Below are 72,089 nucleotides of genomic sequence, written 5' to 3'. Positions count from 1 at the left end.
AGACTTAACATCCATTTATAACACCCAAATATATGTTTATTATAATTTCCTCTAATGTTTATTATAATTTCCTCTTAACTCATTAAGCGAGAAGGAATGGATAGAATTATTTAATCCTTACACGGTTAAAGACACTGGGATCTGGAACCTTACACTCAGCAAGTGTTGAAAGACTATGTGAAGTACTTTGTGAAAATCTACACGGCGATAACATACTTTGACACTTATTTGCCTAACAAATGTCAAGCATACTTTAACGCCTGTCTGCCATGATATCCTTGTTAATAAATGTCAAGCTGAATATGTGATTTTGATCTAAGAATTGCTCTTCAACCCTGCTTGTGCTTTGACCCTTAACCGCTTTACCTCGACCTATATGAGTATATGAATATGTACATGCCAACCATGATATCGGGCCAACTCAATGGCACCGGTAAGGTTCTGAAGTGTGGTAAAGAGACCCACGTGATGGCCCAGTTATTTTGACAGTCCAATTATTTTGCTGTTTTTTTCCTCAATTCTATTAAAATTTTGTTATAAGATTTTAAGAGAGGGATACCAGGCTATATGATAACTCAGTCTATATTTTTATTTAGATATTCTTATCCAGCACTAAAACGATTCCAGGCCATGAAAGAGGATACCATTCCAGCTATGTAATTTTGTCAAATTTTATTAAAATCTGGCTAAAATTTTTAGAAATTTAAATTATAATCATGAAACTTCAAGATTTTAGATATCACAAAATTTCTGATTTAGATTTATTCTCTCACCGGATTACCGCATTATGAGAAGAAGACGACAAAGCTTTTAAAATCAAGTGAATACATACCGCCCACCATACCGTAAAATACTGCGCAGCAGGCTGCTGGGATTCCAGACGCGGCCGAATTGTATATCACATAAGCAATGTATGTGTTACCTGAGCCATGTGACGTGAGATACGATCTGGAGAAACGTATCTTCCGTCTGTTGAATATTATCTCTTTAGTTTCTCGCGCTTTCCTCGTGCCTCGAGTACCAGAGTTCCATGGGGCCCGAACTCACCCGATTGCCAATGATATCCTCTATTGACAGATCTAACTTATTTGAGCCTTCTGAGAGGTCACTCTCTTCGATCGGCGGTTATCGCAGGCCACTGTCAGGAACATCCGTCACGTTACACACCTTCTGTCAGATCAACCTTTGAAATCTATCACCTTCTGGTACTTTTAAAGTTTAGGGTTTCAGTGAAGCCCCTGAAATGACTTACACACACGATAAAAGGCGGCGCCCCTATCAATTATTTCGATAATTTTGCGTGCTCTATCTGTGCGTATGGTTTCACGGGTCGGCTGCGACTTCAAAATTGAAATCATCGGTTGTGGAGAATCGGCTTGCGGTTGGAGACTCCTCTCATATCTTCCCACCGCTTTCTGGAACTTAGATTTACATCTGTGAAAAGCTCAAGAAAGCTGTGGGAAAACATGATACGTGTCGGAAATCTACCCGAGCCAAGGCACTGCAGCCTGCAGTTTTTATGGAGGTGAAGCTTGTTGTGTGAATTCAAATGTTTCATATTTCATTTGGTTGTTATACTAAAATTAGGGTTTCATATTTCATTTGGTTATTTGGCTATTACATTTGAATGTTTCATATTTCATCTGATCATTTAGCTGGTGCTTGGGAGGATAAGGAAAATAGGGAATATTGTGTCTTAATTTTAAAAAACAAAAGAGTTTAAAAGCTGACTGTTAAGTTATATTGGTCAGGTTACATTTTGGTTAGACTTAAAAGTACTCCAGAATGGCTTAGTCTATTTTTTATTTGTTTGAGAGTTAAGTTATATTGGTCAGGTTACATTTTGGTTAGACTTAAAAGTACTCCAGAATGGCTTAGTCTATTCTTTATTTATTTGGGAGTTTTAGTTTTTTGTTTTTGTTTTTTGGTAGGTATTTTTAGGGTTAAATTTGTTAGAATTTGATAGGGATTTATTGAAATTATAATGATAATCATAGTATTATTAAGATTTTTTAGAGTGTTAAATCATATATAAAGTTAAAAACACACTATAAAAGATGATATTTGATCAAAATTTATTTTATCTTATTTTACTCAAAAATTTCAAAAAAATATAATAGTTAAACAATACCTAAAATTTTATATTTTTAATTTAAAAATAAAAACTAATAGCTAATATATTGGACTGGATATCTTACCCTGGATATAAAATCATCATCATCAGATCGATATTATATCACTTCGTTTATATTTAATGGATGGTTTAGATAAGATCATATATTGGTTATTTATAGTTATTATTATAAACTGAGAGTGGAGTAACTCCTGCCAGGAGTGTCCAGCACCTCACTTAATGAAAAGCATGGATCCATCTTACCCTGGATATAAAATTATCAGATCGATATTATATCATTGTGTTTATATCTCATGCATGGTTTAAGATCATTTAATGGTTATTTATAGTTATTAATACTTAATGAAAAGCCTGGATCCATCTTACCCTGGACATAGAATTATCAGATCTATATTATATCACTTTGTTTATATCTAATGCATGGTTTAATATCATTTATTGGTTATTTATAGTTATTATTACTTCATGAAAAGCCTGGATCCCTCTTACCCTGGATATAAAATTATCAGATCGATGTTATGTCACTTTGTTTATATCTAATGCATGGTTTAAGATCATTTATGGGTTATTTATAGTTATTATTATGAACTGGAGGAGTAATACATAAATACTCCTACCAGGATTGTGCAGCATTTTACTTGATAAAAGTGTAATGGATTTATGCATGACAGGTTATTTATAATGGTTATTATTATAAACATGAGGAATAATGGATATCTCCTACCGGAATTCCGAGCACCTTACTTTCTGAATGAAAATGTAACAGATTCATAACTTGAATGTTCAGAACTTCCTACGTCCAGGGTGAAGTAAATCTATTCTATATTTCATACGTTTATTTTTATGTTGGTGTTCTGTAGAAGCTGTTTTGTGCCTGTTTCAATAAATCAGACAGTACACTCCTACTGGGCAAGCCAAATGGCTTTCTACTGTCCGCAGTCGCTTATCACTGGAACAGGGAGAGAATAGATGCTATATATGTGTATAAATTTCAGGTGAATAAAGACAGTAAAATGTTAGTAATGCTAAACTCAAACCTTATTATGCTCCCACTGAGTGAACCAAATCACTTTCTACTCACTCACTGTCGCTCATCACTGAAACAGGGCCAATACCCACAAGAAGCTGTTGTGTGCCTGTTTCAATAAATCAGAAAGACAGTACACTCCTACTGGGCAAGCCAAATGGCTTCTACTGTCCACTGTCGCTTATCACTGGAACAGGGAGAGAATAGATGCTATATACGTGTATAACTTTCAGGTGAATAAAGACAGTAAAATGTTAGTAATGCTAAACTCAAACCTTATTATGCTCCTACTACTGAGTGAACGAAATGACTTTCTACTCACTCACTGTCGCTCATCATCTTCTAACAAAAGAAAACTACGCTTTTTAAATAATATTTATAATGGCATAAGTGGAATAGTAAAAGGTAAATAATTTTAAAATTAAACATCACACAGAACATAAAGAAATATAAATTTACCTGATTATTATTATTACAAAATTCACAATCTAAGTAAATAATTTTAAAATTAAACAGAAATCACATAACCAAAAAGCAACCAAATATAAATTTACATGATTATTATTACTACAGAAATCACAACCTAAAACCTAAATGCAATTTTAAAATTAAACAGAAATCACACAACCTAAAATCTGAACGCAACTAAATATAAACTTACATAAACTTACATGATTACTATTATTACAGAAATCACACCTAAAACCTGAATCCCACGAAATTTACCTTGTTATTATCATTTTCAAACTTGAGTTTGTTAATATTAGCCCACAATTTTTTTTCATTTCTATTTTAATAATTTTAGTTTAATTAATTTTTTTTTTTTTTTAAGCAACCTTACACATATCTTCAGCATATACAATCTCTATTAGCTGACACATATATAGTAATCTTACACACACCTTTAGCATATACAATATATGTTAGCCCACACACACACACACACATATATATTAATATTTTTGTTTTAATGTAAAGCTATGTTAGGTGACAACATCTCTCTCATATTTTTGTTTTGATGTAAGGTTATGTTAGGTGACAACATCTCCCTCATATTTTTTAATATTTTTTTTGTAATGTAATATTATGTTAAGTGACAACATCTCCCTCATATTTTTTTAATATTTTTAATGTAACGTTACATAATGTGACAACATTTCCCCATATAACTAGTCTCCCACTTTACTTGTATAGGCTCACAAACAAAAAATATAATAAAATTGATAACAATGTTGGTAAACTGGTGATTAATAATATGATCATAAATGTATCGATCACTATCTATTTAAAAAAGCCATGAATTTGAAAATAATTATTAACTATTTTTATATTTTATTATATTTATTTTTTATTTATTATTTATATTATTTATCCATGAATTTGAAAATAATTATTAACTATTTTTATATTTTATTATATTTATTTTTTATTTATTATTTATATTATTTATATTTAATTTTTTTTTTTTTTTTCCCCAGGAAAAAATCGTAATTTTATTCATGTTGATAAAATTACATTTTGTAGATGCATGATGCATATTCAGATAGTTGTTCCTGTAAAGCCAGGCAGCAAACAAAGTAAAGAAAATCACAAAATTGCAAATAATTGTTCCTGTTGTGACAGGAAACTACAAGATATAGATAAAAAGAAAAAGAATTTCAGTTAGATCAAACTTTTCTGCCCTTCTTCTTCTCCACCCGTCGCCAACCTCCAGTGTCGGGAGTGGGTGTGATGATGGCAAGCTGGTTTTCCATGGTGATTAGTTGGTGTTCTTTGTCAGATTCGGAGCCCTCTGATCCATGTGTTCTTTTGATGACGCTGATTTCCATTTGTGGCTCTCGTTGCAGTTCCGAAATGTGAGTCCCTGAATGTGTAGCTGGAGAATTTTCCTCCTGTGTAAATGTCTGTTTCGTTAGAGTATCGGGTTCTGGTTGATTCTCTGTGGGCTCCACGTATGTGTCTTCTTCTACTGGTTCAGTGTGCTGCCAGCCTTTGGGCTTTTTTTGCTGATTCTTGGTTCTCCTGGTGTCCTTTCGAGCAAGAGGGTAGTCATATTGAAGGTGCCCTGTTTGCATACATCCCCTGCACCGGAACGTTGAGTTCTCATAGTCGAGCTGTTGTATCCATTGAGAGTTATTAAAGTTCAACGTGATGTGGTCGGGGAGCCCTTGACTCAGGTCCACTTCTACACATATTCTGGAAAAAGTAAATATTCCTCTGATAACTCTGTCTTCATCTGTTTTTAGGAATTTCCCCAGGGAATCCCCAATGGCAGCTAATACTTTGTGATGCCAAAAGTGTAAGGGGAGACCATGAAGCCTCATCCATACAGGCATCGTTGAAACCTTCATTGTATTAGCGTCAAAGTCAGGGAACCAGGGGGTAAGGAAGAGGCCAGCACTGCCCCAGAACCAAGGCCCCTGATTGATAATGCTGTCTCGTTCTTGTTCTGAGTTGAATCTGACTATGAAGTAACCTTTGGGACAAAGGTATATTTCACAGCTTGATGTCCATGTTGTATAGATCCATTGGTGCAAGGCATCTGATTTTGGCCAGAAGCCATTAAATCTGCAAATAACTGCACATTTACATAAATCAGAATGCAAACTAGTTACCTCTGGCATAGCGACTTGTAGCGTTGGTGATTCTGGCTTTTGTTCAACAATGTAGGGTCCAGGGGCCTCTGATGGTGGTGCTTCAGTGTTTTTCATTTTTTCTTTTCCTATCACAGCATCCCGAAAGGAACCTATATTTTTAGAGCTGGTTCTAGTGCTCCCGCCACGCAGTCGGAGATTTAAGATAATGGTTGAATCTTTAGTGATGCCATATTGCAGGAGAGTTTGTTTGTCCTGCAAACTGTATCCTGCATATATAAGATTTTGGTGCTGTATTGGGGTTCCAAGATAACCCTGGATTTCCTTTTTTAAACCCTGAATGCTCATTCTCTGACTGATCCGCATGCACTGGTGTTTGCCCTCTGTTGATTTTATGAAGATTTGGACCAGATCGGCCTCCATGTTGAGTGGATCGGGCTTGTGGGGTTCTCGTTTTGCTGGATCAAGCCAAACGGGAGGAAGTGGCAGCGTATTTTGTTCAACCCTCATCACCGCGACCATTTCCAGCCTGCCCTTAACTTTTTGCCTGAGTATAACAGGGTGTATTTGTTGATCTGGTCGTTGACGAGTTATTCCGGCCTCTGCACATTTGATTTTACCCTGCGTCCGATGCCCCCAAGCTTGGACCTCGAGTAAATCGTTTAGGGGCTGCCAGGAAACGATGGATCGTGCCCATAGCTTGCCAAGAGGGGGCCGAGGGGTGGGCAGCCGGCTCTTTTCTCCTTCAGCGCAGGCAATACTTCCTGGCCATGGCATAATCTCCGCCGGGGAGATCGCATCTGCCCATCGTTTGGCTCCAAGGCCGGCACCAGTGCTCACAGATCGAAGATCCCCGCTTCCATAATCCCTTAGCTGACCGGGTGGGTACAGAGGAGACATCAGACGCACCTTTATCCGCCATGCGCAGACATCTCTGCCTTGTCGGACTGGTTTACCCTCACATGGTTGTTCAGATACCCAGATCTGTGTATGATCAGGTTGTATTGAAGCGAAGCTCCCAGGGTTTTGAGGAGGATAACCCAAATCCACCATAAAAATGTCGGCCTGCTCCAAGACGGAAGATAATTCCTTCTGTTGTTGTAATCTCTGATCCGAGCCCTGTATAACCTTTCCAGCAGTGAAAACGGGAGAAAAACAAACCGATGGATCGAAGTTTGAGTTCCCAGCAACCAGACGCCGAGCAGATCCGGGGCCTGGCTGATCTCTGGGGACGACGGCGGCATAGCTTATTCGTTCTGGAACCCTAGGTGATCGAAGACTCGCCATCGCTCCGTGTGAGAACCACCCCAAATTAAATTTATCCACTTATTAAGATGCTAACCACAATTGTGTGAGGTTTGGTCTCCCTTCCATTTATATTTAAATTTTTATTTATTAATATAATATAATAAGCTCAAATTTTATTAAAAGGTTTTCAAATTTTTATAATTATTTTCAAGCCCATAGCAAGCTTTTGAATTTTTATTTGTACTTTTCTCAATGTTATAATTCTAATTGAGTTTATGATTGATATCTATTCCCAAATATTTATAGTAAGGAACTTCTTTGTAATAAATGAAAGATCTTTTAGGATTTTATTATCATGAATTTAATTTTGTATATTTATCTTGGTGCATAAATCTTGGATGAGCAGAAATCTTGGGGATCTTGAGTTGCTTGTCAATATTGTTGAAAACATAACTAGTTTGGGTCTTCGTAATTTTTGTTGTTCTTATTTCATATAACAAGCAAAAGAAGAAAATAAAAAGTATAATTACTAGTTTCATTATTCTCATTGATGGTCTTCTAGGTAAAATCATGTTTTCCATGCTTCTATGGATTGTTAGCTTTTAGGATTTATTGTCGTGAATCAAAGGAGTCAACATCATGCTTATAAGACCTTCTTGGACAAAATGTAATTAGAAAAATATTTTTTTACGAGTCTAGAAAGTCCTCAAAACTCCAAAAGTAGAAGTCTACCTTGGCAGCTTCAAGTCACCTTCAAGGAGAGAATTTGACCCCTTGGAAAGGCTATATAAAGGAGAAGTTCGAGCTCATTTGTCACTCACCCACCAAGAAGTTTGATCTCAAGGAAAAAGTTCTATCAAGAAGACAAGAAGAGAGAAGGTCTAGAAGAAGAAGACAACTTGTTTTGGGCTATCTCTCTCTCACACATATCAAAGTCTAGGGTTTCTCTAGCTATAAGGAGGACAAAGTGCAGTTTCTTGTTGCTGGAACTAAGACCTCATTTACCTTGGGAGGAGTTGTGTTGCTCAAGGATGGTGTCAAAAGGAATTTGGATTAGGGTTTCTACAACTGCTACAAGGCGGAATTCATAGGTGGAAGAAGCAATATTGAAGCTAGCAGGTCCAAGTTGCAAAGCTCGTTAGTGTTTGATCAAGGAAGGACTTGTTGCAAAGGTTGACTTGGTACCTGGAGAAGGAATTGATCTAGGGATTGGATCTTTGTTGTCTTGTTGGAAGTAAATTCTATAAGAAGAGAATAATTTATGGGTTTTCCCCTATGAGGGGCTTTTCCCTCCCTTAGAGCCTAATCAATGTATTTTACAAAGAGTGTAGAAGATAAGGGACACCCTTGCTTGAACCCATTATTACATTTAATTTCTTCAGAAGTCCTAATTTTGACAATGATGTTCTTGTACAGCCTTGTTACATTAACCATGAACTTGAGAGGAACCATTATGTCATGTAGCTTCTTCCATATCTTTGTTCTAGAAATAGTGCCAAAAGAGTTTCTAAAGTAAATAAAACAACATAATAGTTCAATTTTTCTATTTTAACATTCACGTGCATTTATCCTCAAAGTAGCTAAATGGTCCAAGGTTGAATGATATCTCCTAATACTAGATTGTCCTTTAACTCTTTTACCATGGTTTTAAAGCCAAAGGATAATCTTATTTTCCAAAATAATTCCTTAGAACTTGGTTAAAAGGTGGCTAATCATAATGGTTTTGTAATTAGAGGGAATACTTTTATCCCCATTCTTAAAAATAGACACAATAAGTCTCTATGTCCAAGGCTTAGGGAAGCCTTGCTTCATGCCAAATTAAATAGCTTGTGTACGTGCTAGATGAGGATAGATTCCCCCATTTTAAAAAATTTAGCTTGGTAACCTTCATTGTGCTTAGCTTTCCCATTAGTGAACTATTTAACCCCAAACTTAATGTCTTCCAAATAATGGATACCATCCTCTATAGGGGAAGTCAAAATGGTGTCCATGGCATTAGTGGATTCATAAAGGGTTTTAAGGTAAATATTTCATCTCTTTAAGGAAATCAAATGATTTTCTTTAGCCTTATAAATTGGAATTTTCCTGCAAAACTTTCTAGGGCCAAACTTAGAGAGCTATAGTAAATACTATTGCTGATACTTTTATACTCTCTTTTCTTTCTTTTAATAAGATATTTGTACAAATTTATCTTATTATTTTTTTAGGGTTATTTAGGAATGTCCCTTATCACTTTTCTAGCAATTTAACAATTGTTATCAAACCAAGGGTTGGTAGTTCTATTATTCTTTTTATATGACAGGTTGGTAGAGAAATCATTAATGACAAGTGATAGGGTTTTCAATGTTATTCTTATAATTTATGAGGGGTAAATTAATATTCAAATCCTTTAAGAAGAGGTCCATTTTACTCTTGTAAAAAAGAAGATGGCTTTGAGTGTAACAAGTATCAGAAATGCGAGTGTTTTGTATGGCAAAATTAAAAGTTAGGTTAAAGGCCTATGATCATAATAAAAATCATAATCATTTACTAGGTTAAAGTTTACAATTTAGTTGGAAATAAGGATAATCCATGACTATATTTCCAAGCCCATGAATACGAGTCATCTAGTTGGAGTTTGGTCACTTAATTACACTATTACAAATTATGAGGTCTAAGAAATATACAGTTTGGCTAACTTGGTACCAAATAAATTTTCAGTTAGGTTTTCAAAGTTTCTTTTGAACCTATGAGCTAAATCAAGGTCCCCATCCATCTAAAGAGGATTAGGGTTTGAATCATTACTTAGAAGAATAACTTCGTTAGGTGTAGTTCTAACATTAAATTCTCCTAAAAAAAGGATATTATCTTAAGAAATAGATTCTTAGTTAGGCTTTCAAAGTTTCTTTCGAATCTACTAGCTAAATCAAGTTCTTCATCTAGCCAATGAGGATTAGGGTTTGAATCATTAATTAGAAGATTAGATTAGTTAGATGCAGTTCTACCTTTAAATTCTCTTAATAAGAGGATAGTACCTTCATTTCCTAAACTATGAATATCGTGATCTAAGGTATTATAGAGGTAATTATTTTCTAGATTGTTTTTCTTGTAAAAGGTAGAATTGGTAGGTGTAATATCCATGTCTAACTCCAATGAGGTAAATATAAGCAGATATGGTATTTAGGGAGGTGAGCTAAGGTTTATTTTGGGGCCTGCATGCCCATGTATATATGTGTACATATGTTTTCAGGCCAATGAGCCCATGGATATATACCTTTAAAGGTTGTGAGGCCGAAGAGCCTCAAATTATAATGATGATATAAATATTGTACATATATAAATCAAATAAATGGATGGATTTTAAAAAACTCCATAGAAAAGAGTAAGGGAGGCACAACTCCATTAAAAGGGCCACGATTCTGGTCTTTGTTGATGGAAAAGGGAACTTGTAAGGCCCACATGGCTCTAGAGGTTCGCACATGTAGAGAGAAAACTATGCATATATAAAGTGGATATTCTTACCTGTGAAGGCATTCCTTCAAGGGATTATTTAGTGGTTCATTAGTCAATGAGTCATGTACTTGGACTCTATAACTGAATGAGACATGGTTATTTATTTAATCATATTGTCATTGATGTATCTTGGTTAGAGCCTTGGTGGATCTCGATTGCATGGAGTTTTGGTGGGACTCGGTTAGGAGACAATCATAGAGACCTAGGCTTGGATTTTATAACTGACTGGGGTTTATTCAGTTTGGCTTGGAAGCCTCAGAGAGCCATAGGTTGACACTGTCCTTGGTTGTATATAAGCTGACTTGGAAGGTGGCTATCACTGAGGGATTGTTGGGTGTAGCGTAGAGCTTCTCGACATGGCTGCTTGGTAAAGAGAGAGTGAGCCAACAGTTGAAGGCTAAGGTTTTTGGGCTTGGTACCTTAGCCAAAGTATGTAATATGATACTTTATGTATGAACTATTTCCATGGAGTCGATGCCCTAGCTCGGGGGTGACCCGTGGTTGAGAATTTATGAACGATGTAGTCTATGGTTGGGTGGAACGTGGAAGTCCTACAACCAGTTGGCATTCTATTTAGATAAGTGTTCACTGTGTAATTTATTGTACTTTTGTGCCATTTGTTATATTTATAGGTTATTTTGATGTAAACCCCAATTTAAATTTTTTCGTGTGAGTTTCAATTGATATTTCCACTCTACATTTATGAAGTAATGTGAATGATGGTGAATTAGTTGCATATTATTATTTATGTTTGCTAAGTACGACATGGATTGTGCATGTAAAATGCATTGCATAAAATTTACAGGTTGATGCTAGGAATAGGTATAACTATTGCAACTCTAGTATAAATAAATAATTGGCACATGGGTAATTAGTTGGGCTCAAAGCACAAGCTGTGGCTAGTGAGGTCAAGAGGGCTCTAGAAATGGGCTAGGGATTGGAAAGGTACTAGGGTTATTAAGTTTCCACTGGATTTCTATTAGTACCTAAGATTTGGTATGTTGTAGCATTGCATAGCTAGGGACCGAGCATGGGGGTTTCACTTAATGAACCTCTGACATAGCATGTGTGTTCATGACATACTAAACAATATACTTAATTTAAATACATATTAGAAAATACCTCTAAAAATCACATTATTTAACCCCCTACCAATAGGAATCCAATACACCTTCCCAATTTCAAAAACAGATACTTTCACTAGATATTATAGGCATCCATTTTTTCATTAGCATTTTTTATACCCCTTTATATATTTTCATTAACTTTAAGCTCCATTTATATGCATTCCAATATAAAAACCCTTTACCCCTTATTATATGCTCAATATATTATGTCATTTTTTACTCAATATATATTCCCTGATATGAATGTACCTGGTATGGTATGACTCCCCCAGTGAATCCCTCGTGGGTCCAAGGAAATTATAATTGGTGCAAGATAACAAATTGTGATGTCAATTCTCTTAGCATTAATGTTAGAAATTTCAATCCAAATGTACCAATTGAAGGGGTCTATCTTATGAATTTGAGTGTGAGGAGAGACACTCCTTTTTATATAAGAGGCTATTCCTCAAATTCCTCTGTGAGAGAATTTCTTGTTCCAATATGACCACATAAGGAATCCATTCATGTGAGTCACCTTAGACTCATCATGTTCCCAAGTTTCGACTAAAAATATAATATCAATTTTACTTGGGATCCAACTTGACATAGGACCTTTATGCCATGAAAGACCATGATAGTTTCAAAAAAGGATCCAAATTGTTCCAAATTCCTATTTATTACTTTTCTTTGGTCTCTATCCCTAATAATAGCTTTATTGTTTCTAATGATTGCACATTTTCCTTCCTTTTTGGTTTCTTTTATCTTTTGAGCCTCCTCCTTAATTCAACTTCATCTATTGGGATAGTGTCCTCATTTATAAATATTCTTGTACCTTTTAGGCTCAGAGATTTATTGAACATGTCAAATTTATGGTCACTATAACTTACCCTAACACATCTCAATCTACTTTATGTGAGTGTATGTAGAATGATTAATTAAAATTATTTGAAATTAATTAATTTTTAAATGTATTTAAGGATTGACTTTGTTAATTGGACATTTATACTACATGATTAATAATATTTTACTATTTTTTTAATTAAAATTAAAATTTAAGTATTGATATTTATTTTTTATTTCACTAATTATAGGTTATAAATTAATATGTATTTATTTTTTAAGATGAAAAAGTTTATTATAATTTTGGTTCTTAATTAATATTCATGATATTGAACAAAATCATCATTGACTATTATGTATGGTAATTTATTATTAATATATAAGGAAAGCTACACCACTTGAAACAATTTAGAGACTTTAATTTTTTGTAAAATGTTTTCTATCTCTATTTAAGTGGCTATGTCCTAAAATGATAAACTCTTAACCAATAGAAAAGAAATTTAAATCTTACTTTATAGCTAAAAACTAAATTCAACTTAAATTAGGCTCTCAACCTATCTCTATATTTTAGATAGAGTTTTAACCTACGTCACTAGAATCCACTTAGATTAGTTCTCAACCTATCTCTTTATATGTTAGATAGGGTTTTAACTCATCCAAAATAATTTTAAATCTTATATTAAAACTCAAAAATAATTTTAATTTAAATCATATTTATAAGAAATTCAACATTCTTTATTATCATCATTAAAAATTACTTTTAATAAAATTATCTAATTTTTTTAATAATATTTAACTTTAATTTTATAAAATTAAATATCATCATAATAATAATAATTTTCAATTTTTATTGATTAAATATTTGTATTTATCATCATTTTTCACGTTCTATTTATTAGATACCTTTATTTATATTTAAAAAAAATATCTTTCATTTTTTTTTAATTGGTTAATAAATATTTTTATTAGTTTTCAAAGTTGAATTAGACTATGTTATATTTCAAACTTAAATATCATAATTTATTTAAATTTTCATAATATTTATATTAAATTTCATAATAGTATTGCCCGTTAAATTAGCATATTAAATGCTTCTATTTATCCTTGTTTTACCTTCTATTTATTAATTTTTAATTAATTATAACTTATTTTTATTTATTAAATAATTAAATTTATTTTAAATTAATTAAAATTTTAAAACATATTTAAATAATAAATAATTTGTCATATTTAAGTAATCTAATCCAATTTTAAAGAGACCCTTAAAAAACAATCCTAACCATAAGAAAAATCAATGTAATTGATATTGCACTTCTTAAAACCAGGTTAATCCTACCTAAAAGAGATAAATTAACATAATATATAATTAAATTTTGCTTCTATAATTTTCTTTTTTCATTTTCATATAGCATATTTTTTAATATTTTCTAAATAATAAAATATTTAATTAATAATATTTGTTTTTTTTAATTAAAATTAAATTTTAAATATTTAAGCTAATTTAAATTATTTCTTAAAAGGAATAATTTTATTATAGAATCCAATCTACAAGAAGCAGCTTCTTTTATATGAAGCTTGGGCCCATCTGCAAACAATGATAAAAATGTCTCATGGGTGTAATAAGGCTACATTCTCTGCTTCTTTCAAATTTATTCTACTATTTTTATCTTAATGGATTCTTTTCTTTTCATTAAATTATTCAGATGACTTAATGCCATCTCCTAAATTATATTTCACTTGTTTTACAAAGATCTCAAATATTAATTTTAATGTTTATTTTTTCTTATTATTAAGGATTAAAATAAAACAATTTAATAAAACATATGATTATTCAGGATTAAAATAAAACAATTTAATAAAACATATGATTATTCAAAATGCTATGATTTTTAAAGGTGTTTTTAATTATAAATGAAAAAACATAAATATAGCGCATATAACGGTTTCTAAATAATTAAAAATTCCTATTATTCGTTAAAACAATTTAATAGAATATATGATTACTCAACATGCTTCAACCAATGCTACGTAACACAATAATTAAATGATTGGGTTTCTCTTCTGCTACTCAATGAAGCAACTCCTCTCGTAGTAACCCTAACCCGAGGGTTGGAAAAGCTGAAATAGAATATAATTGTTAGCCGATTTATATTCTAACGATTAATTATTGAAAATGATAATATTTCCCTTTTATATTTATTTTAGGATAATGACTATGAAATTGGATTTACGTTATTAATTATATTTCTTATCTTGTTGCTAGAGGTACTACTTTATTCTGGGCTTAAATGTTGTATTTATACTTGAACATTTTATTTACCGAACTTTCAATCTCAATTGAGTTAAAAAGGGTCACTTCCTTATATTATACTGTAATTAATTAAAATTATAAATTTATATAATAGCTCAAATTTCTTTTTTAATTATTAATAATTTATATATATATAAATTTAAATAAAAAATTAAATTTTATTAAATTATATATAAATTTGGTTAAATTAATCAAACTTTCCTGGTTTTAAATAAAAAAGTGTTTTATGTCATCTAACACAATATAATTATGATTAAAATGATTCATAATTATATAAAGTCATTCTACACTGAACATGTTATTGATGAAATATAAGGATGTATTTTTTTGTTTGTCAAGTTTTCTGTGATCTTCCAAACTTGACAGGGGCATCTAATCACATTCGACCTAGGCCACAACAACCCTTAGTTGACTGGATTTGTTTAATATGTCTCCTCCTCTACCACGAACCACAACTACCCCACTAGGCTGCCTTGCTCACAAGGCCCGCCCTCAACTTGTTGTGCTAGTGAGACTTGATAAATCAATAAATACTGTCAATATTTATAATTGCATTGAGTTATTTTAGGTATTTTGGAAATTTATTCTTCCTCTTTGAACATTTTTAGGTAGCTTGAAAATGGAAATGAGATGAACATGTTGTTATATAGATATCTAAATAAAAATTTTATTTTGAATATTAATAAATATTTATTTTGAATATTTATTGTCTCAAAGAAAAATTATAATTTTAATTATTAAAAAGGGGAAAATTCTATTTCAGAGATGTATAATGTGCATTCAAAAAACATATTTTGGGTAGTCACTTTTCAACCTTGATTAGCAAAGGTTTTGTGATTTCTTCCTTCTAAAAAGATTTAACAACAAATATGAGCATCTGATATATTTATAGCCAAGATAAAGCAGATGAACAAAGTGTCTGATACAACCGAAATAAAGCGTATGAACATAGCTCATATGTTCTAAGCTCATAGGTCTAAATAGTTTACATATAATAACAGTGTTTGTTCATTTCAAAAATAAAAACAAAAGAGTTCATATTTGATGCATGAATAGTCAAATATGTTGTAGATCAAGAGGTTGGCTTTCGATGAAAGACCTCGGTGGATGAGCAACAACTTCAATGCCTATATTTTCAACAATTTTCCAAGTGCCCAGATAAGGAGTCAACAACTCTATTTCTCTCTCTGTAGATATGATAGCAAGAAAAACGGTCAAAATAATGTTTCAACATAAAAACTTCCTCTAATATAGGTTGCAATGTGTCCACATGACATATATGTATATTGCTAAACCAACTGATAGTGAGCATTGAGTGACCACAGGTATGTAAATGATGACATCCTTTATTAATGGCATAGAGAAGCAAAAGTTTGAGACTTAAAAACTTCACATAATTATTAGAACCTCTTCCCAAACCGATATGTATACTGAAATAATGATTTTCATTTAGAAAGAGGACCATCCCTCCACCATAATTCCCATTGGACAAATATTTCCCCTCAGAATATGCACATGGGATAGAGTGGTTAATGACTTCCTCAAAGATGATTCTAGGAATATGAATCAAATCAGAATCTAGAAGAAAATAATAAATAATGTTTACTTGGGAAACTACTATATCTCGTGATGAAAGTTTTTCTTGAAAAGCACTAGCATTCCTGGACAACCATAAGCCCCAATTGATAATGTGAGAGAGTTTTCTTATTTTTTTGGAGTGGCCAAATCCCACCAATGTTACCATGCTTCAACTACATAATCCCTTTTCCAATCACTTGAGACAACTAGATTTCCCTTTCAAATGGACCATACAACCTTTGAAAATAACATGAAAGGAAAAGATGATCCATCGATTCTTTTGCATTCTTGTAGATCACACAACAATAGGGGCCTTCCATTCACATTTTTTTGAGATTATCCCCTGTGGGTACCTTATTTTTCAGTAGACACCATTGAAAAAGGCATGCCTTGGCTAGGCACACCAATTTCCAAATATTTTACCACCACCACTCTTCATTTAGAGGCCTTCTTCCTTTGTTAATGAAGATGTATCCTAGTTTCAACATATATTCTTAGAGAATGCATGCACCCAAGTTAGAGAATCCTCCCTATCACAAAGTCTGACATGGGATCTAGTTGGCACAATTTTGAAACTATTCCGCAGATTAGTAAAATTTCCTTGCAAATTTATGAGTTCTATATTTCTCCATCCCTAAGCCCATATCGATGAACGTGTAGGGTTTCCCACATGGCTGGGGTAAAATATTTTATTGGCATGGAGATGCTCTACCATTTAATCAAGTAACTGAAAAGACTTCCCACTTCCTACCGATAGATCAACTCCAAACTTCACCTTTCCACCATTTCCTATCTTTGAAGCCATAGTTGCTTCAATTACTAGGAAGGAGGACAAAACTACTTACTAGATGACTTAAATAAAGATTTTTATTTTGTTTGGCACTCAGATCCAATCTTCCATAGGGAGCAGGTAAATATACTTCCTGTAGACAACCTTAGACTAAAGGTTGTCCAATGATATTAATCTCTATCAAGCCTTTGATGTCAGTGCCTTAGAAAAGGAATGTAAAATTTTCAACCCCCATCCACCCTAGTATTTAGGAAATGATATCTTTTCCCAACTTACCTAGAAGAAAAATACAACCCTCCTTTGCTTCGAGCCATAGAAAGTGACAATAAACTTTTCTAATTTTATTTAAATTTCCTTTGGGTATCCATGACATGAACATCCAAAACACTAGAATTGCCTCCAAAACTAATTTGATCAGAATCAAATTCCATGCCATGGATAACCATCTCAGGCTCTGCTGCTTCAACATATTTTGTATCTTAGCAATCATCCATAACCAATCAAATTTCATGTAATCATTCGATTTTAGATAAAAACCTAAATATTTGAGGCCTATGTCAAAATCACATGATTGGAAGGGTGGGTTTTTACATGTATTCATAGATCCATCTCTTGTTATACTTGTATGGGAGTGAGTTGACTTGAGAGAGTTTACTAGCATACCTGTTGATCCAAACCCATTAATGATATTTGTTGATGTTAGAAAATCAGAAAAATGTGGAAAATCACCTTTTGTAAAGAGAGCACATAGAAAGAATAACACAAAGAGAAAAAATAACACAATTTGGTAACATAGTTCACTAGAACAACCTCCCTAGCTACTTATTTGGATTTTTTTCTGTTAAAAATAGTGGCAAGAATCTAATTTATTTTGTCTTTGAATTAAATTATGAATTAAAATTGAATTCTATTCTCATATCAACTTGTAAATAGTTAATTAAGGTCAATTGACTTAATTGACTTAGGAATTTCGAGTTGAAAGTCTATCTGAAGTCATATAAGTGTGATCCCAAAATTTTAGGGGTCCAAGTTGAGTTCTTTGGAGTTGTAATCAAATAACTCAGTCTAACTGAGTTATATACAATTAAACTAGTTCTAACTATTGGAGGAACTAGTATAGGTCTAGTAGTGAGTCAGTGCACTAGTGCAACCTTAGTGCCACACTAGTTAACTAAAGATTCACTCATAAATAATTCATGCATGCTAATTATATTTGTCGACAATTTTTCTTGTAAATGTTGGATCATTTTCATGCAGAAGAAAGATTAAACTTTTGCAAACTTTTGTGAATTTAAATCATTGGTTGAGAAAGATTCTAGTAGGAAGGTTAAATCTCTTAGGAGTGATAATGATGGAGAGTATGTATCAAATGAGTTTACAAAATTTTGTGTTTTAGAAGGGATTAAACAGGAGTTGACAACACCCCATAACCCACAACAGAATGGGGTGGCTGAAATGTTTGTGGCCTCAACATAAGGTCAGGTTCGTGGCCCGAGGATTTTCTTAGGTAGAGGGGATTGACTATGATGAAACCTTTGCCCCTGTTGCAAGCAACTCATTGTTGGGTTGTGCAATAGGTATAAATTTACCCTTGATTACATTATATTTTCCCTCCTTTTTATGCATTTGTGCCATGATGTAATAAGGTTTTGATAGAATTTCGATAGAAAGTGAACGAAACTAATTTTGATATGATTTGGCTGTTAAAAATAACTTTCGTTGCTTTTTATGTAGAGATTTGCGAATGGGACAATTTTTGTTCAATCTATTGAACAACATGTTGGAAATAATACTAAGAAGGGGGGGTGAATTAGTATTATTAAGTCAATAAAACTTTTTCATTTCCATACTCTGATTCATATATGCTGCTTCAGTTAAGAATACCTGTGTATATTCAGTAAACTTATGATTCAGTTAATTGATCTTCAATGAGTGCATTAGAACATTATTAACCATATTAATAGTAAACAGGTGCAGTAAAATAGAACAGATCATCACACATAAGCCGCACACATGAACACCATGATATAAGGTGGAAACCCAATGTGGGAGAAAACCACCTGCTGCAAGTCATCTCAATCTTCTTCTTAATAAGAAAATCCTTTTACAAAAGTTCTGTAATAGTGCAGTCCTTTACCAGTATGCAGGCTACTACCTGCAGAGAGCTACAACCCTCTCTCATTCTCCAGTCTCTCCTGGAAGGGAGCTACAACCCCCATAGTTCTTGTACTAGCCGATCCATTTACTAGTACGCAGGCTGCTACCTGCTACAATGCTCCAAAGTTTTCAACTACTACTGCAAGGGAGCTACCACCCCCTTAGCTCTTGTACTAGCTAAGATACTAGTACGTAGGCGCCGGCCTACAATCTTCTCTCCTCCAGGTACCACATTTCATACATTTTCATACTGGATACTCCTGAAGCACAACACATAATCTGAAGGCCACATTTCATCAAATTTTCATACTGGACCCATAAATATCATTGAAGCACAAAACAGTCAATACTAGCATCATCAATTTCTGAATCACTTAAACACTGAAACCCTGTCAACAACACAGTCACCAGAACACAGAGCAGAACACTGAACTCTGCATCAATATTCAGAACCAACTGTATCATCAAAATCATGCATCAGAGTGCATACGCTACTTGGAAGTGCTAAACCAGCGTGTATACGCAACTTCACCAAGGTGAACCAGTGTATATGTCATTAATTACTTATTCATAACTTCGCTGCACTTCTTGACTTCAGACATACCCAGATCATTACATCTACAAGGATAATATATGAGTTAGCACCCAGATCTAGTCCATTAGATCACATAAATATGAGTCATTATGATCTTGATCCAATATTAGTTCTCATCCATCAATACTAAAGCTAAACACAATCAACCAAACAGGATATGCAGAATACTGACACCTTTAAACTGTCATCAACAACCAGAACCACCTGTAACTTCAAACATCATAGCTCAAATGGTATACGCTACTACAATGAATCAAACCCGCGTACATACGCGCTTATACCAAAGCCAACCCGCGTACAGATCTATAAATATTCAATCATGACTTGCAGCGATTTCAAACTTTAGTTATACCCAGTTCTGATCATTACATGCATCAGTATACAGATCTAGAATAAACATAATCAATCATATAGAGATAGTTCATTTCAAACCATTTGATCCCGATCTATCCTTAGATCTTGTTCTCCATCAACCGGTGAGATCCCTCTTTAGCTCAGATCCAGATCTGCACCATAACCCAATCACAGTATTCCAGATCTAGCACTTTATCAAATATTCAATAATTCAGATGATCCTTTGCCAAATAATCTCCTTCCTCTTTTATAGTCTTAGGCCTTTCACAATACCACGGTCCAAAACCATAATAACACAATACCACAAACCCAATACTTGGGATCAACACTTTTGGATGCAATACTACGGACCAAAACCATAGGATCAAAAACTGTCGGACTAATACCATGAACCAACCATGAAAGTGCGTGAGATCAACACTTTTGGACGCAATACCACGGACCAAAACCATAGGATCAAAAACTGTCGGACTAATACCATGAACCAATCATGAAAGTGCGTGAACTTTTCTCTTGCATGAAGGGAACTTTTCTCTGCATGAAAGTGCGTGAACTTTTCTCTACATGAAAGAAACTTTTCTCCGCATGAAAGTGCATGAACGTTTCTCTACATGAAAGAAAATTTTCTCTGCATGAAAGTGCGTGAATGTTTCTCTACATGAAAGAAACTTTTATCTTCATGAAAGTGCGTGAACTTTTCTCTACATGAAAGAAACTTTTATCTTCATGAAAGTGCGTGAACTTTTATCTTCATGAAAGTGTGTGAACTTTGTTGCACTATAATTTATCATTTGAGATTTGTCATACTGAGAATTGTCATCTGATTCCTTTGAGCTGTCCTGCATCCTATGTGTTCTGTCACATTTGATATCTTTTTCGTAGATTCATCTAGATATATATAAGTGAGTTGATCTTCTACGAGTTGGTTGCCATCAAGTACAACACATGCATCATAATGCCAACACAACAAAGGCTAAACAAGGAGAAAAGAGTGTGTCTTGTGCGGTCAGTTGGGAAGTGAATCAGAAGGATCAGTGCAGGACGAAAGATTGTTCTGATAATAGCATTTGTTCTCGAATTCCTTAGGATCTCCTGATCCTGAGGAATCATAGTTATCTCTTTTCCTCTTTGACTATAAGAGGGGGAAAACGAATCGAATAGAGCAACTTTTTTACTTTTTACTTCGGTTGTAATTTTAAGAGACAGAGTGTTATTCTGAAGAACACATTGTTACTGTAATGATATTTGGAGTTGATGTAATATATAATTTATGTTTCTGTTTGCTCACAATATTCTGAGTAACTAGGCAGTAATCACTGGCGGCTTAGGCCCGGTCACTGGTGGATTTCATTACTTTTCCATGTGTTATACTTTTACCTTTTTACTGCAAGTCTAATTACATTGTTTTACAGTTTTACGATTGATCTACTTGATATATAAATCACTGGTGTTGAGTTTGTGCATTCCATCTATTCTTTCTTATTACTATTGATTGGTTTCATTTATTTATATCGTAGATTGATCCATTTATTAGATAAGAGTTATTTCTTGTTAATTGAGAGCCAGAGTATTATTGGTTAGATCATGTGCATTATTGTTATGCAGAATTTTCTATTCAGTTGAAAGAGCTTTGTTACCACTACAGTGCACTTGCTTGATGTGCTTATGGCCTGTAATTTCAATTAGAGAATTTTGAGGAAGATTGAGTTTTGATTCTTGAATATTTTAATTTATTTGAAGTTACAAGTTTGGTACTTTATGGTTTGATCCATTTACTCTTGTATTGAAATCAATAAGTTATCTTAAAGCATTACTTTATGTAGATACAATTGTTGGAAATAATACTGAGAGGGGGGGTGGGTAAATCAGTATTATCAAATCAATAAAACTTTTCCTTTTCCATATTAAGATTCATATACGCTACTTCGGTTAAGGAAAACCATATGTATACGCAACTGTGTGTAAAGCAACAAGCGCATATCCAGTAAACTTATGATTCAGTTAGTTGATCCTTAATGAGTGCATCTAAACATTACTAACCATATGAATAGTAAACAGGAGAATTAAAATAGAACAGATCATCACACACAAGAAGCACACATGAACACCATGATGTAAGGTGGAAACCCAATGTGGGTGAAAACCACCTGCTGCAAGTCGTCTCAATCTTCTTTTAATAAGAAACTTCTTTTTACAATAGTTCTGTACTGGTGCAGTCTTATACTAGTACGCAGGCTGCTACCTGTAGAAGGCTACAACCTTCTCTCATTCTCCAGACTCTCCTGGAAGGGAGCTACAATCCCCTTAGCTCTTGTACTAGCCGATCCATTTACTAGTATGTAGCTGTCGGCCTGCTCCAACCTTCACTTGTTTTCTAGTTGCTATTGGAAGGGAACTACCACCCCCTTATCTCTTGTACTAGATGAGGTACTAGTACGTAGGTGCTGACCTATAGAAGGCTTCAACCTTCTCTTTTCTTCCAGGGACCACGTTTCATAAATTTTCAAACTAGATCCATGAATATCAATCAAACATCAAATAGATCTGTAATCAACCAACTTCCTTGTACAAATATTGGACCAATAACTTCTCAGAACACAGTACCAGTAACCAATTCAGAACCCTGAACACTGCAGTAATAGACAAAAGCAGCTAAAACATATTTCAAGAAAATTCCCAACTTCACCACTAGAAACCTGCGTACATACGCAGTATTCACTTCCTTAACCTGTGGGTATCCGTTCCTACGCTGTGTCGAGCCTGCGGGTATCTGCGCTTGCACTGTGTCGAGCCTGCGGGTATTTGCACCTGCACTATGTCAAACCTGCGGGTATCCACGCCTGTGCTGTGTCAAACCTGCGTATATCCACGCCTGCGCTGTGTTGAGCATGCGGGTATCTGCGCCTGCACTGTGTCAAACCTATGGGTATAAATAATTTATCAGACTTCAATTATACCTCAGATGATCAGATCTATAGATCTGATCATGCGCCAAAGAGATCTCGACCCATCAGTAGATCCGTCTTGTAATGCTCAGATTTGTCCTTGATTTAGGTCCAGCTATAACTCACCAACCAATCACCAGTATTTCAGATCTTGCTCTTCTCAAGATATTCAACACATCTGTCACACCAGCCAAATGATCACCTTTCCTTTTTATAGTCTAGGCCTTACTCAAACCATGGTCCAAAACCATAGAGATCCAATACTAGGGACCCAAAACCTGGGTTGAATACTTTAGATGCAAAACCACGGACCAAAACCATAGGTTCAAAAATGTTGGACTAAATACCATGGACCAACCATAATATTTCCCATGTGCACACTTTTCTCTACATGAAAGTGCGTGTACTTTACGTACGTACTTTTTGTTCGGAGCACCTGCATATATGTCCGCACCTTTTGTTCAGCGCACCTGCGTATGTCCGCAACTTTGTGAACGGGAACCTGTGGGTATCTCATTTTCTACTATTTTGAGAGCCCAAACTTTTGATCTGCTATTTGAGTGAGTTGCCATCAAGGACAACACTTATGTCATCGAGCCAAACCTGTGCCAAACTTGTGTCATAATGCCAACAATCTCCCCCTTTGGACTTGATGGCAAAGCTAGCTTGTTGTACTGAGAACTGTCATCTGATTCCTTGAGTTGTCCTGCATCTCATGTATTCTGTCACATCTGATATGTCTTCTGTAGATTCATCTAGTTATATATAAGTGAGTTTTTCTTCTATGAGTGGGTTGCCATCAAGTACAACACATGCATCATAATGCCAACAATCTCCCCCTTTGGACTTGATGGCAACAACACCAAATCACTCTCCCCATTTGACATCAAGGGGAAAGGGTGAACCAAGATATTTTCTTTCCTTGATAAGCATTCCGCTGTCCATACTCCCCTTGAGTACCTGTTGAAATCTTTGATTGAGCTCCCCCTTTATATATGCCAAGTTGTACCAATCTGTCCATGCTCCTTCTGAGTACATGCTGAAATCTCTGCTCGGCTGAAGCGTGTTATTCATGCTCCCCCTGACTATAAGCAAGGTCTACAAAAAGATGTTCTACAAGAAGAACATGACTTTATCATAAATGACCTTCTTATCACCAAAGACTCATACATACATCCATCTCCCAACCAAGTGGGGATATACCAATATTGACTCATCCCCCCAACCAAGTGGGGATACACCAGATACCAATTGTTTATACATGACTGACATATTACATCATCTTTCCCATGCATAGTGGGGGTACAAATTACATCATATGACCAAAGGGATTCATCAAAAGACTACAATAGATAGAGACAAACTATTACATCATGAGTCTTGATATGACCTTTACATGACCTTTATAACAGTGACCAAACATCTAAATAAAATCATGATAGTCATTAGAAACTATCATACACAATGTATAATCTGCTCCATAATCATCTGAGAACAGCTTCTAGACCTGCAACCTGTATATGATCATTAGTGTATAAGTCATCAATAGGGTATGCCTGCATCAACTCATCCTTTTGAATAGAATTTTGCATATGATATACATAATAATTCACAAAACACCATAGCCATATCATCAACATCAAGATCTGCATGATCCAAGTATCATCACTTGGGAGCATCTACATCAATCAACATGTGTAAGTATCAACCTATCATCATACAGGTAAGAACTCATCATCATCATGTCTCCAACAATGCAACTTTGAGTAATAATCCATGTATCCAGCACTATGTATCTTGAGCTCAAGATCATTTGTCATGACTTCTTGATATCATCAAAAACAATAATCCACATCCACATGAGCACCAAGAACTATAGGAATTCTGCATCATAACTGTATTATATGATCTTTATGCATATGACGATAGCAGCATATGACTGACTCATCATCAAGTAATGAAGATGTGTATTCAAGCTTTGTACTTCTCCATATCCTTATGAAGATCACCATGTAAGCACCATATATGCATCATCGGAGAATCAACCACAAATCTGATCTAAACATCAACTATGTATCCCCAAGAATCATATGAGATCATAGCAAGATATAACATTTAGCCATATAAGCATCATTACCAAGGACTAGTAACCATAATGCCAACAATGAATTACTAAAGGCATATGCTCCTCCTGAACCTGTGCCATCTGTTCACTGTCAGATCTGATCATGCATATATCAGCAAGAAGTATTAAGGCATCATCATCATTAATTTAGGATCAAAACACTTTTAAACAAGTGTCAAGATATTTCCACAGATCACAGCAGATTGTAACCATTATCAAATAGAGCAAATAATGGACTGAATCATATCAGACCCTTTTCCTGAGCCTGTCCCTACTGCTTTTCCTCAAACTAACATATATGCGACTATGCAGTAACTAACTCACGTATATACATGACTTCTCTTTATGAAACTTGCGTATGAGATTTAGGACACTGAATTTTTACACTTTCAGCTCCCTCTGAGCCACATTTTTCGGACCGTACTTCCTTCTTCTTCCATATCTTCCAGTGTGATGATGTTTTCTCTTTTACGTATGGTGCCCATGCTTTGTTCTTGCATTCCTTTGTTGTATGTCCAAGCTTGTTACATGCATAACATCTTACATGTTTCATGTTCCTTCTATAGCAATCAACAACTCTGTGACCAAACATATTGCAAGCAAATGAATATCCCTTAATGTACCTGGAATGTGATGATCTTTCTATGTGATGGTCTTGAAACATTCTTCTTCTGCATCTGGCTACAACATGTCCAAGATTATGACATACATAACATTCAACATTATTCATTGGAGGAGTAAAATATTTTCTTTGACGAATTTCTTTCCTTGGTTGTTGATGGGATTTACCTCTCATCTCCTTGTTGAGTATTTCACATTGTTGATGAGCCCCAATTTTGGTACAATTTGGGCTCATTTTGGCCTATTATACTTGCTCAAACCATTCATTTTTTATTGCTTATGCATGCATTTCTTAGTTTGTTCATGTTGTTTGTAGGAAGAAGGGTAGGCACTCTATCTACGTGACTAATGCATTATGATTCCAGGTTTTGGCATTAAAAGGGAGCAAAAGACAACGAAAAAGGAGACAAGGAGACAACGAGGTGGCACTGCTGGTTTTTAGGAGAGGATGTCCACGGTCTTGGGGACATTCCTCGTGATTCCCACCAAGAACTCCGAGCTCCAATCCATCTCCCCTCCGAGCTTAGAAGCAGCCAGCTGTTCTACAGGAACAGTAGTTACAACTGTTCTACAGGAACAGCACTTATGACTGTCCTATAGGATCAACAGTTAAACTCTAGTTGGACAGCCAAGCTCCTAAAATCAAGGACACTTGTTGGATCACTGTTTTGCATAAGTATAGAGGCCGTAGCCTTTGATAGGTTGTTGAAACTTTCGCATTACTATTGAAATTTTGGAGCACAGCTCGGTTTTAGTTCCTTTTTGTAAGCCAATTTGGCATGACATCAGATTATGAATAAAGAAGGCAGATTTTGATCTAGCTCTAAGTTTTCTTAAGGAGACTATAGCTCTCAGGTTAGGGCCCAACCTGAGAGCCATAGATCCCCTCTGCTGTAGTGTTGTTTGCATTTCGTTTCAGCACTCTGAGTTTTCATTTTCACATGCAATTTGAATTACAGGTTGTTGAATTAGTCTTTTTCGTGAGCATAGATAGGACTGGTTTATGGTTGAATTGCTTCCAGTTGTTTAGTTAGATTAGCAGGTTGATAGTACATTGGAGCTCCAGCAAAAAAGGTTGAGGAAGTCTCCACTGCCATCTCCGTTTGGAGATTGGAGTGCAGCCTATACCATCCACAAAAATATGCATTTCTTTATTTCATGATTGCTGCAAACACAGTCACGTTATGTTAGATGCTTCCACATGATTCACACCTGCACCACACTCCTTCATCACAGCTTCATGCACATTCTCCTTCGCGTTTTGGATTGCTGTTCATTGAATTTACAAGCACAGGTAGTTTAGGTTAATGCATTTTTGGTTTGGTGACAATCATAAGCATTTGTTTCACTTACACTGCTCTCTCTCATTCCATTACATTCTCCTCCATCTTGATCACGCATGCAAACACATCTTTGACCCCTTCTCCGCTCTGTTATCTCCCAAAGTCTTTCACTCCTCACGTACTTCCATTCTCTAGCCCTTTCGTTGACCTAGCCCTCTATCTTCCAACCTACTACCTACATTCACTCCCTATCCCCATTCCTCCACTTCTACATCCATCACCAGCCTCATTCCTACCTTACACATCTCCCCCTACCATTTCATCACTCCTCCATCACGCCAAACACTCACGGTAGGTCATCCTGTAGCCATTTGTAGACATCCTGTAGAAACCAGAGTATCCTGTAGGATCCCCTGCAGGCTTCCTGGAGGAGGCCACTCACTCAGTTGCCGAGCTTCTGAATGTGAGGGACCTCTGTGGATGGATGCTAAGGATCCCTAGGAACCTCTCCTAGCCTCCCCAACCTGTCCCATGCTTTCCTTCCTTCTCCATCCCATCTGCACAACCAAACCCTAGTTAGCACAAAATCACAATCATTCCATTCACTTAAAGGAAAAATACAAAAACATGTCTTTTATGATGCAAGCAGCTTAGATCCATGCATTTTCACTTATTAGAGGTAACAGCAGCATTGGTAGAGGTTTCATTCACATTCTTTGCATTATAGAGGTTAGACTAGTTAAATTAGGGTTTCCTAGGTTTACATGCTTTGATTTGCTTTCAGTCCATTTTGTCAAGTAGAGTAGTTTTCCTTTGAGAATAGCTTTCGTCCATCAATTAGCAAGCTTCTTCTGAGAGCCTATAGAAGTTGGCTTGAGCCCTAGCGGACTTGTGCCAGCTGACCAAGTGACAGCTGCGACAAGAGCTAGTACTTGTGCATATAGCACCGTCGCTTCCAAGTTTGTACGAACTACAGGGTTGATAAAATGAGAGACAGGAAGCCCCAGGAGTTGTAGCATTATTGCTACAATACTGGAGCTCACCAATTGTGCACTAGAGTTCCTTGTCTTCTTTTGTGAACTAGATTCATCTTCAACATATTCATGAAAACCAAGACCAGTTTTGATAGCAGGGGACCTTTGACTACTAAGAATATCATCCAAGATCTTAGTACTATCTTGAAATGTAAGAGCTTATCCTTTTCTTCTAAGTTGTCTTTTAGAATATTTACCTCAACCTAATGTTGCTCTTCCTTTTCACGATAATACTTTTTCATGTTTTCTTCAGCTTTTCTTCCTTCTTCCAACTGATGTCTTAGTTCAAGAACTTCTATTTCTTTCTTTTCAAGAGCTTGGAGTAGTTCTTTATTTTGCTTTTTTTATTCTTCAAGATCTTCTTTCAGCGAGAGGATCGTAGCTTCAAGACTTTCATAGTAACTGGATCTATCTCTGATTTTCTTGATTGTTGTGCTCCTTTCATTGACTTCATTTCTTAATGATGTCACTTCATCCTGCAAATTTTGACATTGATCTTCCTTATCCTTGAATAACTTCCTTACCTTGTTTCCTTCCTCTAGTTGAGCTTTTAGTTTGGTAGCTTCTTCTTTGAAGGCACATTCCCTTTTCTTCAATAGATCTTGTTGCTCTCTAATTTTTTTTGTAAGCCTTTTAAATTCTACCTCTATTTGATATCTTTCTTGCTCACCCATAAGAGAAAATTCAGTTGTTTCACTATCACTTTCATCATTTTCAAATGGATGGATAAATGTATCACTAGAGAATAACAAATTCATACCTGATAGTTCTTTTGCTTGTTCATCTTCATTCTGAAGTGATTCTAAATCTAAAGCGCTTCTTCCACATATTCCCCAATCGATTCTTCCACCATCATAGCTCTTCTGTGATGTCTTCTTCTTCTTAGGCGCTTTCTTTTTAAGCTTCTTTCCCATTGATCTACGGATCTCCTTCAAGCGATCAAGCTTCTATCAAAGGACCTGCTCTGATCCCAATTGTTGGAAATAATACTGAGAGGGGGGGTTGAATTAGTATTATCAAATCAATAAAACTTTTCCTTTTCCATATTAAGATTCATATACGCTACTTCAGTTAAGGCAAACCGCATGTATACGCAACTATGTGTAAAGCAACAAGCATATATCTAGTAAACTTATTATTCAGTTAGTTGATCCTTAATGAGTGCATCTGGACATTACTAACCATATGAACAATGAACAGGAATAGTAAAATAGAATAGATCATCACACACAAGAAGCACACATGAACACCATGATGTAAGGTGGAAACCCAATGTGGGTGAAACCACCTGCTGCAAGTCATATCAATCTTCTTTTAATAAGAAACTTCTTTTTACAATAGTTCTGTATTGGTGCAGTCTTATACCAGTACACAGGCTGCTACCTACAGAAGGCTACATCCTTCTCTCGTTCTCTAGACTCTCTTGGAAGGGAGCTGCAACCCCCTTAGATCTTGTACTAGCCGATCAATTTACTAGTACGTAGGTGCCAGCCTACTGAATGCTCCAACCTTCACTCGTTTTCTAGTTGCTACTAGAAGGGAACTACCACCCCCTCAACTCTTGTACTAGATGAGGTACTAGTACGTAGGTGCTGAACTATAGAAGGCTTCAACCTTCTCTTTTCTTCCAGGGACAACGTTTCATAAATTTTCAAACTGGATCCATGTTCATATCAATCAAATATCAAATAGATCTGAAATCAACCAACTTCCTTATACAAATAATAAACCAATAACTTCTCAGAACACAGTACCAGTAACCAATTCATAACCCTGAACACTGCAATAATAGGCAAAAGCAGCTAAAACATATTTCAAGAAAAGTCTGCAACTTCACCACTAGAAACCTGCATACATACGCAGTATTCCCTTCCTTAACCTACGAGTATCTGCACCTACGTTGTGTCGAGCCTGCGGGTATCCGTGCTTGCACTGTGTTGAGCCTACGGGTATCCGCACCTGCGCTGTGTCAAACTTGCGGGTATCCGCGCCTGTGCTGTGTTAAACCTGCGTATATCCGCGCCTGTGTTGTGTCGAGCCTGCGGGTATCTGCGCCTGCACTGTGTCAAACTTGTGGGTATAGATAATTTATCAGACTTCAATTATACCTCAGATTATCAGATTTACAGATCTGATCATGTGCCAAAGAGATCTCGACCCATCAGTAGATCCGTCTTGTAATGCTCAGGTTTCTCCTTGATTCAGGTCCAGCTATAACTCACCAACCAATCACTAGTATTTCAGATCTTGCTCTTCTCAAGATATTCAACACATCTGTCACACCAGCGAAATGACCTCCTTTCCTTTTTGTAGTCTAGGCCTTACTCAAACCATGGTCCAAAACCATAGAGATCCTATACTAGGGACCCAAAACCTGGGTTCAATACTTTAGATGCAAAACCACGGACCAAAACCATTGGTTCAAAAATGTCGGACTAAATACCATGGACCAACCATAAGATTTCCCACGTGCACGCTTTTCTCTGCATGAAAGTGTGTGTACTTTATGTACACACTTTTTGTTCGGAGCACCTGCATATATGTCCGCACCTTTTGTTCGATGCACCTGTGTATGTTCGCGGCTTTGTGTATGGGAACCTACGGGTATCTCATTTTCTACTATTTTGAGAGCCTGAACTTGTGATCTGCTATTTGAGTGAGTTGACATCAAGGGAAACACTTATGTCATTGATCCAAACCTATGCCAAGCCTATGTCATAATGCCAACAACAATTATTTCCATCACCTGCACATACTGTGTACACTCTTGAAAGAAAAGACTTACCCAAGTCGATAATTAATGTGAAGCATTTAGGAGTTCTAAAAGGACATCTTATATGCACCACATTTTGGCACCGTTGCTGGGGAGAGTGTTCCTATTTCACAAAAGGTGATGTATGTTTGATGTTTGTTTGTTGTGAAAGAATTGGGTATTAAAAACGGAAGGTAAGAACCTGCGTACTAGCAAGTAAATTACTTGCTCCTTTGCCCGCTTTTCAGCAAAATTCCGTAGGAATTGAAGTAGAAATAAATGTTTGATATTTGTTTGTTGTGAAAGAATTGGGTACTAAAAACGGAAGGTAAGAACCTACGTACTAGCAAGTAAATTTCTTGCTCCTTTGCCTACTTTTAAGCAAAATTGCATAGGAATTGGAGTAGAAATAAATGTTTGTATTTCTGTATGAATGACTAAGAAAAAAAGAGTAGAAAAATATATAATTCCTTTGCCCAAATCTGAAAAATCTATGGGATCGGTGACCCTTGGATGATCAACCTTCGTTGACAAAATCATAAGAAAAGCCAAGTCTCAGTCATCAGTAGGACCGCAAACCATTTCTACAAGAAATCCTACTGTAACCCTTCAAGCCACAAGATCACCATCTATAGCTAACGCTGAGATTCACAGCAAGACTAAAGGGTCTGAACAGAGTTTTCAGAACACTGAAAATTTACAGCCTGACCCTTTACAAGAAGGGAAATCTTGCAATCTCCATGAATGAGAAGGAAAAACAGGTAGTGCTGAAAAGATTAAATCATCAAAACCCAAATCTCTTGAAGTAGTGGTTGAACAGAGGACACCTAGTATTTCAGACCAAGGTAGTTCTGTTAAAATCATTCTAAAATTCTCTTCTAAACCCCCAAGGAACAAATCTTCAGCTCTGGAAATCATTGAAGGATATTGGCACCTTTTTGACCAAATGGGTTATAATCAGCAATAGCCTCAGACCTCTACATTACAATACCCTATTGTTGATACAACTATCACTGCTCCCATGAAAACTATTCCATTACAAAATATTCCTACCTTTCATGGGCTAACTTCAGAGAATCCTGATGCATTCCTTTTTGAATTTGATGTTCTATGTAGGGGATATGATTACAATCCCGACCCCTGAAAGCTAAAACTATTCCCCTCTACTCTGAAGGGAGTAGCTTTGTGTTGGCTTATGGGGCTTGGTGGAGGTACCGTTACTGACTGGGACCAAATGAAAACAACCTTTCTAAAAAAATACCAAGATTATTGCTGAACTAGAGAACTGAAGGATGAAATCTTTCAAATGGTAGCTAAGACTAACAAGACTCTTGAAGAATATGTAGAACATTTTCAATATAATCTGCAAAGATCTCCTTATGCAACTTTGCCTCCTGAAGTTGTTAAAACTACGATGATCAAAGGTATGAAGACCAATGGGTGGAAACAATGAATTTAATGGGGAAGGGTGATATTTATCAAGAGGATTGTGACGATATTATACAATTGTGCATCAAGTGCTCCAAATGCAGTACAAGGCTGAAACCAACTAGACGTGATGCGATCACCAAAGACGTTGGTGCCTCAGGAGGAAGCATTACATGAGTTGAAATTGGCAATCTGCTGGAAGATTTCAAGACTGATATCTTGGGTACCCTGACGACACAATTGGATATCATGCAAGCTAAACAAAAGTAGGCCAAAGAAAAATAGAATCTGGCTATTTTCTGTCCACGTTGCAGAAAAAACACAATCATAGAGAATGTCCTTTAGATATGACACAAACATGCACCATTTGCACTAAGGATCATGCTACAGAAAGTTGTCCATTGCCTCCAGGATTAAAAGTAGTTTTCAAGGAAGAAGAAGAGGAAGTGGAGCCAGTATATCAGCTGAACCAGCGCTGTCAATGGCAAGCACATCTGATGGGTATGCCTATAGAACCATCTTCATTCTTTCCTTCTTCGCAATTTAATTCTTAGCAATATTCAGGGGCAGCATGGCAGAACCAAACACCTTTCTCTACTTGGCCACCTCAAGCATTTTCTATGCCACCATGGCCCAACCAATCAAATCCAAACAATAATTGGTCAAATTCCTCTTACCCTCCACCATTCTAGCAGAAACCCCCCTATTCCTCTCAATGGTCTCCTTCTATCTTGCAAAATCAGAACTGGCAACCAAATTGGCAACGATCTGTAAACCATCCCATGGGAACATTTCCTCTGCCTCAACCAACCTTACCAGCACCTTACACATTGCAGCAAAATCCTCAACCTCATATATGACCACAACTCCCATCTCAACCAAATCTGAATCCTAACAATAGACTGATCCAGTCAGTACAAATTATTGAGAGTTTGGATTCCAAAGTTGAGTCGAGAGAATGTAATGAACTTAAGTTAAGATCTGGATGCATAATTTCTCTAGATGAGGACAAAAATCTGCACCCTGAAGTTAAAAAATGCATCTAAATAAGCCTTCGACTGTAGATAACCAACAAACAAAATAGGGAAAAGATACAGTTAGGAAGAAAGATCTCGAACAAATCATAATTACTTCTCCCTCGTTCCCAGAAATATTGATAATACCTCGACCAATTGAATATCTTGACTTTGATCTTCTGGGTGAACTCAAAAATCTCTGTATAAAAATACCTCTCCCCCAAGCCATTCAAGATATTCCAATATATGTTAAAACCATTAAAGAGTTGTGTGCAAAGAATTCTGTGAGGAAAACAAAAATAACACCAACTGTCCATGTCGCCGGAACTTTGTCTGATTTATTACTAGGCAAAGAGACACCTATAAAATATGAAGACCTGGGGAATCCCATTGTCACAGTCCAAATAAATGGATGTTATTTTCCCAATTCTTTGGTTGACTTAGGGGAAGCCATTAACATTATTACAATAGAAACTTGTGAAGTGCTTGGCATCATAGCCTTAGAACCAACCACTACCTTGCTGGAACTTGCCGACCATTCAGTTGTTAAGCTAGAAGGAACATTACAAGCTGTGATGGTTTCTGTGGACTCTTGGGAATATCCGACAGATTTTTTTATTATCAACCCCAAAAATCAACTAGATGGACATCGCTTAATACTGGGAAGGCCTTGGCTATCAATAACTGATGCTTATATAAGTTGTCGAATAGGGAGTATGACTATAACCAGAGGAAATGCTATTAAGAATCTAGCTTTATACCCTCCTACTCAGCTAAGCCTAGCCATTGTGAAAACTCGAAAACAACTAGCAGCATATTTAAAAGAAAATATCCGTTCACCGTTGACTGTGGCAGATGCACTTGAATTCAAAAATCACCTTGCTGCAGTGTCTAATTAGAGATGTCACATGATTGAAGCAGTCCTTGACAATGACATTGAAAAAGATTCCTTGAGAGACATCAATGACCAAAAGATACCAACAACCACCGTCAATAATAGCAAGCCTATTGAAATTGAGCAAGGGAAAATCCTGAACATTAATAGTAATATGAGTAATGACGAGCAACAGAAACTTATCCAAGTCCTTAGGAAATATAAAAGGGGCTTTTGCATGGGACTACCCAGACATGAAAGGGATTGACCCTCAGTTATGCATGCACCACATCTACACTAAAAAAGATGCAAGACCCATTCGATAGCCACAACATAGATTAAATCCTCATCCAAAGGATATTGTGAGAGAAGAGCTTCAAAAACTGTTAGATGTGAATTTTATTCATCCTATATCTGATAGTAAATGGGTTTCTCCATTGGTAGTTGTGCCCAAAAAGAATGGAAAATGGTGGATATTCATTGACTATAGAGAACTCAACAAAGTGACACAAAAATACCATTTTCCCCTTCCATTTATCGACCAGGTCCTTAATACATTGGTAGGAAAGAAATTCTTATCTTTCCGAGATGGTTTCAGTGGCTACAACCAAATTAAAATTGCCCCTGAAGACCAGGATAAAACTACTTTCACCTGCCCCTGGGGAGCATTCGCTGACATGGTATTGCCTTTCGGATTATGCAATGCACCTGGTACATTACAAAGAACCATACTCAATATTTTTGTAGACTTGATAAATGAAGGACTGGAGGTGTACATGGACGATTTCACACCCTATGGGGATGACTTTGATCAGGCATTACAAACATTGGAGAAAGTTCTAGAATGGTGTATTGCTACTAGGCTATGCTTAATTCATGAGAAGTGTCATATGATGATGGCAGAACTGATTATGGGTCATTACATTTCAGCAACTGGAATTTAGGTAGATCCAGCAAAGATACAGGTAATCCTCTTATTAGCTACTCCCTGCACTCAAACAGAGGAACATAGTTTTTTGGGTTTTGTTGGATATTATCGTAGACTTATAAAGAACTTTTCGCAAATTATTGCACCTTTATATGCCTTGACAGGAAATGTTGATTTTATATGGAATGATAAATGTGACACTGCTTTCACAAATCTGAAATGGTTAGTATCAACAACACCAGTATTACGAGGCCCGAATTGGGATATACCTTTCCAGATTTCATTAGGTGCATCAGATACAACCATTAGAGCTGTTCTTGGCCAAGAAGAAGACAAGAAACCTTACGTTATATATTACATCAACAAAAACCTTACCCCTGCTGAGTTGAATTATACAGTAACAAAAAAGGAGTTTCTAGCTGTTATTTATGGTATAAACAAATTTAGACACTATATAACTGGATATCCTATATTTCTGTATACTGATCACTCTGCCATTAAATATTTAGCCAACAAACCAATTACAAATGGAAGAGTGACTTGTTGGTTACTACTTTTGTAGGAATTTGACATAACTATAAGGGATCGAATAGGGAAGGAGAACCTCATGGCAGACTTCCTCTCTCGAGTGCCAAGAATAGATGATACAGTGGCAGTAGATGATCAATTCAAGGATGAATATTTGTTTGTTATGGCCATAAAAACACCATGGTATGCAGATGTAGAAAATTACTTACCAGTGGGAAAATTGCCCAAACATTTGACATCCAGAAATGAAATTGATTGTTGAGTGTAGCACTCGTTTCTCCTAGATAGGAGGATACCTTTTCCACAGGGGATCTGATATGCACATCTGTAGGTGCATCAGGGAGGATGGAATTTATGATATCCTAAAAGCCTGCCATGATGGAACTTGCGGTGGACACTTTGCAGACCACAGAACTGGACATAAAAGTCTACAAATGGGCTACTACTGGCCCACTATTTTTAAAGATGCTAAGAAATTTTTCCAGGCATGTGATAGTTGCCAAAGGATGGGCCGTCCTAGCCGATTTGATGAAATTCCCCTGCATCCACAATTGGTGATAGAATCCTTTGAGCATTGGGCATTATATTGCCTTGGGTCATTCAACCCACCATGCAACCAGAAATTGTATATATTGGTGGCAACAAATTACATAACTAAGTGGGTGGAAACAGTAGCATTGCCAAGAGAAGCAGAGGAAACCGTTATTAAATTTCCTTTCGAAATTTTTGTGTGGTATGGCTTACCCAAAGAAGTAATTACTGATGGGGGACCACAATTCGTGGGTCAGAAGATTGCTGCTACATTGAGAAATCATCATATCACAAACATAATTACTTCTTGTTATAGACATATTTTGGCACTGCAACCCCAATCACATATGTCCATAAACCAAGGGCTTCTAAGTCCCTAAATGTTTTGTTTCATACCCTAAAGGAGCAAGGTCAGCTGATTACATCATCTCTCAGAAGTTCTCCATGAAAAACTATTCAGAACTGGTCAAAACTGGACCATACAGACTGCTGAGTGCTAAGGGTGTGATGCATCTCACCTGCCACATGCAAAAAGTGCGATGCATATTGGAAAGCCCTTTTTTAGGGTGCGATGAGCGAGAGCAGACAAATGGCAGAAGCAGTTTTCTAGGTGGAGACCCTGAGAATCTTCTAGAAGCTGCTCATTTGACACTTGCCTCTCTGAATTCGCCCAGGGATGAGTAAGAGATCATGAAATCTCCAAGTGGAACCAAGAACTATCAAAGAGATGACACTAATCAAAATCCCAGAAGCTGACTCACCCCCCTGCAAACATCTATATATGGATCCCTCATCCTAGAGATCCAAAGGCTGGAATCTTGTATTTTGTAAGGAAGTGTTGTTGGTTTCTCTGTGCAACATTGTATTGTTGGGTGATCTAAGCTTTTCATGAGGTGAAGAGGGCTTTCATGCTGGGAGGATGGCATTGGGTCAGACCAATGGGTTGTAATCCTCTCTTCTACTACTTCTATCAATAAAGCTATTTGAGTTTTCCTCCATATTCTTGTATATCTTTGAATCTTGTATTGATATATGCATTTGTACGGTTAATATACATCTAATCCTATATTGTTTATGGTTATAGATCTCTATGCTTTGATGCTATTATGCTGCTTTGACTCTACAGGTGCTCTTTGAAGCAGGACAAGTAAGGAAGGAGTGGTGAAGTTCTGTCAAAGGGGAAAGGAAACAAGCAAGGAGCCAAGCGAAAGACTGAGGTTGGTACTCTGTGCTTCTTTCTCATCTATCTCTCATAAAGGAAAACACAAGTGACTTTAGTTTGTTTGTTTCTAAGATAGCTACCCATCTTAGTGGGACTAATAGCTCTGAATGGACACTAGTTTTCCTGATAACAAAATGGCGACTCTGCTGGGGAGCGAATAGTTTGATTGCTTGTTTATATTTGTTTGCTTTATAAACTACAGACAGAGCCTGAAGTTAAGCTAGCTAGCCTTCGAACAGCATTTGCTATGCAAGTGCAAAGTAGATCAATGCTTCTTCAGTCTATCTTCGGGTTTTGTTTATAAATTAAACAACTGACTTGCAAACATCCTAAGTGCCCTGGTGGTAGCTCAAGTAACCTCATTAGATCAGCCCCTATACTTTGTGTTTATTGACTATCATTAGCTCAGCCTAAATCCCTTAACTAAGCTTCAAACTATGAGAAAAAGCCAAGTTAAAGTCTCGTCCCTGGATCATCACACTGTATCCTTTTGACATTCCGGATGCATCACACCTCCCATGTGCAGTAGGTGGGAAGCATCCCTGTTTCCCTGTGTTACAGGTGTGATGATCAAATAAGACTGTTTCTGCCTCCAGATTTTGGTTTTTTTCTTCATTGTCTTCAGATTTATTCAGGAGTTTTGCTGTCTGTGATCAGTATACCATTGTTGAAACTCCCTTCCTTTGCATTATTTAGCCTCCATTGTACAAAGAATTGTGAATGTTTTTATGTATTTTTCGCCATTTACAATTCCCCTTTACAAAAAAGTAGCTTAATCGAATTGTCGTCTTTTGATTTGAAAGTGTCACAAGTGTCGTTTTCAGTTGAAGAAAAGAATCTTACTCTTTTTGATGGTCTATTACACTGTTACTCTCGTATTTGATTTGAATTAATAGTGTTTCAAGTGTCGAAAGCAGTTTTCAAATTGAAGTTGAAAGTGTCATCTTCGTCTTCCTTTTGTCTTTTAAAGAAAAAATTGTTATTACTATCGCTTTGAAAGAAAAGATAGTTCAAATTTGTACTTAGCATTCTTCTTGTCATTCACAAATTAAGAAAGCGGAAAACAAATACATGCATGTGCATTTGCATTTAGACTACTTGTTGATTTTGATTTAGGACAGTGCATCTAGTGTGTGCTCTCTTCTCTATGTTGAAATAACTTCGCTTCTCTTTCCTTAGTAGCTAGGATTTTCATTGCAAAAAGAAGAGTAAACGACTGTTTATCATCTTAGATTGCATGTTTAGGAATTGTATATCTACATCACGGGGTGAACCTTAAAGGAAAACTTCGTAAGAAAGATCAATTGTAAAATAAATTTAATGAACATAAAAACGCTTTGTAACCTAATAAACGACATCTAGAATTCTAGGCTAGAGACGTATTCCAGTGTTGTAAAGCCTGGTAACTATCGTTTTGATCATAGGTTGGGTGATTCCTCCTCTTTGAGATGACAAGTTCCAGTACGGACTTGTTCTCCCACGTACCGTTGAGTATATATTGGGAGACCATAATAGGCTATATCCTTTATCCTTAGGAAGCTGTGTCTGCTGCCCTATCGATCGCAATGCACTGAACACAACATTCAGGAAGATTGACTGCCGTACGTAAAAAGTATTCTGTAGTTTTGTGATTGGTTTGGTAATCCCTCAGTCTAGATTTCCAGAGTAGACTCTTTCATTCCTTTTTAGACTCCTTAAAAGAAAAGGTCCATCTGAGAGCTTGTCACTTCAGGCTCATTAAAAATCGAAGGCGACTAGAGTCATCTTTGGCTTTCTCTTGACTCTTAAAAATTGAAAAAGCAAGTTGTGTCAAAGAATCATAAAATTTATTTTAATCAAAATAACATCACTGTTCCCTCATTGATCTTAGGTTGAGAAAATGGAGTCCACCAACCAAGGATTTCCCCTTGGGGGAAATCCTAGTCCTTTCTCCTCTTGGGGAGAAGTTGGTGCACCTCATATGGCCAAATTGTCCCTTCCAGGACTGACAATTGGCCTGCCAATATGGCTCTTCTCGACCTCTATCGTTCATAGCACCGTGATTCCTGAGCAATCAAATCAGCAACCTGATGATACTAAAGTGATCCCCCAACCTTCTACTTCATTTGTTTCTCCCTCTCCTTCTTCCACTTCTCTTGGTGAAGCTAGTAAAACTAAAAACCAAGTAACTGAGAATAAGAAGAAAGGGAAGGAGAAGAAGAAGAAGGAGCCAATGACAAAAAGGGGCAACCATACATCATCTAGCGAAAATCCACACATTGCACCATCCAAACCTAAATCTCCATGTTTCATCTGCAAAGGGGACCACTATCATCGAGATTGTCCTTGCATCCCACGGATCTTAAGGGACTGGTCTCCTCGTTTGCACAATCTGGTGTCGTCAACCTCTGACGATCATGTTGAGAGTACACCGTCAATTAGTGAAAACGAAGTCAATGGACAGAAAGGAAGATCTAAATTTCCTTATAGACTATGTGAAGGTGATCATGCCATCCACCATTGTCCCTTCTTAGACAAAGCTAAAAGATTCTTGGATAACCGTCCTGCTTCATCGCTACGGCTTCCTCCTGGTGTTCGAGGGAAATGTTCCCCTAGGGCTTTTTGGGTTGAAACCCTAGCAGACTGAAAGTTATCTATACAGAGAAACACACATTCACACAGCCATTATGCTATTCTAAGCAAATTCTATTGTAAAGGGGACGTACCTTAGGTCCTAGGTTTGAGAAGGCCCTTAGGGTCCAAACCCTTCTTGGAGTTCCCTTCTTCTTTTTTGTCCTTCAAAACAACCAATTCCAGAGAACACAACAATATATGGACAAAAACATTATAAAGAAACCATCTTCATGTTATAAATAAAGGTAGTTAGTTATGAAATCCAAACAACCATTTACATATATATTCCAACATGAATATCATAAACATAAAGAAGATTTATATCGGGAACCAAGACATGTGTTTCTTTTATTATAGACAAATAAAGTACATAAAAAGAAATAATTTCACCTGAGTCACCTTCAGCAGGCTCCAAGCAAAGCTTCCTTCCGGATCCATTCCAGCCTCAAGCCTTTAACAAACTCCTTCCATGACTCACTCCATGATGTCATAAATTGTGGATGAACATCAACACACAAGGGAACAAGGGTTTCCTGTACAAATGGGGGAAGTGCAGAAGGCACAAGGGACTTCAGACCTGGTCAGGGGAAAAATCTCAGCATAATAACCTTTCTCTCTCTTCTCTCCTCCCTTAGGCATTCCCATTTAGGTCTTTTTATACCTCTCCCAAAGTAGTTTTTTAGTTGGGAGTTGGTTGGGAACAGATGGGCCACGGGCACTAACAGGTGATCAGCAGGTAAAACCCGCAATCTCCACCCGAAATTAAGGAGTTTTATATATTTTTTAAGTGTTTTAATACATATACGCGGGTTGGGTATACATAGACCCGTGTATACATGCGTTTAACTCAGGGAAATGTCGCGTATAAGGGATAAAACAATGTTTTTTAAATTTTAGGACCAGGTCTGGAAGGAGGGGTTTCCCTAGGCCATGAGTGCAGCATCACAAACCATAAGAGTGAGATTTGGAGCCATAATAGATGCCCCCTAATATATGAGGTCAGAAGGGGTACATGATGGCCGAAATGTATTATGCAAGTACATGGAAAGGAAATCTGTCAAAAACCGAGGAGGACTTCACCAGAATTCAGCCTGCCGAGCCACCAAAGGAGATCAGAAAGAAACACTGTCTGAGGCGGGCATACCCATGCTCAGAAAAAGTAAAGCATGTCCGCATATCAAGTACAAGTGGATCCACTAAGTATACAAGTATAAATGACTGGAAAATACATAATAGATCATCTGATCCTGATCGAACAAGTACATATCTAAATATCACATATAAGACTGTCAATGATGCTGAAAGATGCAATGGATCACTGATATCAAAGACTGATCCCAAAAGGTACCAATTGAACATGATGGAATAGGATGGTACTGCACTGCAAACTTAGGTGCCAGCATATAGAATGTCGCCATGACTGACTGCAACATATAAGGTGGAGTGGTATCAACTAGCAGCAACAAGAGCAACTGTCAAGTGAACTAATGAATGCTGATACAACCTGAGGTCTTCACCGACCGCCGTGGCACATTTCTACACCATGGGAATAAATTATCTAAAGTCGACCATGTGAGAAATCGTTTGATTACCGGTCATTAATGTATATCATTAACAAACGCGAGACTACTCACCGATAATGATAATGAGCGTCAAGGTACCCAGTACAATCTAACAAGTGTGAATAGATGAGCTGGAGTCGAACACCTATAAGAATCTATCGATCAGGAGACAATGATGGTTTCCCACTGTCGATAGCGAAGGATCTGCCACTAATGACTGCAAACCCTAAGGTACTACCAAATGGACCCTAGATCTTTGCCCCAGAGCAATGAGTTGGAGTCGATAGGGAAAGATCCGCTAGAAGGAAGGCATTAAGGCATCCTTCATCAATCTAGTGCGAGTGTAACCTGTAGGCCAATAATGTGGAAGGAATCAGACGAAAGAGATGTAGTAACTGAACCAAAGTACGTTTCAGGCGTACACAAGATGTGGCTAGTGCACGACAGAAACCCTCTGAACCAACCAATAATGGAAGCTGACACAGAGGCAAGGTATCCACCAATAGGGTCAAATGGAAACCAAGGTACTGAACGAATCCCAATGTGTGATAATGTAAGCTGATGTCGAACACAAGGGAAACCACTCAGTCAAAGATCCATGATACTGATCGATGCTGAGCACAAGGTGACCTATCAATAATGAAAATAGGGCCAGGGTGCAGCTCTAGGCCTGTCCTCAGAGCAAGGTGTTGTCGTCGATAAGGACAAGACCCGCCAGCAAGAAGTCAATGGGGACCTTCTCAAACCGGCACGAGTAAAGAACCAATATAGCTAATGTGATGATAGACATGACACTGACAACCAGGGATGGCCAACTGAAAAATGAGTCAAGAGACACCGCAGAGAGGCCGACTCAGGCTAACTTCCCTTGAACAAAAGCACGACTCAATGTGACTATGTGGCAGCATATGATGACTCTGTATAAGTTCGCCATGCAGGAGGCATGAACGAACCCTCCATATGATTGGAAGAGATAACTAATCGGGGGAGAACTGACTCAATAACAAGGTTAAGGCATACCTAAGTCAAACTAAATCCCGCCCAAATGGAGGAGACTTTGCTTTGAGTGCTTTGTTCAAGGGAAACACGACTGACTCTAGCTGCCAAAAATAAATGAAAATACTATCCCGTTCCCGCTCTTTTTTGGAATATTTAATATTTTTGTTTTTTTCTGTTAAGCTCGAAAAATAATAAAACAATTCTATGGTACAGTGGAAAGAACGAGTGTCGGTGAAACAGATGATCTACTTCTTGGGAATGGAATGTTCCTATGCTCAATGAAGGGAGGTGAAAACTGGTCAGTGACACTCACAGGTGTGTTCCTTCCACGGGTCAAGGTGTGTCAAGATGCAGAAGTCAAAGGTATGCAAGGTTGATTTTGCAAACATCATGGTCAAAAGTTGGCTTAAGCACGAGTCCAAGTGAAGCCGGCTCTAGGCCAAAAGGTGCAAGTGGTCAACATGCAATGCAGTAGTACAACTTGACACAAAGGAGCCTCTAGGGTATAAGGCCAGAACAAAGGGAAGAAGATAAGAAGAATGAGTCTTCAATGCATAATTCATGGTGAGACTACAAAGGACTCCCGATCCTACTCAAATCGGAGCAACATGGGCAAAAAATGTCAGTGAGGTGCTAACTATGATGCCCATGTAAAGGATGGCTCTACCATCGTGTCATGATTTAAAGAATCGGCGAGTGAAGATGGCTAGCGAACCATAACACGATGGGGTCGACCCTATGGCAGATGTATCAGCAAATGGAGGCTAGTATGCATAATGCAACGGAAAAAATGGTGTCCCTAACCTATATGCCAGTAAGAAAACGATACCTGCCATGATGGGTCAGTAGTCATGGAACCGTCTCGAAACTGTTGAAAAACGTCCAAAATGTCCTGAAAAACAAACAATTCTCGACATTCCAAGCTCTCAAGTTAAAAGTCACATGAGGCCAAACAAAATAAAATTTTGAAAAAATTTGACATTTTCAAAACTTATAAAAGAGATTTGGGACTCACCATTTTCACTATTTGAGTTTGAGAGAAAAGGATTTGGAGCAAAAGGAGCAAACTTCCCATAGCCATATTCAACCATTCAAATTCTTTAAAAACCTCCAGGTAACTCTTATACTTAGCTTGCAATTGATTGTGACTGGTTTTAATATTTTTAATTAATGTTTCACCGTTGAATTTTTTGCCCAAAATTTCTCCGCGGCGTATACGCGGGTTGGTAATATGAAACCCACGTACACGCGGGCCCTATATGTGACTGTGTGCATAGGGACTCGCGTATACGCCGCGAACAATTCTAAACCAAAAACTAATGGTTGAAAATCATTTTTTCCTCAGAATGTCGGTCACGTGGCATGAAAGAGAGCACGCAGCAGTGGATAATGAAGTTATGAATAGTCCTGAAGCTTTGGATGCCCTACGGGGATGCAGTTTGCGTAAATTCTTCAAACTGCCGAATATGAAAGCAAACACACATCTGCTTGAGATGCTCATTGATTACTGGGACATCGAGGAAGAAGCCTTTATGATTGATCAGATGCCACTCAGGGTAGAAGTGGAGGATATCTATTTCATCATGGGCCTTTCCCGAAGGGGAGAGGTAGTACATTCCCGGGGCAGGACACGAAGCAGTCTCACGATAGAGGACTATGTACAGATATATTTCCCGGGACATCCCAAGAAGGTTGGGAGCCAGATTTCCATCACACATGTGGTGAGTTTATCACTGAGGATAATCCTGTTCACCATAGCTCGAGTGAACGGATCATCCTCTCTGCATCCGGCATCACGGCTAACCATGAGCGTGGCAGTTGACTGTCTCACTATTGTGTTCGACTGGTGTACTCCTCTTCTGGCCAACATGAAGAGCCAACTCACTTCTATCAAGAGGGGACAGACCAAGAACTTTGGATATGGGACTATCCTGTGTACTTTATTTTTTGAGAAAGTTCCCGCACTCTGCCCCAGGGTAGCAGTTTCCATCAGCACCCCACATGATCCACGCATGGGCCGGTGGGCTGATTTGATGAAACGTCTGGGGGGTGGGGAGGTCCCAAGGACTGCTTTCGACGATGACTTCTTCACCTGGTGGGATCAGCAGATCATCGCCGTATATGACTACCCCTATGCTGGGCTGGATTTCTGAGGAGATCCTGATCTAGCATTACCGTAGAATGCAACATGGGGCGAGATTGGTAAGAATTTTTGATTTTATGATTTTTTTTTGGATTTTTCAAATATAATGATGAATTTTGAAAATTATTTTTGATGAGATTCAAATCACTGATATGATGATCATGTTCCAGATATTGGGTCGATACGACCAGATGGGTTCCCACGGCATGGACGGCGCGGCCAAGGAGCCGAAGAGGCGGCTGCTAATACAGAACAGACTCTAAACAACGTCCAGTGACACTTGGCGAGACTGAGCTGTCGAGTACTGATGGCTGCCATAGAGGACCTTCCTGAGGATATGCAGCGTCATGTGGTTGGCATGCCACGTGACTGGGTTCGCACTTTTCGGCTTGTGGCCAATGCGATAGTTACCTACTTGGCCACTCATCCTGAGCCGGGGCATTAGATATGCCAGACATGATTATGGGGATTTGAGTCCCAATTTTGTATATTTTTGGACACACATATGTACACTTGAGACGCTTTATGATATATATATATATATATATATATATATATATATATATATATATATATATATATATATATCTATATATATCTATACAGTTCGAATTTTTGATGCTTGATTTTATTGTGATGAATGATTGATGTGCCAGTCTAATGCCTGATTAGCAATAGAATCAGCTAACCAATTATGAGATCTTGGAATGTGCAAATAATTAATATAAGTAAATGATCTTTGCAACAACCTCACCCTTAAATACTGGCGATATAAACATGGATCCCTTACCTGATAAATGTTGTTTAATTGTGACACTATCAATTGAGAATCAAGATACACTACCAACGAGTCGATCCCATGAAAGATTGCCTCGGATAGAAAATTTAATCACGGCAGTATACTCAGCCATATTGTTTGAAGCAGGACCGATGCATACGCCTCTTGATGCCATCAATTGACCAGTTGGATAATAGAGTACCCAAGCTGCGGAAGTAAGATTTTGAGTGTGCCGACTAACACCATCGATGAACCCAAAATAGACCATATCATGCATTAACACCTGCCACAGCAGACCAAAAAGTGTTGATATCAAAAAAACTCTCGATGATATATGTACAAATATACATAAAGTACAAAGAAGCCATTGCTTGGCCAAAACCAAGCAAAGTACTTCCTGAGGTAGAGCCCGTTAGGGGGCTCCGCCAACTTGCTCCTAGGGATGTTTATAGGTACTATGATCGAACCAATCAATATACTTCCTTCGGCGAATGACTGTGTTGGAGCCAAAGGGACTGTACAAACATCACTAGTCAAACTGGAGGACCTAGGTTTGACTTCATGCACAGGGGGATGAAAACATGACCGACGATGTAAGTCTTCCAAAGGTCGATCTACAGTCGTCATTGCTTCAAATATCACTTCATCCGATGGAAAAACAATATCCGAGAAATCCGATGCAGAGGTGGAATCAAGGGTTCGAATATGAGACACATTACCATCTATCTCTTTCCCAGAGGAAGGAGTAGAATGGTTATCTGCAGAATTATCGATAGATTCACATCTAATCTCTACTTCAGACATAAGAGATTATATTCCACCCGCCTTGTCTCATCTGATGTGGTCACAGATGAAGCTAAGGTTCCAGGACCCGAAGAATAAGGAGTTTGAACAAAATCTCTCCGTAAAGGGTCCCTGGAGGATGAAATTGTATCTATTCCTGCTGTAGGAGGGGGAAGATTAAACGTACCCATCAATGAAGAGTACATCCCGACTCCTAGATTCTCAGTAGGCGGATGGGGGTTACCCACTAAAGGAACAGTAGAGTTAGAGCTTGCTTGAGGATCGACTGGACAATAATCCAATTGATCAACCTTAACGATTTTCCCCTCATGAGAAAAGAAAATGACACGAAATAGAGTCGAGACAACGGCGTCCATTTCATATACCCAGTTCCTTCCTAAGAGGAGATTGTAGTCTAGGTTAGCATCTATGACCTCTACTTCAATATTAAGGACCTTTCCTCCAACACATATAAGAAAGGCTGGGATAATCCCGTATGGCCTCTGAGAATGACCATCAAATGCTGTCAAGAGGGTAGGTGAAGGAACAACCGACGGTGATCCAATAGCCTTCCAGTATGACATCAACATGACGCAAGTGGAAGCTCCTTCATCTATAACCATCCGAAAAATATTCGTTTTCTGGTAGGTAGACTTTATCTGGAAAGCCATGTGATGAGGAAGTCTCTTTTTGACATTATTCATATCAAAAGTGAGAGCTAAGGAATTACTTGGATCCACTTCCCCCATTGCCGATAGCAAGGCACTTCTTTGAGTAGGACATGACTGGAGAACCTCTAAAGCGAACATAGCACATGGACTCTGAGTCGATCCTCAAAAATAGAGTAATTCTGGGCTGCCCTAATATTAGGGTTGATAGTCGCGCATTTAGCGGAACCTTTCGGTACCTGTGGTATAGTCTCAACAAAAGGTCGCTCAATATGAAGTGGGTTGTTAGTTTTGGGAACTGATTTCCCCTTGGAAGTTTCACCTTCACCATAATCGCGTGACCGTGTGGTCACATTAGCATGAGAACCCATCATGAAAACATTTGACGACTTGTCCCCTTCCTGGTTGCCCCCTGCGGAGGTACCAGGGTTTGAACTCGCGCCAGCAAGCATTTGCTGCCCTTGGGGAAAAGGGTTGGTTAACACAGCTTGGGAACTAGAAGTCCCTTGCTGCCCTAACAAGCACTGAGCGTCTTGAATCTTAGGGTAGAGATGAGTTAAATGGTCTCCACTACATAACTTGCATGGAAACTTGACTTTCTTTCTAGACTCATTTCTACCACCACCAGCGTTGTTGCCAGATTTATTTGCATCAGGTTTCCCATCCTAGTTCTTTTTATTACCTCGTCCTTCCTTTTTCCCATTGGAATTTTGATTTCCTTTGGGGTTATCAGATTGGACAACATTAACTGAAGAAGTTTGGGAAGCCGGGGGATTAGATGATGTGACTTGGTTGTTAGAAGTAGTTTGTAAAGACAACTACTGCAATTGGTTCAACAAGGTCACGGTAGTTGTGTCTACCGACCCAACGATACCATCTGCGTGGGGACCTGGCTTCGACTTAGCTATGTCAACCTTAGACCGAGGAGCATCTGGCAAGTATTTTTGAAGGATCCCAGACTGAGAATAGATCAATTCTAATTGCTGGGCCCTAAAAATGGCTTGCTCCTCAGAAGAGACTCCAGACATGGAGACATCTTTGGAGATCTCAGGTTGTAACAATTTCAAAAACCATTCAAGACGGTACTCCGGAGGGATTTCGGCATTAATGAGCCTCTTTCTCCGCCTCCATTCCTGAATATGGTCAGAAATGTGAGTTGCCTTATCTTGATGAAAGGTGGCCAGAAGTTCAGTTCCGGCATCATAACGGACAGGCAATTGGAAATGATTTAAGAAAATATTGGCTAAGTCAGCGAAAGATGTAAAGTTGCCCCCTGGAAACTCTATATACCATTTGGCCGCATTACCAGTCAAGGTGCATTGAAAAAGTCTCAACCTGATCGAGTCATTGATCAGAGAGTTAGATGAGCACCACAGATGAAATGTGGTTACATGGTCGCCTGGGTCTTCACCGCTCTTCCCTTCGAATTTTGGAATGTTCGAAGGGAGTTTGGTTCGGACCAGAGGCTAGGCCAGATTATATTTGATTGGATCATTTGTTAACTTAGTGAGATCTGGCAAGTTCAACGTTGCCAGAAACGGAAGCCTAGGAGGACCTTGGGGATTCCACCCAGACTAGGCGGAACTCCCAAATTTCTGAAAAGATTGGCCTGGATTTTGGAAGGCACCAGGCTGCTCGAAGTAACCAGCAGAACCGACTGAACCAAAAGGCAAGCCTTGTGATCCAGAAAAATTCTGAGTTTGACCAACTCCGGCCGCGAAACCTCCATAACCAACAAAGTTTCCTTCTAAAGGATTATAAGGAGTTGATAACCCTTGATACAGATTCCAAGCCGAAGCTAAGGGAGGAATACTTTGAAACGAACTAACTGTGGAGTACAGCCTATTCCCTTGTTGGCCGTAAGATTGATTCCCAGTTCTGGCGCCACTAACCCCAGGTTTAGTCCAACCTTGGAAAGGATTGCTGCTTTTTCCTATAGAAGAAAAAGGCATGGATCCTATTGTCGGGTTGGAATGTGGTATATGACCACTTCCGAAAGGAAAACCCTGGAATGAAGTTGATCAGCCCATCATGGACGTAGCGGCACTAAACGGAACTGATGGAATACCCTGTGAGTGGGTGCCAAATGGGAAGAATCCAGAACCAAAAGCATTGGTTTTGGCATTTCCACTCATGGACGGAATGGAGGTAGACCCAACTAAAGATGTGCTAGCAAAATATCCAAACAAAGAAGCAGAGGAGATGGAAATCGTTCCTCCTCCTTGTACCGATGTTGAACTCTGCATAGTTGCAACACTTGTTGTAGAAGCCATGCTTCCAGTAGTGGTCATCGATGGTAAGCGCGTAGCGTAACCTGGTCTTGACGGTCTATGCGTCGGAGTCCCAACGTATTGTAATACGTCTGGATGACTAGATGGTAGTGGAGAATTTGGAGCTACTAATGACTCTGAGAGTTCTTCTAGCTCTATGTTATTCTCCGCTTGAAAGAGAACTTGAGAAAGGACTGGAGTGTCCCTCTCTTGTTCGGAAGTGCCAGGCCTTGCTTGAACACTAATGCCCCTAAGAGGAGGATTAATCCCTGATGCGTCAACTACTGTGGGATGAAACCCACTAGCAGTATTACCTCTACGCCTTCTAGGAGAAGGCTCTAAACTTGGTGGTGAAAGACCACAAAGTCTTCGAGACCGTCTAGGAGATCGGTCAGCCACTTTGAATTTTTTGTTATGATCTAACTAAAGACTCAAAAAATTGAAAGTTAGGCCAACTAAGAACACAGAGCACACACTATAAAGTCCCTAAAGATAACAGCCAGTCAAACAACTTCCAAGTATTTCCGCTCCAGGTGATTAGGACCAGACACCAAAATACAAGAAAGTGAATTAAGGTGCCTTCTGAAGATAGTTTGGGATGATGAGGGCCCAGTCCTATCATCGAAGGTATCAGAGGAAGTTATGCTGACCTCCTAACAACAGCCTGCGCCGGTGCAAGCCCCCAAGCTTAGCAAGGGTGCCCTCAAGTAGTACTGTCGAGAGTGATGCAATGTCGACCTCAGGTGCCACGGGATTCCCCTCCACAGCCACCTGTGTAGATCCTTAGGAGTAGCAACTATGGATACCAACTCGTCGTAGAAGCCAGGCGAAACAGTCGTAAGGTAAGTTCAGACAAGTAGGAGAGGGGGTATCTCTCTTCCCTGTCTTCACAGACCCTCGTGCTTGACTCCCAGATCCGGAGCTTTCTTGGTCTTCCTGACGCTATTGGATTTTCACTCGCTATTCAGACTCCTATGTTTGACGTTTATATGGCCTTGGAGAGTTAACTCTCCACTCGCCTAATCCAAGGCCCTAAAATCCTAAACTTGTTGGTGTAACTAACTTAAACAAAAACTTTTAGTGAATTTTAGTTAGCACTTGATTTTAAAATAGGTTGTTCTTTAAGTCACGGGATAACGGAAGTGAAAGTAGTGGTGTTTTTTGACGCAAAAGAAATTAATAAAAACCTAACTACATGCACATGCACTTGTTTTCATTTTTCGATGAAAAGCAATTTCTATAGGGTTCAGAGGAACTTCTAATAAAACAAATTTTTCTTTTCTTTTCGTTAATTCACGCTTCACACTCACAAAAGCTAACAAAGCTATGTATGCCTAAAAGGGTATGCAAATCTATCCTGATGCAACAAATATATGCTAATGCAAGATTCAAAACTACTCTAAAAACAAAAAATGAAAGTTGCTTGCTTATCAATTTCTATTTTGCCACTTAAAATGTCTAGATGGAATATGAGATGTTACCATTCATTTCGTCTAAACACTAAAAACAAGTTTCAAGACAAACATAAAGCACTTTCATTCACTAAAACGAAACCAAATCAAAACAAAGTTCAAGAAAGCAAAACGAAGTTTTTCAAAGAGTTTTTTTCAAAGCAACAACAAAAAAGTCTTTTCAAAAATGCTCTCAACAACACTGAAACTTGTGATTGAAGAATAGGCAACAAACAATTTTGCAAATTGACACCACACAATGGATGAAAACTCAACAAAAAGAGATGTGTTTAAGGATGCTCTTAACAATCAAAAGCAGCAATGAAAGCTTTGGCAACAAAAACCAAAAATATCAAAAAGACAAATTTCAAGAAAGTATCAATCAACAACTTTCATGAAACAAAGAAGTAGATGGCCACAAAAAGCGGTTTTGTGAAGCAAAAAAAAAGTCACCAAAAGCAAGATTTGACATGAATATTGAGATCAATCTCCCTACCCTGATGAATCAGAGCAGCCAAGATTCCAAACAAGAAATCTTGCATGCTTGAACAAAAAACGATGACGCTTGCAATAGAAAACAAGACCAATACTCCTTATAATCAGAGAGAATTCGAAACAAGATGCTCACTATAAAAACAACAACTGATACTGGAAAGTGACTGTTTAAGACTGACTCAAGCTATATGACAGACCTTCAAAGACAATCAAAATTTAAAAATCTTGAAAATTGCAAGATATACGTGATTGTACTGATGTATAGATTACGTGTATATCCGACTGTAACTAAGGAAACCTGCATATATGCGGGTTCACTTAAAGAAACATGCGTATATACGCCTCTTTAACTAAAAAAAACAGCGTATATGTAAGGATTCAAGAAAAATAAAAAACAGACTGAAGAAAATGGCAAAACTTTAAATTCAAAAACAGACCAGACAACAACAGCAAGCAGACAGGTAGCTGAGCCCTGATTGGCTTGAAAACACCCAAACTAGGAACAACAAGAGTGTTGTCCCTAGAGGAGTCACCAATTCTGTTGGAGGGAAATGTTCCCCTAGGGCTTTTTGGGTTGAAACCCTAGCAGACTGAAAGTTATCTATACAGAGAAACACACATTCACACAGCCATTATGCTATTATAAGCAAATTCTATTGTAAAGGGGACGTACCTTAGGTCCTACGTTTGAGAAGGCCCTTAGGGTCCAAACCCTTCTTGGAGTTCCCTTTTCTCTTTTGTCCTGCAAAACAACAAATTCCAGGGAACACAACAGTATATGGACAAAAACCTTATAAAGAAACCATCTTCATGTTATAAATAAAGGTAGTTAGTTATGAAATCCAAACAACCATTTACATATATATTCCAACATGGATATCATAAACATAAAGAAGATTTATATCGGGAACCAAGACATGTATTTCTTTTATTATAGACAAATAAAGTACATAAAAAGGAATAATTTCACCTGAGTCACCTTCAGCAAGCTCCAAGCAAAGCTTCCTTCCGGATCTGTTCCACCCTCAAGCCTTTAACAAACTCCTTCCATGACTCACTCCATGATGTCATAAATGGTGGATGAACATCAACACACAAGGAAACAAGGGTTTCCTATACAAATGGGGGAAGTGCAGAAGGCACAAGGGACTTCAGACCTGGTGAGGGGAAAAATCTCAGCATAATAACCTTTCTCTCTCTTCTCTCCTCCCTTAGGCCTTCCCATTGAGGTCTTTTTATACCTCTCCCAAAGTAGTTTTTTAGTTGGGAGTTGGTTGGGAACAGTTGGGCCATGGGCACTAACAGGTGATCAGCAGGTAAAACTCGCGATCTCTGCCCGAAATTATTTAGTTTTATATTTTTTTAAGTGTTTTAATACATATATGCGGGTTGGGTATACACAGACCCACGTATACACGCGTTTAACTCAGGGCAATGTCACGTATAAGGGATAAAACAATGTTTTTTAAATTTTAGGACTAGGTCTAGAAGGAGGGGTTGCCCTAGGCCATAAGTGCAGCATCACAAACCATAAGAGTGAGATTTGAAGCTATAACACCTGGATACAAGAAACTCTTGCCGAGTCCATCACTAGTTGAAAATCTTACTGACACACCTTTGTGGTCGATCGAAACATCTATCATTGAAGATAAACCCTCTGAGTCCACACCAGACAAAAGTCAATAGGTCAAGATGGCAGTCGACCCAGTCTTGTCTTCAGAAGGTTTACCTTTAGATGATACAGTCACCAAAGAGAATGAGAATGACACCGTTCAAATTCTTTTCGTAAACACAAACTTCGATGAACATGGGGAAAATCTACCCATTCCTTTACCGCAGGAAGGAAGTTCGTCGGAGATGTATCCGGCCATTTATTTGGTCCCACCTCCAAGCAACCTAGTTGTTTCCTTCGATTGGAATCTACTAGGCAGACCCCATCTATCATCTAATGTACCATTTCAAATCATAGTACAAGCTTACAGAATGGTCATGGTCGGTACTATCATAGATGAAGGGGCTTCTCTGAGTATCCTTCCCTCAACTTCTTGGAAAGCGCTTGGTTCGCCATCACTTCTACCTAAGACGCAAAATCTGACAGGCTTCGACAAAGGAACCAGTCAACCGTTAGGGATCCTTCCAAATTTGCCTATAACTTTGAGAAGTAAAACTATTTATCTAAATGTAATAGTAGTCCAAGGACATTTATATTGCAATATACTCCTTGGGCGTGACTACATTTATAGGATGGGAGCTATTGTTTCCTCACTCTTTCGAGTGATGTGTTTTCCGCATGAAGACAGAGTGGTCTAGCTCGTAGACCAGCTTTCATTCCCTGGTTCACACCTAGCTAATAGTCAAATGCCATCCCTAATTGGTCTTTTTGCGCAAGGAATGTCTCATCAATATCCAGTCCATCCACCTGATGAGCGCGAGTGATTCGGTGATTGTGACTGAAACCCAGGGGGCATGTGCCCTGGTTTTCTTTGACAGGAAAACCCCAGTTATAAGGTGTGTTTCTGCGTAGGAATATGACTAGTCTGACACACCCATCCATTTAGGAAAATGGGATTAGACTGGAATAAGATACCTTCGTTAGAAGGTAGGCCTTTCTCAACAAAGCAAGTGTTTTGTCTGCAAATTGAAGGGTAACCTGGAGACTCTACTTCATTATACCTGGGGGCATGCAAACCTTTTTGCATGAAAGTAAAAAGTGACCATTTATTTTCTTAGTTTGTAGGTTCTTAACCCTTTAAACTCATACGATTGGTCGTTCCTAGCTTACATAATGAAAGGATTTGGAGAAAAGTTTCGAATGGGGCAAGCTCCATAAAAAATGAACCTATCGATGAGACATCCTTATTATACGACTGGCACGAGCAGTTTTACGCGAAGTTCAAGCTTGTTAAAAGATAAACCTAGCAATGAGCATATGTTCCACCAGAGTTTAAGCTCATTAAAAAATAAACCCACCTTCGGTAAATAACCATTGCGATCGCATTATTATCATCTTTTGAGCCTTGGTCGTGTTCTTACCATCACCTCCACTCTTTTTTAGTCGATCATATGCCTCCATTTGATTGTTTACCCCTTTTTAGGAATAGCTACGACGAGTGATCCTATTTGCCACTTTCTCTACACTGTCGTGATTGAAAAAAGTTCCAAACATTACCTGGAACCAGCTGCTACCCGAAAACATCACTCGTTCCTCAAAAAGCTAGTCTCCTTTAAGCTCTTTTCATCTGATTCATAAAATATGAAAAGATTGCCTAGAAATTGGCCTCTCCAGCTTGTTAAAGTGATCATAAGTGCTATCCATCCTCTAAGTTTTAATCTTTTTGGACTTGAGGGATCATTACACAAAAAGATCAAGCATTTTTCTTGTTCGGCTCATTAAAACTATCGAAAAGTCATCCCTTTCGCATTGTTTTATACTTTTTCAGACTTAAGGGATTATATTACGAAAAAGGAACATTGGAGTTTCCTTTCCGTCTCTTTTCAGACTCTCTAAAATTGAAAAGAATCGAGTTATCCTTGTCATTAAACTCGTTAAAACAATAGCGACAAACTTGTCCATGTAGACAAGAGTGAGTCTCACTGTCGCTAGGCTTGTTAAAACATAGTGACGAGTTTTCCCAAAGGGAAAATTATATAACAAGCATATGTTATGCTCCTCAAGCTTGACAAAAATAAATAGGTACTGGTAAAAAATGACTGGGAAAAAATTGGGAAGAAAAGTTGAAGAAACTTTGCTCTGGATCCTTTCATTATGTAAGCTAGGAATGACCAATCCTATGAGTTTAAAGGGTTAAGAACCTACAAACTAAGAAAATAAATTGTCTCCTTTCACTTTCATGCAAAAAGGTTTGCATGCCCCTAGGTATAATGAAGTAGAGTTTCTAGGTTACCCTTCAATTTGCAAAAAAAACACTTTCTCTATCGGGAAAGGCCTACCTTGTGACAGAGGTATCTTATTCCATTCTAATCCCATTTTACTAAATGGATGGGTGTGTCAGACTAGTCATATTCCTACGTGGAAACCCACCTTATAACTAGAGTTTTCCTGTCGAAGCAGACTAGGGCGCATGCCCCCTGGGTTTCAGTCACAATCACCGAATCACTCGTGCTCATCAGGTGGATAGACTGCAGATTGATGAGACATTCCTTGCGCAAAAAGACCAGTTAGGGATGGCATTTGACTATTAGCTATGTGTGAATCGGGGAATGAAAGCTGGTCTATGAGCTGGACCAATCTGCCTTCATGCGAAAAACACATCACTTGAAAGAGTGAGGAAACAATAGCTCCCATGCTATAAATATAGTCATGCCCAAGGAGTATATTGTAATCTCTTCTCGACCTCTGTCATTCAAAGCACCATGATTCTTGAGGAATCAAATCAGCAACCAAATGATACTAAAGTTACCCCCCAACCTTCTACTTCGTTTGTTTCTCCCTCTCCTTCTTCCTCTTCGCTTGGTGAAGCTAGTAAAACTAAAACCAGGTAACTGAGAAGAAGAAGAAAGGGAAGGAGAAGAAGAGGAAGGGGCCAACGGCAAGAAGGGGAAACCATACATCATCTAGCAAAAATCCACACACTACACCATCCAAACCTGAATCTCCATGTGTCATTTGCAAAGGGGACCACTATCATTGAGATTGTCCTTGCATCCCACGGATATTAAGGGACTGGTCTCCTCATTTGCACAATCTGGTGTCGTCAACCTCTGACGATCATGTTGAGAGTACACCATCAACTAGTGAAAACGAAGTCAATGGACAGAAAGGAAGATCTAAATCTCCTTGTAGACTATGTGAAGGCGATCATGCCATCCACCATTGTTGTCACACGGAATAAGTCGATCTTGCGGACAAGATAGACCTTCCTAGAATCTAAAGAAGACCTAATGATAAGCAAACCAACCAGACACTATCTTTCTCTAAATATGCTTTGATAAACAATGGCAAACAAGTGTTTTTAGGGCCTACCTTAGGTCCAACGCAAGCTTGTGGATGCCCTCGCTCCTTCGATCCAAATGAGCTCCTTTGTCGCGAATCTGCAAACACAAACAAGGCAAACAAATTAAATAGCACCTGAAAAGCCAATTGCATAAAACATATTTAACATGAAAGTCAAGGAGTCCATGAAACAAATAACATGAGATACTTGTTGATAAAAATGAGTTTGATTGTATTAATTCAAAAGAAGAAAAACTTTACAACCTTTGCCTTGACGCTGTACAAGCTCCTCCCAGGGTCCAGCAAGAAGTCTCCTCTACTTTGACAAGTTTCACTCACTCCCCAATGAAGCCAAAAAGGTATGTGATCTCTCCTCTTAAGCTCAACTAGGAAGTCTTGATTTCACCAGCATTTACCCTAAAAAATGTTCAGCTTCTAACCTCCCCAGCAACCAACCCAATGCCTGTATTTATAGTGCAATGGAGGGAGGTTACTAGGTCCTCCTTCAAAGGGATAAAGTCCTCCTTCAAAGGGATAGCTCCTCTCATCAAGGGATTAGCTCCTTCTCTTTTGGGATGCATGAACCACCTCAGAGCGAACAATCCACGTCAAAAATTCCTTCTAGAAACCTCTAGAATTAACCCAAAGTGAGTTTTTTAAGATAAAACTTGTGCCTTTTGACTTTCACAGGGGTCCGCACCTACACCGTTAGGGACAGAGCGGGCAGGTCCGCAATTTTTGTACACAGAAGGTGCGGGACCGCAGGTGATAGTGAGAGAAAGTGCAGAATTAGAGTTACATTGATTTTTAATGTCTTTCTCTCATTTCCAAAGCTTGACTTGAAGAGCTGAGGTCTGAGACTTGCTTAGGAGGATAGTACAAGTGATGATAGAGCCATACTAAATGCAAATAATCATGGTGACGATATTTTTGTGTAACAGATTTCCCCCTAAAGTGCGAAGTCTGTAGTAGATGAGGATTTCATTGATCATTTAGGAAGAGTGAAGTACTTTATCATTTCGAGGATCATCTTGTGGAGAGCCCGGTTAGAACCTGTAAAAACATTCAATGCAAGATATATATATGAGATCATATCATCGCTGAGGTAGGCATTCCCATACTCAGATCAAAAATGACCTAGAAAACTAACTACTGCTTTGATACAGGAATGATCTTGTAATACATCACAAGTATAGACTCATGTGGACACAGTATGGACGCAGCCATCTGTTTATGAATAGTCCATTATATAATGAATACAAAATTCCTCGCAGCTTGGATTGTGGAAACTAGATCTAGGGTCTTCATTTCTACTTCCCGAAACAGTACGATTCTATCCATGCGAATGAATGTGTTGATGTCGAACATGGTAGAAACCACTTGATTACCAATCAATGATGTAAACTGTTAACAAGTGTGAGAGAAACCACCAGTGATGTCAATGGCTCTCAAAGTACCCAGTACAATCCATGAGATGCGAATAAATGTGTTGATGTCGAACATGTCACGGAATCCTTTGATCGAAAGTCAATGATGTAAACTGTCATCAAAGGCGAGAAACCTACCATTGAGGCATGCAGATCTCAAGGTACTGACGATTTCTAGATTGTCTTTCTAGATAATGAGCTGATGACGATAGAAAGCGATCCGTCGTAGGCAAGCCCACAACACGAAATCATAGATCAAGTTGAAGAAATTTAGTTGCAAGGACTGACTCAGGGATGGTCAAGATGGATGACAGATATTTTGCAGATGAATGGCTTATTGGCAGTGACCTCTTGAACACATAATGACACAACAGATGGCTTGATGACAATTGACCCAAAGTTAATACCCAGAAACCAGTTGAAGAATTTCAATGTGGTTTGATCAATTGTTAGGCAAAGGATTTCCCAACCCAGGTGAATAAAAGTGCCGTGTTCAAGAGTGGTTACAAAGTATGACAAAAAGACTCATTTTTCTCTATTTTCCCCCAACATTTCTGGCAAGTACCTCTTTATTTTTGACAAGTTTGAGGAGGATAACATTTGCTTGATTATAAGCTCATCCTTCGGATGAGTCCAACTTAGTTTAAATTCGAACCCTAAGAAGGAGTGGTTCGTTCCTGTTTGTAATCGAACAGGTCCTTTACTGTGAAATTTTAACGAGTCCAATATAGGAGAAACTCGGCGTTTTTCAATTTTAGAGAGCCTGAAAAAACTTAAGAAGACTCCAGGGTTAACCTTTTTCGTAAATTTGTGTCTCCCAAGCCCGAAAAAGTATAAAATAATACTTGAGAGAACCGTTTGATCTTTTACAAACAAGGAGTACTTTTCGTCATTAGTGCCTTTGACCCGAAAAATTAAAAAAGCAATCAATGACACGTCGTTTTATAACCAATATCGAATTTGAAACGACAAAAATCAAGCAATCTTTTCATGTTTTACGGTCGGAAAAGAGCTGTAAGTGTACCGTCTTTTAATTCCGTTTTAACGAGTTTAAAATAAACAATCGGCAATCTTTTCATGTTTCAAGAGTCAGAAAAGAGCTTAAAGGTGACTCTAAATGTTTTTTCGTCAAAAATGATAGATTTCGCCTGAGTAATCCTTTATTCTGCACAAAAACACAAACATTACTCATACCTGTTTGAAATGGATAAAAATGTTGCAAAAATACCTTTTCAAAGTGAAACATAAACAAATCTGCAATTTATTTACTCAAAAAACTTATAAAAAGGGCCTTTGTCAATTCATTTTTACCGTTTGAGTTTGGGTGAGAAAATAGTGCTTTTGCTCAGAAAACTTCCCGTGAAGATTGCGGAAAATCCAACCGACATCGTCTTCTCCAGGTAATCCACATCATCCCACTCTTCATTTTTAACCGTTTCATTTTTTGTTTTAGTCATTTATTTCATTTTTGGGAGGGTTTTTAGGCATAAAACCCGCGCGTGGGGGCCCACAGGTTTACCACTGCTGGCCTGCGGACCCCGACTTTTTCTCCATTGAGAAAAAGCTCAGGGTCTGCACCTTCCATGTAGAAAAAGTGTGGTCCCACGCATTGTGTCTAACCCGGAGGGTTCGGTCCCCGTTGCAAGGGTTTTTAACCCAAAAAATCTCAAAAATGGACCAAACAAAACAACTTCTAGCAATTTAATTTATCCTTATACTTGATGTAGAGAGTACATCATGCTAGATTGGCATGAACGAGAGCATGAGGATGTGGATGCTGCCGCATGGAATCATCAGCCTTCACTTGATGCTTTGAGGGTGTGTGGCTTGTACAAATTCTGGGCCATTCCTGGCATGAGGGCTCAGGTGGATTTCTTACAGTGGATGGTTGACAGATGGAGCATACAGGACCAGTGCTTCTTCATTGGCGGCCACCAGCTCAAAATCGAGCTGGCGGACATATATATCTTGACTGGTTTGCCTAAGAGAGGCAAAGAATTGACTCTGTTTGGGGCTAGGGCAGGTGGCCAGTCTGTCGATAGCCTCAGGCTAGAGTACTGCAACAGCCAGGCTAGAGACAAAGGGATAGACATAAAGACCATATCCCATCCTGAGCTCATGGTGATTGCGTTTACTATCACCAGACTTTGCAGAGCTGCCGGATTACATATTGCCACCAGATCCCAGATGCGTATGGCAGTTGATTGCTTTCGAGGCACCATCTTCAACTGGTGCGATGCTGTGTTGGCCAATGTGAAAGGCCAACTGACCAGGGCCAAGAACGGACGACTAAAGACCTTTGGTTATGGGGTTTTGGTCGTGAGTTTTGGCCTGGAGAGGGTTCCTATGCTGATCCCGCAGCACCTTACCATTGGAGCTGGGCTTCCTCGAGAGCCCAAACCGATGCGATGGGTCGCAGTTATGACCCGTCACCCGGACGAGAGGACAGAGGTTGCTCGATTCAAACCTGAGTATTTCTAATGGCTGGAAAACCAAGCCTTTTCTATTCAGGACTTCCCTTACGCTGGGATAGATTTTCGTGGTGACCCAGACATGGTTCTTCCACCAGGAGAGCAATGGGATGAGTAAGGTAAAATCCTTTTCAACTTTTTTTCTATTTTATTTTTTTGTTATTTTTTCATCGTCTCAAAACTGATAGTAAAAAATTTCAAATGCAGATGTGGGTCCACATCGACCAGCCGCTCTTCGGCCTTACGAGAGGAAGCAACCAGTTGCACCCGCGCCAGCCCCACAGGACGAATCAGCAGAGGTTTTGGCCGAGTTGGAGGGTCATCTCGAGCGCTTGACAGGAGATATTCCGGAGACCACTATAGATGACATTCCTCGTCGACTTCAGCGCTATGTGATTGGGGTCCTGGGACCTTTTAGGAGGCTCCTTTGCAAGGTGGCCCGTGCAGTGGTTTCTTATAGAGATCACCACCAGTGATAGGATGATTGTCTATTGTGGGCACATGTGACATTTTTGGTTTTTGTACTTATCATTTTTGCCGATCATAAGGTGTTTTTCAACCTATGATCGAGGACGATGTATTTTTGACACACTCCTATATATATCAATATTACCAGCTTATCTTGTAAATCATATTATGGAATGGTTTTAAATTTACATGTATGATTATTGCAAATGTCTATTTAACATTCGAGAAGCAATTGCATCTGCTAATGTATTTAAAGATCTTGGAATATGCTGATATTCAATATAATCAAATTCACGTTCGAAGAGACGCACTCTCAAAAATAATCTTAATAACACTGGATTTCTAATGGCATACACTCTATTAAGTTGTAATACAACGAGTTCAGAATCTAACCTCACTATCAAACTCCGAATCCCAAATGAAATAGATTCAGATAATAACTCAATCACTGCGCTATACTCGGCAATGTTGTTCGTTGTTTGACTGAGGCTTACCCCATGCATAGATACTAACTCGTCAGAGGGTGAATAGATAACCCAAGCTGCGGAAGAGATGTTCCGTGTATTACGACAAGCACCATCAGCGAAACCAATGTATGTTTGGAGAGGCATGGACATCTGCAATATCAAGAGTAAAACCAAGATAAGCAGGAATAATGACGAAAAACACTCTCTAAGCTAAGCACACTGTTTAAACTAAAACACACCAGCTAGAAAGAAAAACTATCCCAACTAAAAATCTCCATACCCATTCTTTTAAGCATAATACCTCTTCAAGTAAAGGCCATTTCTGGGTTTACCCAAAGAGTCCCTGTCAAAGTCTACCAATTCATAGGCCCCTTTGGCTAGCTTTTGCTTGACAACATAGGGACCATGCCACATAGGAACGAATTTTCCAATGCCTAGTTTATCATTAGCTTGATCGTAAACTAAGACTAGATCTCCTTCCGAAAAATTTCGAGGGGTCACATTTCGATCATACTGAGCTTTCATGTGTTTCGCGTGAGTCTCGATCGCCAATGCAGCATCACGTCAATTCTCATCTAATTGAACCTAGTATAACAAACTCTTTTCCTCTTCGGAAGTGGCTGGAAGTAACTCGATGGCCATTTGCAGTGACGGGATTTCGCATTCAATGGGTAACACAGCTTCCAAACCATAGACTAGTTGGAAAGGAGTGAATCATGTTGATGTTTTTACTGAAGTTCGGTACGCACAAAGCGCTGAAAATAGCATGTTGTGCCAATTCCACCGATGAATCCCAATTATTCGTCGGATCATGATAACTAAAACTTTGTTGATGGATTCAACCAGACCATTCGCTTGTGGATAATAAGGGGTTGAACTATCGTGACGTAAACCAAGCTGGCTGGTAAGTTCGGTCATCATAACATTTCGAAAATGATGCCCATGATCAGTGATTATTGCTTGCGGGACACCAAACCTAGCAATTATATGATTGAACACAAAAATTACAGCTGTCTTGCCGTCTGCCTCAAATGTAGGCATCGCCTCGGCCCACTTAGTAAAATAATCTACCGCAAGGATGATATACGCATGCCCCCCGGCCGAGTGAGGGTTACATGTAATAAAATCGATACCCCATTTGGCAAAAGGACCAACGAAAATTATAGGGTGGAGAGGAGCAGGTGGAGCGCGCATCTTTCGATAAAAAATTTGGCAGTTGTGGCATTTTCGGACCGCCGTAATACAATATTTAAATAAAGACGGCCAGAAGTAGCCAGTGCGCAATATCTTTTGTGCTATGGCAAACCCAGACATATGACCGCCACATGCTCCAGAGTGACAGTCATTTAGAACCCTTTCAGCTTCCTCATGAGTTAAGCAACATCGAAAAATAGAGTTTGCCCCACGGCGATAAAGAGTATCTCCAATAATCCTGAATTGTTGGGACTGGAATCGAATTTTTCGACGTTCTGACCTTGAAATTTATGGCCGAAAGGATTGGGTCTGGAGATAAACGATGATATCCCCATACCATGGATCTAAAGTGCTGATTAGAAACAAGGATTCGTCTGCAATGGGCTCCTCCGCCACAGTTTCTGTGTCAGCACGCGGGAAGTCACACATTAACTCCGCAAAAACTAAAGATTTCTTAGACTTAGATTTCTCAAATTCCAAGTCGAACTCCTACAGGATAACAATCCATTTAGAGTACTTGCCCCCTAGAAATTGCTTGTTCAAAATGTAGATCATAGGGTTGCAATCCGAAATTACTGTAGTTTTACGTAGTAAAATGTAGTGACGAAAATGTTGGACAGCTTGAACGGCTGCCAATGCCAATTTTTCCACATGTGAGTATTTTAGCTCAGTTGGATTTAAAGTGCGACTAAGGTAATATATCACATGTTCAGTTCCGAATTCATCTTCCTGAACTAAGACCATTCCAATGGTGGAATGAGAGGCGGCGAGATACAAGAAGTAATCCTGGTTGTAGTTGGGAGGATGCAACAATGGCGCATGGGCCAACGCGTGTTTGAGTGCATCAAAAGATTTCTGAGCTGTCTCATCCCAATAGAATGGAGTATTTTGCTTCAACAACCGGGTAAAACCCTTTGTAACCTCGGCGTAGTTAGGAATGAATAGTCGTAAAAAGTTTGCTTTCCCTTGCAAACTTTGGAGTTGGCGAAGACTCGAAGGAGGAGGCAATTTGATGATAGCTTCGACCTTCGAGGGATCAACGCGAATGCCAGCTTTCGAAACTACAAACCCCAGCAATCGACCCGTTTCTATACAGAAGACACATTTGTGTGGGTTCAACCGAATACAATAATGCCTACACCTTATAAAGATTGCTCGTAAATGGACGAGGTGATCAGCTCGATGTAATGAATGAGCAGGCAAGTCATCAAGATAGGGTTGCACAATGTGCTTGATGTCATGAAATGCATAAGACATCGCCCTTTGAAAAGTTGCTCCGGCATTCTTAAGCCCAAAAGGTAACTTGCAATAAGCAAATGTCCCCCATGGACAAATGAAAGCTGTTTCTGGTTGATTGGTAGGTAGAATATTGATTTGATTGTATCTGGAAAAACCGTCCATGAAGGAGAATATTTTGCTGCCGGCACAATCATCAATGATCTGTTCGACATAGGGAGTTGGGTAATTGTCCTTTGGACAGGCTCAATTAATGTCCCTATAATTGATGCATATTCTTATTGTTCCCTGCTTTTTGTTAACCAGAACAATATTCGATACCCAATCCGTTAGCGGGATCGGATAAATGAAACCTGCTTTCAATAGTTTTTCAACTTCTGCTTTAATTGCAACAACTTTTTGTGGGTGAATCTGACGCAAACGTTGCCGGACGGGTTTAGCGTCCGGGTAAGTCTTGATCTCATGAACAACAATCGTGGGATCAATTCCTGGCATTTCCTCATAGGACCAGAGAAACACGTCGCGGAATTCTTGAAATAGGGCCTTATATATTTGAATTTCATCATCTGTACACGAGGCACCTATATGAATGTTCTCAACAATTCCGGGCTTAACCGAAATGTCAATAGGAATAGTTCGAGAGATGTTTCCCAAATTTAAATCTAAATCAGGATGTTCATTGGATTCTGAGGTTCCTTGACATATTCAGTTGTAAAAATTGTTGAGAAATCATTTTCAAAACAATCATCCTCAGGTAAAAACGAAGATCTGTGATGGAGATCTTCCCATGGTAAATCATCTACACATAGGATTTCACGAATTTGCTCATCAGAGTGAACAAGTTCAGAAAACGTGGTTAAATCCGAGGTTGATGTGAAAAGTGATTCCTCACGGACCACATTCATTAAGTCATTTTCGGTTGAACATGGGTCGGCAAATGACTGCACGGCTTCATAGGCAATTTCATATGGACTCAAAGGCATGGCATTACCAAATGAGTCTATCTCAGATTCAGAAGGAACGATCCAAGGATCATCATAAACAATGGTGTCTAATGTAATCATATGAATCGTTGAAAATGAAGACGATGCGTTGATCGGAGGAGAAGGAAAAGTTCCCAGTAAACCGACATCTTTAACTAGTCCTACTCCAACATCCTTATATGGGATAGTCGTTTTACCGACATGTTGAATACTCTCAGAAGAGGCTGGGTCAGATGAAAAGTAAGCCAGCTGGTCTATTGTTACGATCTTTCCATTATGTGGGAACTTTATTACTCGAAAGACCGATGAAACGACCGTTGTCATAGCGTAAGACCAACTTCGACCCAAGAGAAGGTTGTAATCTAGAGGGGCATCAACCACCTCCACATCTAGACTAACGGTTTTTCCTTCAACCCCTATAGGCAAATCCTGTAGAATGCCAAAAGGATGAAACCCACGACCATCAAAGGCCTTTAGAATAGTCGGGGATTGATTTAGTGAAGGAGAACCAAGCGATATCCAACACTGTATCGACATAATACACGTTGAGGCTCCCTCATCAATTACAGTCCGATGAATAGGCCTGTTTTTTACTATCACTGGTATCTGGAAAGCCATTTGATGAGGCAAATGCAGTGTACTATTTTCTAGATCGAAAATTATTAGGTTCGGGTCCTGAACATCAACAGCTCCTATAGCCGACAAAAGTAATTTACGTTGTGCTGGACATGATTGCAGCACTTCCAGAGCCAACATTGCTGAGGGTGAAATAGCTAAATCCTCAACAATGTTATAATTCTGAGCCGCTCTCGTATGTGGATTGAAAGATGACTTTCGAAGTATACCCTTGGCGGGCGGTTTGATTACCAAGTCTGGATTAGGTTTCTTGATCTGTAGTGGATCGGAACCGGGAGCTGAGGTTGATGGATTAGAATGAGAAGATTCTGCTTCTTTACCATCAACAGGACTTTTACTACCATAATCTTGCGATCGAGTCGCAATCCTAACATGGGACATCATCAGTATGGGTTCTTCATTGGCATTCGAGGATGAACCTATCATCTTACTGTCTTGAGCCGGAAAAGGATCCTTCAAAACAGCATGAGTTTGGGAACCCTTGACAATTTTCGCAACCTCTGCACGATGAGGGCAGTCTCTTGTAAAATGTTCATCGTCACAAATGAGACAAGGATAACGAGGTTTGTGCTTTTCATCATTGGATTCCGCCTTTTCAGGTTTCTCCTTTGAACTTTTGTCCGTTTTATTCTTCATCTTTCCTTTCTTCTTCCCACCGAATTTTGATTTGGCTATAGATGACTCTACAACGTGAATATCAGCGGAAATTTCTACAGAAGAATCTCCTGTCGGGGAATCAGGCAAGGTTATGATGGGAGAAGAATTCTTGGAAGATTTCTTCTTACTTTTAGTGTTAACCGTGCCAATCATACCATCGGCGGCATGAGATCCCGAAGGAGCCGCAGCGATTTGATTTTGCTTGGGAAGATCGGGGATTTTCTGGTGTAACGTACCTGACTGAGTATAGACCAAGTCAAAATACTGTGCTTGAGCAATCACTTGCTCCTCAGTAACAACTCCGGCTTTAGCAACATCTTCAGTGATCTTTGGCAACAAAGATTTTACAAACCACTCGGCCAAGATCTGATCCAGAATAAATACCTTCACTAAACGCCATCAACGTCTCCACTCATGAATATGATCTGAAATGTAAGTGGATGTCGATTGTTTTAACGAAGTTAACAATTCCGTGCCATTGTCATATCGGGCTGGCAACTGAAAATGAGTTAAAAACGAGGTAGCTAACTGACTAAAATTATAAAAAGTGCCTCGCGGTAACTCAATGTACCACTTGGCCGCGAGACCAATTAGAGTGCGCTGGAAAAGTCTAAGACGGATTGAATCATCTGAAATGGAGTTAGACGCACACCAGAGGTGGTAAGTCATCACATGGTTCAACGAGTCCTCTCCTGATTTACCTTCAAACTTGGGAATGTCACTGGGCAACTTATTCGGCATTGGCGGCCAAAACGAAAGATAATTAATGGGATCGTTCATTAGGCGCGACAAGTCAGGCAAGTCCAAAGTTGCGATAAACGATAACTGCCGATTAGGATCCCTAAAACTTTGGGTCATGAGACCAGCCCCAGGAGGAGGATATCCAGGATAACTAGGAATAGGAATTGCGTTTGGGATATTGTATCCTCCCGGAAAACCAGGATTAACCGGACCGTAGTGGGGTTGTTGAGGTTGTTGATAAGTGTACCCAGGGTATGGTTGATACTGATAGACTGGCTGCTGCACAGCAGGACCAAATTGGTACTGTCCCTGGTACGGTTGATAAGTGAATTGTGGTTGACTTGTGACAACCGTAATTAAACCAGGTTGTCCTATAGGCATCTGAACCGAAGTTTTAATCGTAGATCCAGACGGTGGTAAAGATGTCTGAGGAGTAGATACAGGAACAGTAGAAACCGGAGCTATCGATACTCCAGAAGTAGGTGGGGTAGATTGAATGGATGTTGCGGCAGTTGTAGCAGTCGTTTGAGGTGGAGTACGAGGTGTACTAGGCCCAGGCTGAGAAACTACCGAAGGTATAGAAGTTTGAATGTTAGACTGGACTGGTTGCTGGGGTGAACTAGAAACTAAGGGTTGTCCAGTTTGAGATGACAACTATACATTTGGCTGCGACACCTATTGAGTTTGCGATGGATCCCACACTATATTCATTCTGGGGTACTGACCCATAACAGGTTGAGAATATTGAGGACCATAACCGAGTTGAGGGTAGGATTGATAATTGAAAGGTACATTTCCCATTCCTTGAACATACGTTTGACCGGAGGGTGGTTGGAAACCTTGGTTCGAGTACTGACCTTGGGGTTGATACCCTTGAGGCACGTACTGATACCGGGGTTGACCTTGAGGTATAAATTGATACTAGGGTTGACCTTGGGGTACATATTGAGTCTGGGGTTAACCTTGAGGAACGTACTATCTCGTAGGTATGTACTATCCTTGAGGTTGCCCCCCAGATACAAATTGTGTACCCTGAGGTTGCCCCCCAGGCGAGAATTGAGGCTGCCCCCCAGGCAGTAACTGGCCACCTTGACGTTGAGGATTGGGAATAGAACCTGACATCATAAGAATGTCTTCTACGCTTAAGGGCTTAGTACAATTGCTTCTAGTTAATAACCCTTGCTCAATGGGTTGAGGAGATGCTCCCGAAAAAGTACCAGAAAGGGACTGATACCCGGAGGTAACAGAAGGACCACCGTAAAAAAAGGATTCGGGTGATTGAGTAAACATGGATGACTATCCTGACATATTTACAGGAGTATAAAAACCTCTAGGTGTTTGGTGATAAGGAGCGCGAGGTGGTGAAAAACTTAACACTGAGTTTTCTAAAAAATTAGTCAAAGAAAGATACCAAGAACTGCTCCTAGGTGGACTGTAAAAAATTGATTCACGCACCCTTAGTTCAATAACAGGTTGATTTTCAGGGATAGGGATGCCTACTTCTTCTTCCGGAGCAAGTTCTTCAATAGCAATAAGTCCAGAAGGAAGATCTTGGGTGATTACTCTTTCTACCCTAGGTGAACCAGGACCACTAGAAGTTGGAGAAGCAAACCCCGATGTCGGAGTAGCAGCAAATTCACTTTCAGGCTCGGATATTTCAGTTTCCTTGCCTATATCACTAGTAGATGAAAAGCTACCATCAATTTCGGAAATAGACACTGACTGTGGATTATAATCTGCCACTAACGGTTGAAAATTAGGATGTACTATCAAAGAAGATTCTCCTTCTTCAGGTGACCCAACTCTACTGTCTCTAGGAGTTACGAGGAATTTCAAGCCTTCAAGCTGGCTCGGTACTTCCTCAGGAGGTTGGCCCCGAAGTCTACAGGACTTCCTCAGTAACTCAGACACATTTACAAACTCAGGAGACTAGCCCCGAAGTCTATGGGACTGCCTTGGTAATTCAGCCACAGTTAAAAACTTTTAACTACTTCACACGCAAACAATGTAAAATCTCAATGAAAACCACCTAAAGCCTCTAAAGAACCAAACAAATTTGAATCACATGCCTAAAGAATCTAGGAGATCAAACACACACAAACAATAACTTTCCATACTGAAAACACTAGTTGGTGATGAAATCCAATGTCGTAGAGTTCAATATAGAAATGGCGGTTGGAACAGTTACCCCAGCAACCTGCTTAATGAATAGACTGGCACAAGTTCTTCCACTTAACCGTCTCGAGTGAAGAGAACCCCCCAGAAAATCCAAGTGAGTCTAGCCGACGTCTGCTCCAGGTACAGTGGGATCTTCGCACCACTGTCACCTCAGGAAGAGTCCTAAAGAATATGGCCACTAAGGTTACCAATTGAGACAAATACACCTGGGAGAAGAGTCTATGATCCGATACGCACGCAAGGGCAGAGTAGCAAGATCAATCCCCTTGAAGGATCCTTGACATAATCCAAGGTTTACCAACAAGTGACCCCAAGCTCCTCGACAATGGTTAATCTTAGGTTTACCGTTTTTAATACGTGAATATCTGGCGTCGTTCCCAATGAGGAAGGATTGATTCCCACACTGGTTCGGACATGATCTCATGCTTCTCCTTTAAGAGGATCTTTCCCAGAGCATAAATGAAACAATTGGATTTCTTCCCTACCACAAAATACAGCTACTTGTTTGTTTTTACTGTCTTGGAGAGTTAATTACTCTCCTACTCCAAGGCACTAGCTTATGCTAAGTTGGTGTATCAGGGCCCTAGAAATAAAAAGTTACTAGGTGAATATTACTTTAAGCGTTAATTTTTATTGGTTTTTGTTTAAGTCAAAAAGGTGCGGAGATGAAACTCGTGGTATGAAGACTCGATTCAAAATCACTAAAAATGCACCTAAGATGATCTAAACAATCTTTTTCTCTTTGATGAACTTCTAACTAAGAAAGAGTTTTAGAATGCAAATACTTTGTAAACACAAATCTTTCTCAATCAAACAAATTAAAAGAAGAGTTTTTTTCCTTTTCCAATGCACTCAAAATGAGACAACTAGTTATTTCACAAAAATTTCCCTTTTTCGTTTCAAAGCACTCAATCACTACAAAACAAACTTTTTCCAAAAGAGATTTTTATATTTTTTAATAAAACACTCAAAACTATGAAAATGACTAACTTTGAGATCTATAAATTATAAAAACCTATTTGAAGTCAAAGCCTACTAAAAGTCTTTTTAAGGATGTTTTACTTAGTTAGATGTAAGCTAAGGACCAATTTATGCAAAATCACAAATCAGTCAAGAACAACCAATTTTGTTTTCTTTTTGAAAATGAAAATCCAAACTTTCAAACACAAGCTTTTCGAAGTTTTGTAAAGAGAAAACTCAAAGCGGATTCCTCAACAAAGGGAGATTTCATAAATGGTCAGACTCATAAGAAGGCTGGTAGACACTAAGGTGATCTGAAGTCCCTACAGCTTCTAAGCTCAGAGCGACTACACAACCAAAATGAAAAACAAACCCAACAAGCAAAACTCCTAGCAATTTCACCTAAAACCCTAACACTAATGAAATCAACCTAAGGAAAGCCTTTGACAAGTTATATGTAGGTCTGGGCAGTGGATAACAATTTCTAAACAAAAACTAAGCTGACTAACAGAGGAAATCTTAGGTTTTTCAAAATTTTGACAAGGTCCACAGGCCCACAGTTGACACAGGTGCGGTCCCGCTCTGTGCTAAAAGCCAAGCTGCGGGTAGGTACGCACTGTGTCAAACGGCTAGGGTGCGGTCCTCTCCCAAAGCTATGAAAAACAAAAAAAAACCCTGGATCTACAAACTCTACCCAATTTTACACACAACAAGCCAAAAACAGAAACAAAAACACAGTTTCTCAGGTCAAAGTAAAAACAAGGAAAACAATCAAGTCCCCAGTGGAGTTGCCATTTTGTCACATGGAATAAGTCGATCTTGCGGACAAGATAGACCTTCCTAGAATCTAAAGAAGACCTAATGACAAGCAAACCAACCAGACACTATCTTTCTCTAAATATGCTTTGATAAACAATGGAAAACAAGTGTTTTTAGGGCCTACCTTAGGTCCAACGCAAGCTTGTGGATGCCCTCGCTCCTTCGATCCAAATGAGCTCCTTTGTCGCGAATATGCAAACACAAACAAGGCAAACAAATTAAATAGCACCTGAAAAGTCAATTGCATAAAACATATTTAACATGAAAGTCAAGGAGTCCATGAAACAAATAACATGAGATACTTGTTGATAAAAATGAGTTTGATTGTATTAATTCAAAAGAAGAAAAACTTTACAACCTTTGCCTTGACGCTGTACAAGCTCCTCCCAGGGTCTAGCAAGAAGTCTCCTCTACTTTGACAAGTTTCACTCACTCCCCAATGAAGCCAAAAAGGTATGTGATCTCTCCTCTTAAGCTCAACTAGGAAGTCTTGATTTCACCAGCATTTACCCTAAAAAATGTTCAGCTTCTAACCTCCCCAGCAACCAACCCAATGCCTGTATTTATAGTGCAATGGAGGGAGGTTACTAGGTCCTCCTTCAAAGGGATAAAGTCCTCCTTCAGAGGGATAGCTCCTCTCATCAAGGGATTAGCTCCTTCTCTTTTGGGATGCATGAACCACCTTAGAGCGAACAATCCACGTCAAAAATTCCTTCTAGAAACCTCTAGAATTAACCCAAAGTGAGTTTTTTAAGATAAAACTTGCGCCTTTTGACTTTCACAGGGGTCCGCACCTACACCGTTAGGGATAGAGCGGGCAGGTCTGTAGTTTTTGTACACAAAAGGTGCGGGACCGCAGGTGACAGCGAGAGAAAGTGCGGAACCAGAGTTACATTGATTTTTAATGTCTTTCTCTCATTTCCAAAGCTTGACTTGAAGAGCTGAGGTTTGAGACTTGCTTAGGAGGACAGTACAAGTGATGATAGACCCATACTAACTACAAATAATCATGGTGACGATATTTTTGTGTAACAATTGTCCCTTCCTAGATGAAGCTAAAAGAGTCTTGGATAATCGTCCTGCTTCACCACTACGGCTTCCTCCTGGATACAAGAAACTCTTGCTAAGTCCATCAATAGCTGAAAATCCAACTGACACAGCTTTGTGGTCAGTCGAAGCATCTATCATTGAAGATAAACCCTCTGAGTCCACACTGAACCAAAGTCAATAGGTCGACATGGCAGTCGACCCAGTCTTGTCTTCAGAAGGTTTACCTTCAGATGATACAGTCACCAAAGAGAATGAGAAAGACACCGTTCAAATTATTTTCGTAAACACAGACTCCAATGAACATGGGGAAAATCTACCCATTCCTTTACCACAGGAAGGAAGTTCGTCGAAGATGTATCCGGCCGTTTATTCGGTCCCACCTCCAAGCAACCTAGTCATTTCCTTCGATTGGAATCTACTAGGCAGATCCCATCTATCATCTAATGTACCATTCCGAATCATATTACAAGCTTACAAAATGGTCATGGTTGGTAATATCATAGATGAAGGGGCTTCTTTGAGTATCCTTTCCTCAACTTCTTGGAAAGCACTTGGTTCGCCATCGCTTCTACC

This window comes from Pinus tabuliformis, chromosome 2_2 (genome assembly GCF_031772625.1).
Source record: "Pinus tabuliformis cultivar Carrire ecotype Pingquan chromosome 2_2, CPIR1, whole genome shotgun sequence".
NCBI classification, from domain to species: domain Eukaryota; kingdom Viridiplantae; phylum Streptophyta; class Pinopsida; order Pinales; family Pinaceae; genus Pinus; species Pinus tabuliformis.
Note: the sequence above shows the minus strand (reverse complement) of the source record.